The sequence below is a fragment of the Sturnira hondurensis genome, unplaced genomic scaffold, assembly GCF_014824575.4.
Source record: "Sturnira hondurensis isolate 20B ecotype Veracruz unplaced genomic scaffold, ASM1482457v3 Scaffold0013299, whole genome shotgun sequence".
NCBI lineage: Eukaryota > Metazoa > Chordata > Mammalia > Chiroptera > Phyllostomidae > Sturnira > Sturnira hondurensis.
In genome coordinates, this window is record NW_028085930.1 from 6,694,616 (window position 1) to 6,755,563 (window position 60,948).

Genomic DNA, 60,948 nt, shown 5'->3' on the forward strand with positions numbered 1-60,948 from the left:
GATAGACGTATAGGTTACACAGGTATATGCATTTGTCAAAATTGATTCAACTGTGTGCCTATGATCTGCGTTTCCCTTTATGTAAACTCTACCTCAATAAAATACATTTTTAGAAAACAGATGAATTGAGGACCCACAAATATTAATAAAAGGAGGGGAATTCAGACTTTTTACTACATATTCAGGCAAGTAAAAGCACTGGAAGAGATGGAAAGTGTTGCTTCTTTAAATTGAAGGCATTGTATTTGAATGTATAGCTGCAGACATACAGAAAGGATAATACCTCCAATAGAGTATGAGTTCGTATCTTTGTAAAGTTATTTTTCATTTTCCTACATTTTTGTCTGATTTTCATGAAGGAGGCAGTATGGTCACCCCCACCCCCACCATTGCACAGATGAGAAAACTGAGGTTCAGAGAAGTTAAGGGTTTTACCCAAGGTTACACAGTCCATTTGTGGCATAGGTAGGACCAGAACCCGTATTTTCTAAAAGAAGTTTAGTACTCATTTTACCTTCACTCTTTTGGAGACTGAAAAGTTACAATAGCCAGGGAAACACATGAGTTAGATCCCTGAACATGGCTATTATTTAATGAATTAAAAATCCAATGTTTCTGATAAATACAATTAAGAGCCTCTAAGCCCCTTGATTAGGACTCAATAATACTTTGCTCACCTAAAAAGCACGACTGAATAACACCAACAACTCCCTGGGTTAGTTTGAATTTCTCTGTGACTGAGATCAGCTTCACTAATAATGAAGGGTACACAAAATCAAGAGGCACAGGAGAACTGGGCAGAGGTGCAGAGCTTGGAGTGTGACTCCCCAGGTCCTTTCTTCCTGCATCCAACATGCACTGTCTGGCCCAGAGCAATGATGAGTTCTTCAGAGAGATTTGTGGGTTATCTTACAGCAGGGAGAATTTAGGCTATGGATCATCTTCATTTTATATCCAGATCATGATATGACTTAACTGAAATCTTTCAGGGAGACACGCTTCACAAATCCAAGACTGTACATTAGTTTTCCACAAGCAATGCTAATCGGGGGTCACTCCTGCTAAAAAACATTCCATAGACGGAGACCCTCCATTAGTAATCTCCATTAGCTTATTTACCAAGAGGCCAATTATTGGCACGTTTATAAGGAGATTATATTGAACCATTCTCTGAGTTTCCAAGTTTTAATAACTCTAACCTCTTCCATCTGTTTTCCCCAAACCCTTGTAGCTGCATCCTGTGATTGCTTCCTTTTAATGCCTCAGTGTTATTTTTTAAACTATGTAATTAACAATTCTTTGCACTAAATTCTCTCCGTTCAGATGACTTGTATGCTGCCTGTCTCCTACCATCCATTTTTGCTCTCCACTCTCCACTCGTGTCCCCCATTTGCCTCCATAAGGTGAGGTGGGTGGGACCATCCCTCCCCTTTATACACATCCTGCTTAGGTTAGCATTACTTTCACTTGGGGTGCGAGGGTCCTGGAAAGGAAACTGAAGTTTATTTAACTCATGCGATCTCGACCTTGATCCAGCCCCAGACTCTGAGTATTCATAATTTGGTATATGTTATTTTTCAACAAATTTATTCAACTATAACTGATGAAAAATAAACTCCATCCCTTCAAAGATACAATGTGATGCATTTTGGCATCTGTATACACCTGGGAAAACATTGACAAAACTAAGATACAGAATATTTCCTTCCACCACCAGACTTTCTTCAAGCCGTTTTTCAGTCCATCCCTCCCTCTACCCTGGACCCCAGACTACCAACTGCTGATCTGATTTCTGTCGCTATAAATTTGTCTGCATTTTCTAGGATTTTGTGCAAATGGAATCTTTTGTGTCTGGATTCTTTCACTCAGCATAATAATTTCTCAAAATTTTCATCCATTTATCAATCACTCACTTGTTTATTTTTAAGTAATCATCCATTGTACAGATATATCATAGTTTGTTCATCTATTCAAATATTGGTTCACATTTGAGTAATTTTCAATTTTGTGTTTCTATGATTAAAGCTGCTATAAGTACTTATGTATAGTTCTTTGTGTGATGAATGCCTAGACATAAAGATGTGCTATTTTGGAGGTGACACTGGTTAATAACATTATATAAATTTTAGATGTATAACATTATAATTCAACATCTATGTACTCTACTGCATGCCCACCACCTGAAGTCTAATTTCCTTTGGTTACCATATATTTGACCTCCTTTACTCATATTGCTCTCTTCCCACCTCTGTTCCCTTCTGGTAAGGTATGCAATTTTTAAATTGATGTGTAACAGACATAAAGTGCCTAAATCATAAATTTACAGGTTGATAATTTCTTATCTCATATGCACCTGTGTAGCCCAACCTAGATTAAGATTTGCAAAATTTCCAACACACGGAAGTTCCCTTTGTGCCCTTTCTCAGCAGACTCCTGCAGAGGTCATCACTATTCTGATTCCTGTCTCCACTGATTAGTTTTGCTGCTTTGGGACATTTTATAAATGGAAATAAAGAGTATGAATACACCCTTCTCTTGCTCAATATGTGTCTATGAGATTCATCAGAGTTCATTCTTTTTTTAAGTATGTTTTATTGATTATGACACTACAGTTGTCCCATTCCCCCCCTTCATTCCCCTCCACCCTGCACATCCCCTCCCCCACCATTCCCCCCCTATAGTTTATGTCCGTGTGTCACAAGTTCTTTAGATTCTGTATTTCCCATAGTATTCTTGCCCTCCCCCTGTCTATTTTCTACCTACCGTCTATGTAACTTAGTTTCTGTACCTTCTCCCCACTTTTCCTCCTCCTACTCCCTTGTTGCTAACCCTCCATTTGAGCTCCATGTCTATGGTTCCACTCCTGATCTAGCTGTCCTCTTAGTTTGCTTTTGTTTTAGCTGTGGTTGTTTTATTTGTGGTTGCTGTGAGTTTGCTGTCCTTTCACTGTTCATATTTTTATCTTCTTTTTCTTATATAAGTCCCTTTAACATTTCATATAATAAGGGCTTGGTGATGATGAACTCCTTGAACTTGACCTTATCTGAGAAGCACTTTATCTGCCCTTTCATTCTAAATGAAAACTTTGCTGGACACAGCAATCTTGGATGTAGGTGTTTGGATTTCATGACTTGGAATACTTCTTTCCAGCCCCTTCTTGCCTGTAAGGTCACTTTTGAGAAATCCACTGACAGTCTGATGGGAACCCCTTTGTAGGTGACTGTCGCCTTATCTCCTGCTACTTCTAGGATTCTCTCCTTCATGTTAATCTTGGCTAATGTAATTATGATGTGCCTTGGTGTGTTCCTTCTTGGGTCCAAGTTCTTTGGGACTTTCTGAGCTTCCTGGACTTTCTGGAAGTCTATTTCCCTCACATTCTTTTTGTTGCAGTTCTGTGTTGCATTGTGTGAATACACAACACTTTATTTATTTATTTATTTATTTATTCCCTTGTTGATGGATACAGGTTGTTTCCAGTTTTCTTTCTCTTATGAGTATAGCTACTATGGACATTTTTGTTCATGTCCTGGGTGAACACATAATCAAGTTTTTCTTGACCCAGGGATGGGATTATTGAATTAAGAGGTAGGTTTATGTTTTGCTTTCCAAAGTAACTATCAATTTGCACACCTACCACCAATAAACGACTATTCCAATTACTCCATATCCTCATCAGTACTTGGTATTAAAAGTCTTTTCAATTTTAGTATTCCTGTTGTATGTGTCATGGAGTCTTGTTGTGGTTTTAATTTATATTTCTCTGATGAAAAATTCAGGGGGTCCTTTAAATGTACTTTTTTTGGTGAAGTGTCTGCTCAAGAATTTTGTCCATGCTTAGTTAGGTTATTGGTCTTTTCATTGGTAATTTGTATATTTGGAATATAAATCCTTTGTTAGATACATATATGACAAATATCTTCTTCTAGTCTGTGGATTGCATTTTCACTTTCTTAAGTGTTTTTTGATTAACAGAATTTCTTATTTTAATGAAGTCTAATTTATCAACCTTCACTTTGATAAGTGCTATTTGTACCTTCTCTACAGAATCTTTGCCTATTGCAAGGTCATTTAATATTCATTTAAGATGATTTACTTATGTGAAATTTCAGGGGTTCAAAGGCCAGTGTTCACATCTTGTATGATGAATCTTGGGCCCTGTGCCCTAGTTGACAGCCTTAACATTGTACGTGAGGGGTGAAGGGGACTCTTATAAAATAAGAAGCAAGGAAAGCATTTGGGGGCAAGAAGATAGAGAGCTCAAGAGAGAAAGAAGGTGGGGAAAAGTCAAAAGACAAGATGGAAAGAAGCAAAGAGAGAAGAAAAGAAAAAGGGTGAGGAAGGGAAGGGATATCTTCCCAACCTGAGCAAAGCGTGCCTCTGTCTCAGAAATCTCGGTGCTCTGGCCAGGCAGGGACCAGCCAAGTAGGCAGGACTAAAGTCTGAGAAGCAGAAACAAGATCAGAAGTTCCTCTTCAGTCCTCTCAGTGCCCCCTTCCTTCTCATGCTCAAGCTGGTTAGCGCTTACCTTTGAGTACGATTTTTTAAAACATTGCGAAATTTGTTATACCAAATCTTTATTTCCCAAGGATATGCTAAGACATCATTATATTAATGTTTACCTAAAGACAATCTAGGCTGTGACCAATATCCAGAAACACTGATAAACTGTGGGCTTTGAAGTCACAAAAACCTAGGTACTATTTATTATTTACCCTCTTCCTTCCATGGGCAAATTAATCAATTTCTTTTGGTCTCAGTTTCTTCATCCATTGAATAAGTATTAATTTCTTCATTCATTAAATATTTATTGAGTACCTATTATGTACCAGGGGCTGTTTTAAGCACAGAGAATTAATATATAAAGTAAACAGAAGTTCTTTATCCTCATGAAGCTTTTCTTCTACTAGAGGAAGAAGACAATAAACAAGGTGATACAATAATGGTAATATATTATATAGTGACAAGTAGTAGTAAAAAGTGAGAGCATTCTGGATGTATTTTGAAGGTAGGGGCAAGAGAATTTAGTTCTGGACTCAACCGTGAGTGTAAAAGAGAAGTAAGGAGTATAAAAAGTCAAGAAGGACACCAAGGTTTGTAGCCTGAGCAACTGGAAGAATAGAGTCACCATTATTTGGAACGAGAAGATTTGTAGGAGGTACTGGATGAGCTCATTCTGGGGACCTTCCATTTTAGATGCTATTAGACATCCAGAAGATGTCAAGTAGGCAGCTGAATATTCAAGTTCAGAGAAGCGGTATAGATTAGAGATATACATTTGGAAGTCATCAATGAATAAATAATATTCAGAGCCATAAAACCAGATGAGATTATCCACGGGGTGTTTACATATAAAGAATACAGAGGCCCGGGCAGGTAGCTCAGTTGGTGAGAGCGCCCTGACACAGCAAGGCTGCAGGCTCTTCCCCGGACAGGGCCACATGCAGGAAGCAGCCAACACGGGCATCAATAAGTGGGACAACAGATTGATTTCTCTTTTCCTCTCTCCAAAACCAATCAATGAAAAACAATTAAAAATATAAAAACTGCCTTGCTCATAGGGTTGCTGGTGGTGGTAAGTGTGTGTGCTTGTGTGCATGTGATGAGGGTTAGCTGGTTTCTCTGGGTTATATTAAGGTTGCATTTGCTGAGAGCTTAGCATGTCCCAGATGCTGTGCTAAGACTTTCTATCCCTTAGCTTATTTAATTTCTAGTAAGTGAATTATTTTCACCATTTTAAGATGATACTAAGAAAGTTTATATTTACCCAACATCATATAATTACAAGTGACAAAACTAACATTTGAACCCAGAACCCATGTTCTTAAAACCTATTTACTTTATCTTATATAATCTGATATAAAAATCAAATGCCTGTTGGTCATTCGAATACATGATAGGCACTTAATGAAATGCCCCTCACACACGTACGCTACACATCAGACTGTGCCTTGGACAATAACCTGTTCAACCACAGCTTTGAGATCATCAGTTTCAAATGGGCATGCTAATAGTTATAATGACTCTTCTACCCAATTAATAGAGCCATTACGAGGGCCAAATGAGGTAATGTCTGAAGAAGTTGATCACAGCTCCATCCTTCTTAGAGAACATTTACTGCTGTCACTTCAAAATGAGCCTGGGTTTTGTGAATGTGATAGAATCAGATCAAATGAGTTTTGCTTGTGAAATGTACAACCCAGCTGCACAGAAGTGTTGTACTTTAGAGGAATGCTATTCTCTGTGTGAGATGTTGGACTCTGACTTAGGACTAATACTTCAACAAGTGGCTGCTCAGAAACTGGAACATAAACTAAAATATATGTATAAATAAAAATAGGAAATTTCTAAAGTGGCAAGAATTTTTTAAATCAAGGTTTTGAATTGTTTCTTTTTTCAGTTCCATCATTAGAATATCTCAGCCTACAATTACCTTCTAAGTTTATGAACTACTGTAAGAGCATTTTAGTTGGATAAGTATTTGCTTTCCTTATTTCTTGATTTTAATGTTAGAAAATGTTTCTGTATACACTATTCAGTCCCATAGCTGGAGAGAATTTGACCCAGTATCTAAAATGCCCACCCTGTGTTTAATTTTAAGGGATAGAAAACAGAGGCAAAACTGCAGTCAGAATACCAGCATTGAGTTCTGACACACTGGCTAAACCTTTACAAGTTTTTCAAATGCTCAGTGTAAATTTTTTTTCTTCCCTTCATAGCATCTGCCCACAGATAGGACAGGGTTTACAACTCAGCAGGAAACCTCTCTGGCCCTGAGTTACCACCAATCAGCAGAGTTTTGTTAGGAATTCTTCACTTAAAACAATACGAGGTGGAAACTGGCTAACCATCAATTGACCCCTAGTTATATGCTTATCTGTGTACCGTACACACTTAAGAGATTAAATAAATAAATAGAAGTTGCGACTCTTGCTCTCCAGCAGCCACAATCTATAATCAAAACCACATGTAGATGAAAATAAATGAAAACAATTACAAACAAAATCTGAACAAAAATAAACAAGAGAATGACCATGATTTTTATGGTGTGAAGGAAACTCAAAATGAAGAGAATGTATTACAGATTCATCAAAGAAGAGTTCAGGTTGACTGGAGGTAGCTGTACTAATATGCACCATTTTATTTACACCAGAGAATTTATTAGTTTTTGCAGACACAGATGTTGTATGATCTTTGATAGACATTTGACTGTTCTGTGACTCAGTTTCCTCATCTATCCAACAACATCCTGCTCCTCAATCTTATATAATTCACAGGTGATAGTTGGGAAACACTGAGAAATATCTCATTTTATTACTGCAGATGTATTTAAATTAAATACAGGTAAATTAAATAATATGTCATAGACTCATATTTATGATAATTAAAAGATGACACAATGAGCCAGTTTATCTCTGCAGCTTAAATGTAAGGTAGATAACAATAAAAATCAGATGACGAGGTAGATTCACACAGAATTGTGAATGAAGCATAAGGGTTTTTAAACATTCCGGTCAGCATCTTTGATGTGCCAAGAATGGGATGTTGACTAATAAATTGGTAAAGTGTTTTTAGCAAGCAAGTACGTTTTTTTTCCTAAGAATTAAGTTTATTTAAAGTTGGATCAAAATTAACTCTGTTGCTACAAGGAACATCTGAACAATCTATTTTTCCCTGTGTTAAATGAACAGCAGAAATTTTCTTGGTCAGTTCCTAAGTGAAACAAGTAGAAGGAATTCTTCCATCTAATTCGGTCCTTAGTAGGAGCCTGATATATATGTTTGTCAAGTAAATCCATCTGTAAATGAATAAATCAATCATTAAAAATCAACATTTATGTGTTGAAAATGAGCCTGCTCTTTTAGAAAGGAATGATCTGTAGTTATTATTGTATTTTCAAGCATTTTTCTGTTCTAAAAGTGAAGTTATTAAACAAGATTCTAGATATTCACTTTGAGGCAGTTACCGGAGGGCCAATTCATCAAACAGAATGTGGGGATATAAGCAAACTAAATACCTCGTAGTACTCTCAGTCCCACCCACAAGCTGAGAGCTACAGAAATTCCCACTGAGAAGAAGGAATTTGCCATAAAGTTTAATAAGTAGCTACAGCAGAGAGAGAATGAGACCAGGAAGTCGGTGCTGGAGGCAGCTAAAAACCAACAGGAAACTGATAGGGCCCTTGGGAGAGAGGGTCACCATTAAAGTTCCCTCAATGATTACGCTCACACCCATAGTCGAAGAGATAAGTAGAGCCACACTTAACAGCCTGCTGGCGAATATGGTTCACACAGACAGGACAGGATGAACAGAAATGGACAGAGCCAAGGATAGAACTTCCAGGAGTCAACTCCACCTGTAGCTCAAGGAAGGTAAAGGAGATAACTACACCACCCCGCTGAAGGTCAAGGCAGCTCTGTATGGAGAAGAGTGGACAGTCCTGTTACAACAGAACAGAGGGGCCAGTGGAACTTCAAACAGGAAATTCAGGGCAGGCCAGGGTCAGAGAATGCAGCTCCAAGATCAAAATCCAAGGTACATTCGTTCTAGCAGTTTGTTAGGGGATTTTTAAAAATGCTTCCCACAGACCAGACACAGTGGTAGCCCAGTGTGTGTGGTAGTGGGTGTTGGGTGGGGGGTTGGGGGAGAGGAAAGGAGGAGGGAAGTCCTGGATCTACTCCAATACCCAAAATCTTATTTGACAGCTCCTTTAAGGGCCCTCGAACAGACTTCAAAAACACCAGGTCTTTCACCTTGTATTGCTCCCTAATTCAACAAATGGCGTGCCCACCCTTCCACTCTTTTAGCTCAGAAAGCTAGGTCTTATTCCTGCTTCCCTTACGTCCACCTTCCATATCCAATTCTTAAATCTGGCCATTTCTCTCCATCTCTATAGCGATGCTACTTCAAGCCACTCCCATTGTATGGATATCCCCTGAACCACTTTTGTCCCCTCTGGTCCCTTCTCTACCCGAACCCAGACTGATCATCTTTCCAAAATGCAAATCAGATCATGTCATATCCCTGGCCAAAACCCTCCAGAGACATCTCACTGCTTTGGGCATAAAGGGGGAACTCCTTAACAAAGTGTACAAAGTCTGGAATGCTCTGGTTCCTGCCCACCTCTCCAGCCTCTTCTGGCTCCAAACTGCCCAGCAGCAATCTGTTCTGGCCTTTTTGTCCTTCACTCAAGCTCTTTGAACTAACTAGCAATAAATTCCATCTTGCCAAAGGGCCTTTTCATCTACAGGTTCTATCTCATCCTTTCAGACTTTAGTTCAAACAGCTTCTCCCCAGGAAAGCCTTTCCTGACCTCCCTGGCCAGGTTAAGTCTCCCTTTTCTGGATTCAGTCTCCCCCACGTAGCTCTTCTCACAGTTGCAATTTTACATTGACCACACAACTCATTTTTATCACTATTGGTATTCTCCCTGGACTCTCTAAGTTCCACAAGTGCAAGGTAAGGTCTGGGTGTTTTTTCCCTCACCACTGGACCTCGGGCTCTCGGAAAACAGAAAACAGTCCAAGTGTTGTTGAGAACGAAATAAAGGAATGGCATAGGGAGGGAAGCCAGAAAGATTCGGGGATAATCTGTGTGTCTCTCTTCCCGTCTCTGGTCTCCTTTACGTGTGACCAGGCATAATTGTAAAACACAACTTATTTTGCCATTAAGCGCCCCCCCCCATCCCCCGGCCCAGGAACTCCTTGGTGAATGCCCTAAGGTTTGCGCAATGCAGGGTGAGGCCTCTGGTTATAATTCCATCAAGGGACAAGTTTCAGGCACTGCCAACCCAGAATCTTTAGGTCTCATTGATGAAATGAAGATTTCCTTCCATTAATGCAAGAGCAATTTTAATGGCGGGTCACTTTCAAAATCAGTAGAGCATAAAAGTTGTGAAACCTAGGACAATGGGAAAATATCCTGATAATAGTGTTTATCATTCTAGGCTAGATATGAAACAGAAAAGATATTTAAAAGATCAAGATATTTTAATAATATGATCTAGAATAATCATTGTTAGAAAAATAATTTTTAATCAGCTGTAATGTCTATATGTATTTTCTGCTGTAGAAGAAATCTTCTTTCAAAGGATTACATATTAACAACTTATAAAAGATAGAACAAGTGAGGGATCATAGGTCCTGCTTGCTTTAATTCACTCTAATCACACATTTCAGACCAAGACCCTCTATTTTTTTAATCAAAGTTCTCATACTTAATATATCATTTTCAAATAATCTATGATAAACATTTATAATATGCTTTCAGGCTCCTTTGGTTCTGAGCCAATGTTCGTTTGCTGAATGAAGTCTGCACTTCAGTGTTTTTAGAAATTTCAAAAGGTTTTGCTTTAAAGCAGTAAAACCTATTGAAAAATAAACATGCTTCATAGGCAAAACATACTCTCATACACACACACATGCACACACGCAAATACACACACCCTCACTGTTTTAATAGATCATCAATAGGACTAACGTGACTCACTTAATGAGTGCTTACTGTGTGCCGGCCCCGTGGTGAGCATTTCACAGTGTCATCTCCTACCACACACTACAACTTTCTGAAGCAGATTATATTTCTGCTCCCATTTTATCATCATTTGTATAATTCTGATAAACTACTAGAGCTCAAAAGTGTTGAACAAATTGCTCAAGGTCATATCCATTAAGAGTAATAACCTTAGTTAAATAAAACATTAATCTGAAGTGGAACTCTTAATACATATGAACAAACAATATTGTTAATTGATTTTGGAAGAGTTGCTGAGGTTTTGGCTTTCCCATACACACACATTCAAGGTGACCTAAAGTACTGTAGGAAGGAAATATTTGCAGAACAAACAAGACGCTGATTAATACATCACCCATTCCATCCAAAATAGAGATTTCCATTTATCTCACTTATATAGTTATAATTCAAAATGACCCTGTAGGAAATATCACTGAATAGTTTGCTGTAAATAAATGTTGACTTGGTCTCTGATTAATGTTCTGGAAATACTGAGTTGGTTCTAGTGGAAACACCAGAGATCTCTGAATGCATTCTCTAAATGAATGGAGAATTAATTTAGAATTCTCTAGTGTTCTAGAATTCTCTAGTGGAGCCGTTGTTGCTGGTTGCTGACTTTCAAGAAGAGCAATCTGAAGTTCAACATAAACCAGACATAATCATCAGGCTATCGGGTGACGGTCACCACTCTGAATGATCATTGTCATTCTGTTTGTGTTTCTATCACTCACTGGAGGTTTAGTTAAATTTTTAAACAGTCTCCTGTTTGGAAGTTTTGTCTTTCCTGATTTAATGAGTAGCCTCATTGCGGTAAAAAATTTGCAAAGTAATTACCACGGAGATGTCACATTATTTCCTACTTGTCAGGGACCATCTTCATCCCTGTAGAACATGTGCGTCCTCATTCCACACCACGGCTCTATGCCAGCAACCCCCTGGACGCTGGTCTGTGCACAGCCAACATCATTCCTTTCTTTAAGCATCAGACAGCATGTTGCCCAAAGGTAATTCTGTGGTACCCACTCCACTAAGCTGAGACCCACGCCAAATCAACATCACAGCGAGACTGGCAGTGCACCAGCACCTTGGAATAGAGTCCGCATTGCCTCACTCTCATCGTTAGTCCAGCACTCATATTTCTGACTCTATAATTCTTTTTTGGGAGTGTGATACCTACTTCAAAATCCCCTGAGCACTGTTGGCATGTGTGTCTCTTGACCTAGAAAGGGGAAACTATAATAAGTTTCCTGCTGACTTAACTCCCAAAAAAGAACTGTTTGGTAAATTTAGTTATTTAACAACATCCATTTTTTTTTTTTGAAGAAAAATGTGACACAGTGAAAACGCCAAGTCCTGCCTCTGTTTAGTGCTTCTACAGCTGAAACTCCTTGTCAGCAGGAGGTGTCAGAGGGGCTCAGGGCAGGGTGAATCTTCAGTTCTTCAGAAGTTGAATTCTAGGTATCGAGCGCTCTGCCATTTGCCCTTTCAAGCTCCTGAAGAATCCATAGACACTCTCCCTCCTCAGCCGAGTTTATTCAACTCTGAAATGGGCACATATTGAAAAGCCCATACCAACTCACTTGTGTCAACTACACAAATAGTTAGTTATTGGTCCAAGGGGTCAAAAAACCAACAATAGACACTTAATTCAATAAAGTGTAAATGTAATGGCCAGTACAGCACTATAGTGTATTCCGTGAAAATCTAATTAGTGTATTTTAATGTTCTGTAGGAGAATGTGATGGGAAATAAATGGGTAACTTAGCTAAGCCAGGCTCTCTGAGTTAAATATGTTAACTGTATCTTTAAGATCCTGTATTCAATACCTTACTTCCTGATTAATTTTCAGAAAGAGCCTCAAAAAGCTTCAGATTCCTTTATCTTCCAACGTGTCTATCTGGACACTTACCTATGGATGAAACACGAGAGAAAGTAACTGAATAAGTAGCACTTAGTTGGGTCATTTTTTAACTGGGAAGTACTAGAACTATATTATGTCCAAATAACAGTCCATCTAACTTAAAATAAATGCAGATAATAACAAGCTTTCCACACAGCCTACAAGAAGGAGTTTATTTTACAAAGTTCAGCGGCTCGGTCCCATGTGTCAAACTGCAGTAGTTAACATGAGTGGAGGCAGCGCGTTTATCACTGTAACACGAGAATGGAGTTTTCCTTTTAATTCATCACTTCAACAACTTACTTAGTTTGCTATAACAAAGCACCGGCTTAAAATGCAGCAGTGAACTTCCCTTCCAATTTAAAAGATGTATGTATCTCCACCAGCTCTGAGCAATGCTTTTTATGGCTTTGCTTACCTTGTTCTGAAATAAAACGACAATTCATTTTTCACAAATAAGCTGAAGAGTCTTGCAACCAACAGCTTTCCTTTGAGGTAAATTTAAAAGAGGTTTTCATTTTTTTTAGGTGGCAAATGGAAAATATCTCCAAAAATGTTGCCTTCTGACATCTGGTAAAAAGCCTTGTAAAGTGGGATCTACTCTGTAAGCAAACAACAAGCTCTGAGCACCATAATTTGCCCCTCTTTTAAACACACAATTTTCCCATGCTAGTGATTGGTGGTTTCTTTCTTGCTTATTAGAAACACAATGAAGTTATTGCTTTTGAACACTGCTCTTGCACAAATGCATTCTATGCTAAAAAGTACCTATTCTAAAATGTCCTATTTTTTCATTTTGAAATAGTTATGCATTTTAAAATCTACTTACTAGTTTTCTTTACTCAGTGTAGAACTATGAAAAACACTCCAGAGTAGAAGAAAATGGATTTCATGTCTAGTCTGGGTCCAGGCATTAGTTTTTAGGAAATACTAGTTTTTTAAAAAATACTGAAACTCATTGAACCTCTTCTTTCATAACAATAAAACTACACAAGTTAGTCTTCCAATCCTTCAGGTCTACAATTTTAGGAGTCAATAATTTCATAATCTGAAGAAGGCAATTTTATATAAGCAGGATGGTTTGAGTCCATAAGGAACATGGACCTGGAACATGTCCATAAGGAACATGGACCTCAGAACATGTCCTCTTCATGAAGATTTCTCCTTCTTCCTGTTTTCTGAGGATATCATATACAGCTATTGAGTTTGCTTCCAATGACCTATCTTTTCTATTAAGGACCTGTTTATCCTAAATATCATATATTTGCTATTATCATAAAAGTAAATGATACATGCATTTTATTACATTCTTATCTCTTAAAATATATGAAAAGAAGGAAAATGGGTCTGTACCTAACACATAACATGTACACTAAAATAGCTTACACGCATAAGATTTTGCATTGAACTATCCTGTTCTATCATCCAGGAGTCACATAAATTTTTCGTGTTACCCATAGGTATGTAGTGTTACCTGTACATGGGAAAACAGGCAGAGGATAACACGGAACCTACTTATGAATACACAGTATCTGTGAGCAGGTCAAAGATGAAAATCCCTACTCTACCATCCCAGGGAAAGCCATCATGCTTAGCTCACCACTGCTCTTTTCCCCCTGCCTCTGACACTTCGTAATTGGTATAGTTAGAAATATCTTTATAACACCGACAAAAATTTTGGGAAGAAGAGCACTAAGGACATTCTGGAAAGAGACATGAGCAAATTTTGTGGGTAGATTAAATGTTCTCTGTCATGTGCCACAGCTGCCATTAGAAAACACCACAGATTTGGAGGCCTAAACAACAGAAATTTATTTCTCACCATTCTGGGGGCTGGAAATCCAAGGTCAAGGTGCTGGTAAGTTTGGTCCCATCGTGAGGGCTCCTCTTTTGGCTTGTAGGTGGCCTCCTTCTTGCTGTGCACTCACTTGGCCCTTTCTGTGTGTGTGCAGAGATCTCTAGTGTTTCCTCATCTTCTTATAAGACACCAGCCTATTGGATTAAGGTCCACCCTAATGACATGACTTAACCTTTATTACCTCCTCAGAGAATGTATCTCCAAATACAGTCACATGGCAGATTACAGCTTCAAATTATGAACTTTAGCGGGATGCAATTCAGTCTATAACAGTATGGTCACATGAGTAGGTACACTTGCCAACACTGTATAGTTCTGATTTGTCTTTTCAATGTTTATAAATTCTAAGTAAAAATTTTTGTAAAAAATTATAAATTGAGGGTTGGAGAGTGGGTAGAGGAATAGATAAAACAATAGTTAAATGAAATAATAATTAGAATGTTGAACAGTTTTAAATGTTGATGATACATGGAGATTCATTATTCTATCTACTTTGTATATTTAATCATTCTGTTTATTTTGCATATGTTTTACTTTTTATGATAAAAAGTGTAATAAAAAAAGATATATGTCAATGGAAGAATACTTTGTAGATGAAAATTCTAGGTCATAATCCCCTGGACTGAGCTCCAATTTAGCTATGAATGTATTGTGTTTCTTGGGCAGGTCATCTCCTAGGCTTGATTTAGAGACTGCATTCATTATATAAATTTACTGAGTGCTCATTGGGTGCAAAACACTAGGAACTCCATAAACATATGAAAACATGCTCAACATCACTATCAGAGAAATGCAGATTAAAACCACAATGAGATATAACCTTACATGTATCAGAGTAAAAGAATGGAAAATGCAGAAAACCAGTAAGAGACATATAAAATAGGGTTAAAAAGTCAAATAGACATTTATTCAAAGAACTGTAAAAGGAAGAGAGAGATTTGGGAAAAAATAATACACGAATCAGAAATTGGCTGAGAATTTGTAACAATGATCAACCCCAGACATCAAGCCTTACGCTCAAGAAACTCTAAAAATCCCAAGCAGAGTGCAAAAAACTTATAGTCAAACTGCTGAAGGTGAAAGATAAAGAGAAAATCAAAAAGCAGTCACATGGAATATCTGAGATTTTCCTGCCAATGCTCTCCTCTAGGGCTTTAATGGTGTCACGGCTTATATTTAAGTCTTTTATCCACCTTGAATTTATTTTGGTGTATGGTGTAAGTTGGTGCTCGAGTTTCATTTTTTTGCATGTGGCTGTCCAGTTCTCCCAACACCATTTGTTGAAGAGGCTATCTTTACTCCATTTTATGTTACTGCCCCCTTTGTTGAATGTTCATAGCAGCACAATTTATGATAGCCAAGAGTTGGAAGCAGCCTAGATGCCCATCGGTCAATGACTGGATCAAAAAACTATGGTACATTTACACAATGGAATTCAATGCCACAGAAAGGTAGAAGGAGCTCCTACCCTTTGCAACATCATGGATGGAACTGGAAAACATTATGCTGAGCGAAATAAGCCAGGCGGTGAAAGACAAATATCATATGATATCACCTTTAACAGGAATCTAAACAACAAAACAAACAAGCAAGGAAAATGTAACCAAAGACACTGAAATACAGAACGTGCTGACAGGGTCCAGAGGGGAGAGGGGAGAGAATCACAGGGGAAAAGGGGAAGGACTCACATGAACAAGTATAAAGGACACATGGACAATAACTAAGGTGGGAAGCGGAGATGGGAGGGAGGTGGGGAGCACTGGCGGGGAGCAGGGCTGGGAATACAAGAAAGAAAACTGTACTTGAACAAGAGTTAAATAAAAATAAAAATTAAAAAAAAAGCAGGCAGGGAGACATTGTACTCAAGTGCTCAGCAGTGATACTCGTGGTTGACAGTTAAACATAATCAATGAAAGCTGGAAATCAATGGAACGATACATTTAAAATGCTGAAAGAAAAAGCTTCCAGCCTAGAATTCTATACTCAGCAAAAATACCCTTCAAAAAGATGTGAAAAAATTATGTTTTAAGACAAACAAAATGGAGAGAGTTTGCCACCAGCAGATTTACCCTAAAAATATATATATGTATGTATGTGTATATATATACACACATATATACATATGTGTGCACACACACACACACACACACACTCGACTAAAGGGAGTTTTCAACTGACCCCATAGGAAAGCAAGATAATGCAGCAAGGAATGGAGAGAAAAGGCATAGATATGAATAAAAATCAACTACATAAAATAATTATTTTTATAGGGTTTTAAATACATGTAAAAATAAAGTGCACAACAAAAGCACAGAAGTTGAAGGAGAGTAAATGAAGTTTCAGTTTTTAAATTCTTGCTTCATATGAGAAGTGTTAAAAGTTCTAATTCATAATAAACTCTAATAAGTCAAGGAGAGATGATGATATGTTTAGAGCAACCACTAAAATTTAATACACAAATGTGTAACTAACAATTATAAAGAGATGGAATAATGTTTTTAAGTACTCGATTAATCTAAATCTGGTAAGATACATATTTTTTTCTTTTTTCTTTTTTCCTTTTAAATGGAAGTAGAACTTCAGCATCCATTGGAACTAGATCTTTGGTTTATTTTTGAGGTAAATAAAACAAGAAAGAAAAATTAAAAATTAAGTCATAAGTATTGACAATAAATAATGTCAATTTATATGTGGCTTCTAAGGATTATAAAGTACTTTTTAGGAATTATGGGAAGCCTGAAGTTTTATTTCATAAGATGAAGAAGGATCAAATTTACTCAAAGGATATCTGTTCATAATCCAAGGAAATAATATTTGACAGACATGGCTTTACCCTCTGACACCCCAATACAGTGTGTTCTGCAAAACTACACTCGAATTGAAGTTTTTTATTCTTTGAGTAACTGAATCTCTCAATGCAGTGTTCAAAGGAGATGTTTTTATGTGAATATATTATATTAAGCCAGAATCTCTTATAGGGAACTAATCATATGCTTGCGTACACACACACACAGAGGCATGAGTGGAAGTGACTGTCATCACAGATGCTCCACATACTGAAATTTCAAAGTAATTTAAATTTCTTGAAGGGCCATCAACATCTTTCTTATGAAAGTATATTAACTATTTACATATTAAACATTGAAATGGAAAAAATTTTTAAATGATTACACACTTTATAATACACTTAATATAGCTAAAAACAATATATATTGGGTTGACCAAAAAGTCTTTTGAGTTTTTCCATAAAATAAAAGGCAGGTTTTCATTTTCACCAATAACTTTATTGATTTGGCTATTTTGAGAATGTCAGCTATCTCCTGCATGGTATGACATTGGTTGTTCTCAATGTCTCGGTCTAATCGCTGTCAATTTCAACCACGCTACCTAGCCATGGAGCATCATCCGCAAGAAATGTCTAGCATGAAACTTCACAAACCACTTTTGACACACTCGATTAGTAATGGCGCCCTCTCCATATACTGCACAAATCCTTTTTGTGTGTTTCAGTTACATTTTTACCACTCTTGAAATAATAAACCATAATATGCCAAAAATGTTATGTATTTTTCTTCCATCTTCAGTATTAAAATGGCTACACAAAAATTCACCAATTTTGATAAGCTTTTTAAAATGCACATTGATATGACAGCTGTCACAATATAATCTAACAAAATTATTTTGAATGAAGTGAAGCACTGTTAGAGCCTTCTTATGGAAAAAACCCAAATGAACTTTTTGGCCAACCCAATACTTCATATTGGCTTCAAAATATATATGTGTATTTTGGTAAATGTATGTACGCATTTCTGTAAGAAGTATGCCTAGGACTAAAATAGCTGGGATATGCAACTTTAAGCAATACTTACAGCATTTTCCAAAGTGCTTGCATCAATTTACACTCTCTCAGACAGTGCAAGAGAGTTCCAGTTGCTCCAAATCCTTGTCCTTGTGACACTTAAAATTAGCTCTGTTTTTCATGGTTTTTAGTTGTTTGTTTGGCTATGTAATGAAATCACATTTTTTATAGCTTTACAAGATATACTGATAAATAACATTGTGTAAGTTTAGCACAAAATGATGAGTTGATATACATATATTGGGACATGATTACCATATAAGACTAATTAACACATCCATCATGTCATACAGATACAATTTGGGGGTGTGTCGTGAGAACAAAGATCTACTCTCTTAGCACATTTCGAATATACAATACTATTAAGTATAGCCACTGTGCTGTACATCAGACCCCCCAGAACTCATTCATCTTATAACTGAAAATTGGTATGCTTTAATGAACATTCCCCCCAACTCCCAACTCCTGGTAACCACCATCCTACTTACTGTTTCTGTGAATCTGACTTTCTTAGAATGCACATATAAGAGACATCATACAGTATTTGCTTTTCTTCGTCTGGTTTATTTCACTTAGCATGAACTCTTAAGATCCATCTATGCTGTCACAAATGGCAATGGATTTCCTTCTTTTTCCCCTAAGGTTGAATAATATTCCACTGTGTTTGTATACCACAGTTTCTTCCTTCATTCTTCTGTCAACTGACATTTACATTGTTTCCACGTCTTGGCTATTGTGAGAAATGCTGTGATAAATATGTGCAGATATCTCTTCGAGATGGTGATTTCATTCCCTTCAAATATACACCCAGAAGTGAAATTGCTATATCATATGGTAGTTCTATTGCTAATTTTTTGAGGAACCTCCATACTGTTTTCCATAATGGCTGTACCAATTTCCATTTCATTAATAGTGGAGAGAAAGGATTCCCTTGTCTCCACACCCTCGCCAACACTTGTTATCCTTTCTCTTTTTAACAAGAGCCATTCTAACAGGTGTGAAGGTGTATCTCACTGTGGTTTTGATATGCATTTCCCTGGTAATTAGCGATGCTGAACACCTTTCATGTACTTGTTGGCCATTTGTATGCCTTCTTCGGAAAAATGTCTGTTTAGGTCCTTTGCCCATTGTTCAATTGTTTTTGTTTCTTGTGGGTTTTTTTTCTTTTTTGCTATTGACTTGTACAAGTTCCTTATATATTTGGACTATTACCTCCTTACCAGATACACAGCTTGCAAATCTTTTCTGCCATTCCATGGGTTACCTTTCCATTTTGCTGATTATTTCTTTTTTAAAAAAATATTTTTTAATTTAATTCTTGTTCAAGTGCAGCCTTCTGTCTTATATTCCCAACCCTGCCCGCCCCCCCTGCCCCATGCTCCCCGCCTCCCTCCCATTTCCACCCCCCACCCTTAGTTATTGTCCATGTGTCCTTTATATTTCTGATTATTTCTTTTGTTAGGTGGTTGTTTTTACTGTACAGAAGATTTTTAATTTGATGAAATTGCACTGGTTTATTTTTACTTCTGTTGCTTATGCTTTAAAAGAAAAATCACTGCCAAGACCATTACCAAGGAGCTTTTCCTATAGGTTTCCTTTGTTTTATTTTTTCCTAGGTAAAAGTTTGTCAGTTTTTGTTTATTGTTTCATAAAACCGAACCTTCGCTTTGTTGACCTTTTCTATTGTTTTTCTATTCTCTCTTTCATGTATTTCTGCTCTACCCTTTATTATTTCCTCCTGTAGGTATCCTCTTTGCGGCGTCAGGCAGGCCACAAACATGAGCAGAGGGAATGTCTAAGATTTCACAATCCAAGGGTGGGTGTGGTCCTAAATAATTCGAGTGAATATGCTAAAAGCACAGTTCCATAGAACACACATTATAATGGTGCTTGGATTGTTTTTGCTCGGCATTTACCATAAATAGCTTTCTGTGTGCTGAGCTGAAACAATAATCACCTTCTCTAGCATTGTTTCTTGAGAAAATATACTTCAGATACTAAATATTAGGTTATTAAGTTAGCCATTGGAACATGACTCATTTACAAATTGAGGTTATAATGTGTATAAAAGCTATCAGTGTTATGATCAAAATTATTTAAATTTTATAACCATGAATAAATCTTATCTAAAAGAGAAACTCCTATGTTTTAAACTCTGAAAGTTAAAACCTGCTATTTTGCATATATACTTCTAAAGAGATATAGTATTTTCCCCCACTAACTACAGATCTCAGCTAATTTTCTTCTCACTCTCTGACTTAAGTCAGAAAAGCACATCCTTTTGCAAATTTACACAGCGGTGAAGAAGACTTCATTTCTTCCTTGTGGGAGCTGATTATATCTGGCCCCTTGCTGATTTCCTGTCATGTGGGTTAGGAGGGTCAGGAGTGCGGGAAAAAGGTGATGGTCATTACTGACAACCTGAAGTGGACACTGGCTACCAGACTTGGAGTGAACGGGTGCTTCCATGAAAGGTTTTAAGCTGAGGTTATATTCAACTCCACAAATGAACTGAGTACAGGTACAGCAGGGAAGAGAACAGCTCTGAACTTGAGAAACAAAAGGACATTCTTCAGCAAGCAAGACATGAATGGCTTCTTGCATCCAAGGCTGCTTCTGCTCCAGAAAATTATAGTTGCTTTTTTTGTTAAACAAATGTCCAAAATACACAGTGTGTTTTAGGATCACAAGTAAATATATATGTTATCCCATTATTACTGAAACCCATTGCAGCTCTTTCTAAAACATGGCTTTCTATAGATCCCTATGTTTACTTAGCCCAAAGTGAAACAGCCCACAGCAACCCTATCTTTGGAGAACACACTTCATGAGGCATGGACCCGTCATATTTAAAATATTCTTATCTAATTTCCTTCCCCACTGTATCCCTGTGTCACCTTTGTTTCACCATGTACTCACCTAGGCATTCAATTCCTCTCCTTCCCTGATTTCTGCAAAAGAAAGAAAGAAAGAAAAAAAGAAAGCCCAATTACAGCAAGTTTTATAAAGTTATAAATTTGTTAAAGATGTGGAACATTTTGAGGAGCTACAACACTCAACCATCTCTCTAAATGCCTCCTTCTCTTTGTACCATTTTCTCCAATTTCCTCCCCTTCTCTGTTCAGACTAATTCATTATGCCCCTCTATCTGTCAAGACAGGCTAGGGTGTGTGCTGTGGTACAAAATAGCCCCCAGACCAGTGGCTTAGTACAAATATTTACATAGGAATGAGACCTTCCTTGATGGGCTTGCAGGATACCTAGAGATAATCTGAGCCGAAGATTAAATTATATGTTTTATACCACGGATAGTTACTGAGTGAGATAGTGAAAAATATTATAATAGGCCAAGGAACACCCTGCAGTTCCTTAAAAGGGGCAATTAACTTTGTTTTGGCATAATGGTTACTAAATTAGTATTTGCTTTAGAACCATGTGGGGACTTTTAAAAAAAGCAGATACCTGGGCCCCCTGCACAGATATTTTCATTCAGTAGATCTGATGTGGGGTCCAGGACTCTAAATATTCAACAGGCTCTCCAGGTACTTCCAAAAATTATACATGTTCAAAAACCACCCCTCCCGTTCAGGGGTCAGGAAACTATACACAGCCCTCGAGCCAAATCTGCCTCCTCACCTGTTTCATTTTTTTAAAGTTTTTAAGAAATATATTTATTTGAGATAATTTTTATGAAATATAAAAACTGGTTGTATTTTCCCACCCTGTTTTTGTAAATAAAGTTTCATCAGAATGCAGACATACCCATTCATTTATGTATTGTTATGGCTGTTTTTGTGCTATAATAGCACAGAGTTGAATAACCGAGAAGGAGACCATGTGGGCCACAAAGAGTAAAATATTTACTATCTGGTCCTTTATCAAAGAAAGTTCACAGACTCCTGCTCTTGTCTGTTTCATGACTAATTTCCAGGCTCAAGTTATTACTGGAGATGAATGTGGATAATCACTACTGAAAACACCACCTGAACTGAAATCTTACAGATAGCCTTTATTTTTCAATCCAATTTTATTTATTTTTAAATGTTATTCTGTTACAGTTGTCCTCATTTCTCCCCATTACTCTCCCCTGCCCTCCCCTCCCCCATCTTCTACATTCAATCCCCCACTTCAACCCCTGTAGACTGTCTTCATCTTCATATGAGAAATATGATTCTTTTATATAGAGGTGGACAAAAGAAGATTCACAGTTGTAATACATATAAATAAAGTAATTAATAAATAATAGAGGAATAAATTGTGTTCTATGTACTCACAGCTATAAACCTACTTTTGACTACCATGTATATACTGATTACAGCCAGATTAATTTTTTCCTGAGTTATACTGCTCCCTAGTGGTATAAATGTTAAATCACAGGTGTTTGATCACAGATACTGCCCATCATTATGTAATTCCTGAAATCAGAGTCATACTTACAGACTTTGTGGCAAGGGACTTTGGGAATCAGAGTTCACTTGGTAGAACTGAGGAGCACTCAACAGCCAAGGAGAAGGTTAGCAACTTTCATGAGAATTAGAACCCCTTCCTTTTATCCAATTCCTTTGTTTTCAAAGACTATTTCCCCATATAGCATCACTGGATAGGTCATTCATCCCAAGGTGATACATTTTCTCAGGGATATTTTGCCCACTTGTGATGCCATGTCTGTCTCTGAAATTGAAGCACAAACTACCAAAGTGGCCAAAATTGAAGGTGCATTCTCTATGATGAACTATGATAAAAGGATAGAAAGTGTTAACAAGAACCCAGATGCACGAAAACGTGTGTTAAGGTTAACAAAGGGGATCACACACATGTTGGCATTAATGAGACAGCAATGGATGAACCCATTGGTTTCCCCCCTTGACTATCAATTAAAATCTTCTCAGGAGCTTTTAAAAAGTGATGATGTCCCGATCTGCACCACTGGAGATGCTGATCTAACTGGTCTGAGGAGAGGCTTAGATGGCAGTGTTTTTTTAAGTTCTCCGAGTGATTGTGATGGGCAACCAAGGTTAAGTAAGACTCATCGCTCGACAGCAGTGCTTCTCAAATGTTAAGGAATATTCAAATCACCTGGGGATCTTGTTCTCCGCACTTGGTGGTTCACTAGGCCTGTGATGGCACCTGAGAATCTGAATCCTCACAAGCTTCAAGGTGATGCTGATGCTGCTGTTTGTGGGTCACATTGTGAGTAGCAACGAATTAGATCATCTCTAGCCAGTTTTTATACAATTTCAATGTTTCTGAGCTTTTAAATTACATAAGTATCACTTAGGAGTTAACTAAACATGCAAATTTGCAAGCTCCAGTCTCAGAAATTAAAATTCAGCAGATCTCAATTTTAACAACTGTCCCGAGTGATTCTGAGATTCATCCTCTGAGAACCACCCACACACTAACCTACACAAGTAATATTTATTTTACAAATGACAGTTTTTAAAAGGTGGCAACAGTATTTATAAGTTTTATAAGCTACCTTGACCTAATGTGAGAAAAATGTTCTCTTGTTTCAGCTGTGAGAAGAAATTACCCCCAAAGTCAGTAGCTTAAACCAACACAATTTTATTATATTGTGTGTCAGTAGGGGCTGGCTGGGTGATTCTTCTGCCTTCAAGTCACTTGGTTGTAAAGAGCTAACAAATAGATTTGACTGGAGTCCAGAATGACTTCACTTTGTGTGACTGATTCCCTCCTGGAGAAAAGCTTGAGTGTAAGAGAAAGGATGACCAGCTACTTTGATGGTGGGAGTTAGAACTGGCCTGCATCCCCAGAGTTCTTTGGGGCAAAGATTGTGTTTTCTATTGCAGTAGATGTCATGATATCTAAGACTTTCTCTGGGCTCTGGAAGGGATGCCAGCGGACAGCCTTCAACTGTCAGTCCCCACGGGGATTGTTTTGGCTGAAGAGAGCTGATAACTGGGTGGTGTAGAGGTATTAAGTTCCAGCTCCTTCCTCTGCCCCAAGTTAAGACAACTCTACAGGGTTTTCTCATCTTCTGAATTCCCGGATTGGCTAAGGTCTCCATTGAGACTGCAGCTACGCTCAACTTCTGCTTCCCAGTCTTGCTTCTTTCCTTTTCTTTCCCTGAGAATTAAACCAAAGGGCACTCCCCAGCACACATAGTGCATGGTTCTGTCCATCTCAGAGTCCTCCCAGAAAGCCTGACCTGTAACACCTGTGGATCAGACCTGGGCCCCCGAGGAAATGAACCAAATTGGATGATCTTGGGTCTGCGGAAGGGACACCATGGAGAGATGAACAAACATCAGCAGAGAGGATGCTTAAAGCTCACTCCTTTCTGCTGGACAGACAGAGAAGGAAGGAGTGAGCGACAGCTGGAACAGAGCTACACGATTATTTTTATCTCAGCATTATGTAACTACACATTATATGTGTAGTTATTATTCCACATCATTTTGAGAATAAAAATGCAAGGAATGCCTTGAATTGCCTTTTAACTTTATCTTCAATAGAGCTAATCTTCAATAGAGAATTGAAGATCAAGGATTTCCAGTTATGAGGGGGAGAAACGTCTTTCCAGAACTTACAAAACCACCTAAAAGGGCCAGCTTTAATAATTTACCTATGGTCCAAAAAGCACCAACACCCAGTCCACAGCAGTATCAAAGAGAAGCCTTTCCTCTCTTCTCTTCGGTCCTCTCTCCCAGGGCTACCAACCTGTAGAAGTTACAAGACAGGGTCAGGTGGAGGGGCAAGGTACGGTGGAAGAAGATGCCACCCTCTCTTCTGTGACTTTAACGTCTAAAACAATTCCCCCTCTCTTTTTCTTTTTAGTTACCTAAACCCTCCCCTCCCCCGCCATATAGCAATACTCTCTTTTCCTTTATTTGGTGAGTTGCCCCACTGTGTTAGTTTCTCTGATGTACAGTTTCCATCCAGTATCAGTTGTCGCAAAACGTCAAAAATCTTAACCTCATGTAAGGACTGTTCCTGGTGGTCTCAGGCTGCAAAGCCTACAAGCTTTTTCTTGTCTGGTACTCTGCCTCGCTGGGCATTCCAACTGTTCACATACCCACAGACACGAAGTGAGAGGCACAGAGGCGGCGCTCAATAAATTCCTCAGATTTCCCCTTTGCCTTCGGAGAGGAGCGCTTTTGTCAGGCGCGGCCGCGGGACACCACCAGCAGCAGCGAGGGGTAGCAGCTGGAAGCCCAAAGCCAGTGTTCAACGTGGGGTACGCCCCAGCCAGGGATCCTGGAGCCGGCGGGGGCAGCTAGGACAAGCCGTGAGTGGGCGCTCCCCCGCAGACCCTAACCTGGAACCGCGCGGGTCCCAGCGACGCCGCTCGCCCCGCCCATCTCCCCGCCCCTGGCCCCACCCAGTACCCCTCCGCTGGCCCAGCTCCTGGGCGCCCGCCGGGTCCCGCCCCGCTGGCTCTGTCCCGCCCCCTAATACTCCTGGTCCGGGCAGCTGTGGGCGCCATGGGGACCGCTTCTTCGCTTGTGAGCCCCGCGGGCGGGGAGGTAATCGAGGACACGTACGGGGCAGGCGGTGGAGAGGCCTGCGAGATCCCGGTGGAGGTGAAGCCCAAGGCCCGCCTGCTGCGCAGCTCTTTCCGCCGGGGTGCGGGAGCCGCGGCAGCGGGGGCCGGGCCCGGGTCGCTGAACCGCGGGGCGGGCGGCGGCGGGCTGCTGGGGGCCAGCTTCAAGTCCACTGGCTCTTCGGTGCCGGAGCTGGAGTACGCGGTAGCTGAGTACGAACGGCTGAAGAAGGAGTACGAGATCTTCCGGGTCAGCAAGAATCAGGAGTTGCTGTCCATGGGCCGCCGGGAGGCCAAGTTGGACACGGAGAACAAGCGGCTGCGGGCCGAGCTGCAGGTAACGCTGGGCCTGGGCGCGCAACCAGGGAGGCCTCAACGCCCGCCGGGGGAAGTGAGGTCCGGGCCGCCTACGCTTGGCCGCGTAGATGTTCTCGGACCGTGCCCATCCTGTCTCCTTTCCAAACCAAGTAGTTTTGAAAGTTGCGCAGAAACTGCCGTGCGTATTAAAGGGGCATATTCTCTTGGAGTCTAAACTGACTCCTTAACTAATGCCACACCTTTTCTATTTCTGGTTCATTCATTCAGTGGCCATCAAGCAGTTAGCCTGAATGTGCCCCGAAGCAGCAAACGCCAGTCTCCATGGGGCTCTAGAAAAGTAGGTTCACACAGGGCACACACACAAAATACTTCGATACAATCTGTTGAAATAACTCATCAAAATCTTCCCAGGAGTCTTTAACTCCCCCCCCCCCCGCTAAAATTTTACAGACCTCTAAGGTGGAATGCGTGTTTTGGTTTCTTTGTGTGGTTCCATTGCTCTTGGGTTTTAATGACCTTAAAGTGAATTTTTCTGGAAGCCCCTGATTGTCACTATCTTAACTACTGTGGTTGAGGTGTACTCCAATTCCCTTAATTCATTTAATTTACTTTAAAAAAATTTCATGACCTCCCTGTGGCAGATCTATTTTAATTCATTAAAATGGTATATAATAAAGCTAAAGATTGCTTTTCTGTGATCAGAGTTGTGAGACTTTGTGCCAATGGTTTGGGGTCCTTTTGAGAGTTGTTGTTTGTTTACTTTATTTCTTTATTGTGGAAGACACTTCTAGACAGACAGTCCAAGCCTTCTTGGGCGCATCACAGTAGGAATTGAATAAATACCTCAGACTGAAGTTTCTAGAAGGAGGAAGCAGTCTCTTCTAGACCAGGCATGCCAGTCAACCCCCCCACCCCCCACATTAGCTGTTGTATCATCAACACTTGTTACCTGGAAAGAAATACTTATCAGCAGTCCGTCCATCTGTTGTCTTACCAGTTTTCCTACCGAGCAACCTTAATGCACTTGCATGTACAGAATGGTTGTATACATTTCAGGTATCTGATTTCATGGGTGCAAGCCACTCTCCAATAAACACTGCACATTGGAAGTAACTGTGAGATGGAGGTAGAAGAGAACCAGTGTCAAGTGCAGTAAGGGTGGACAAATGCCACAGTCTCAGGTTCCTCCTGTTACCAGTCCTGATTCTTTATGTAATCTTTTTCATTACTTTCTCACATAGCTAGGCATAAACAGTTTTTCTGTATTTACTTAATTCATTTAGTGAGATGTTAAGTGGAAGAAGTCTGTGGATAATAAGATGAATAAGACCTGGAGACAAAGAGCACATGTTCTCACAGAATTATCCTTCACGTTAAGCTTAGAAACTATACTTCTTGTTCCCTGAGAGATGGGGAAAATGAGGTGTGAGATTAAGAACTTGTACACTAGAGAAAAAGTACTTTCCATGGAAAGCTTAATGGTAAAGTGTCTTCATTTACTATAGTTCAGGTATGTTTGCATTTTTATTATGTGTTTGAATAAAATTAGTTCTTGATAACTGGTAAAACAATAATAAGTAAATTGTTAAAATTCTAAGATATGTAATATGTATGTAAGGTAATATAAAACTGGGGAAGAATACCATTTTTGTTAGAAATAACAAGGTAAATTATTTCAGGCACTTCAAAAAACTTATCAGAAGATACTTCGGGAAAAGGAAAGCGCTTTGGAAGCCAAATACCAAGCAATGGAGAGGGCAGCTACATTTGAACTTGACAGAGATAAAGTTAAAAGGCAATTCAAGGTATTCCTCACGTTTTTATGCTCAAAGTGATGTGGAATAATAACTACCCATATTCAAGGTTCATATAATGCTGAGATAAAATGATAGTGAGCAATGTGGGAGTCATGAAAATTCTAAGAACTAGAGTAAAACACTTTACACTTTCAAGTTGAACCTGGTAAACTTGAGATAGTTTCAAAGGAAAAGTATAAAAGTGAACATTTTAACAAGGATATTTTAAAAGAAATGGAGTGTTTTGAATGGAAGGGCATTGCTGGCCTTTAGTGGCGGGGCGGGTGGGGGGGACACATTTACTAAACATTTTGCAGTTCACAAGGCAGCCCCACACCACAGACACGCATCCTGCTGTCGTTCCAACCGGTCCAGTGGTAAACAGTGAGGCGGGGTACTCGGATTACTCATCCTACAAAGGAGGGGAGCAAGAACCAAATGAATGAAAGATTTTTCCCTTTAAAAGTTGAAGACACTTTTTATTATAGCAGATTTTCAAAATCTAAATTCTTCTTTCCAAGATTTTTAGGGAGACCAAGGAAAATGAAATTCAGGACTTACTGAGGGCCAAACGAGAGCTGGAGAGCAAACTTCAGAGGCTACAAGCTCAAGGGATCCAAGTATTTGATCCTGGGGAGTCTGATTCGGATGACAACTGTACAGATGTCACTGGTAAATGTATTTCCTATTTATAATATTTTGAGCTTTCAATAGGGGTATGATGCTATCATAGAGCCAACTTTGAATTCTTTTACTTACCAGTAATTGCTGTTACAGAGTTGCATTTTTCTCTGGTTCTCAGCTCTTACAAAAGCTCTTTTCCGTGAAGTACAGGATGTTGTCAGGACTGAGGTTTCTTCTGCCTTGCGCTCTGCCAGCCTTGACCCACAGCTTTTCTCTCTCTAATCTAAGATAGCTCCTCCAGGTTCCACCGTCACATCTATGTTTTAGCCAGGGGAAGAGGAGAGGGTAACATTCTCTTCCTTAAAAGCAGAGGCTAAAAGCTATACAGGTTACTTCTACTCAAATTTTATTGGCCAGAACTACACCTAGGATACTTGAAAAGTATAATCATTAATAGGAGAGCCTTGTATCCACCTAAAGTGCAGGGTTCTTATAAAACAAAGAAGGGGAAAGTGGATATTGTTGGACAGTTAACAGTCTCTGTCACGTTGTTTTTCTACATAACGATGTAGTCTTTGCAACTATCAGTTACAATGTCTGCATAGTATTTCATTGTGTAGTTTCCAGTGCAGTTTTATCAACTGTTCAAAAAGTTTTTATTTTATAATTAAACATATAAAATATGTTTTTTCTAGAAATAAAGAAATGCCCAGCCCTGGCTGGTATGACTTAGTGGATTGAGCACCAGCTTGCCAAACGAAAGGTTGCCAGTTCGATTCCCAGTCAGGGCACATGTCTGGGTTGCAGGCCAGTCCCTCAGTTGGGGTCTTGCAAGAAGCAACTGATTGATGTTTCTCTCATACATCAATGTTTCTTTCCCTCTCTTTCTCCCTTCCTTTCCCTCTCTCTAAAAATAAATAAAATATTTAAAAGAAAAAGAAAGGAAGAAAAGCCTGGAATCATACGATGAAAGGGTCTACTGTGTTCCAAGAAACCATTAATAAAGTGTGACTGATATTGAAAAAAAGAAAAAAAGATTCTATTTAAAATGTGGGAAAATGCAAACATACTCCCATTTATTTAAAAAAATAATTATATTCTTACAAACTTATACATTTTGGAGTGAAGTGTGGCAACTGACATCTCCTTTTAATTTGTATTTTAGGACAATTGGAATCTGACCAGCGTTCTAGGGTTTTCATTACCAGGTTTTCGGGGGGGGGCACGGAATGAAGTGATTCGTGTTAGCTTAGAGTGATTAAGAAGATGCTTTTATGCCCCACAGTAATTCTGGCAGTTATTTCAGATTTGACACATGTTAAAAATGTACAGTGTTTTAAAAATATTGTATTTTTATTGTCTTGGCAAGTTAATAAAAACCAATTCATATTTCCTCCTAGGTCTTTCTTCATCTTTTTTTTTTGAGATTTTATTTATTTATCTTTAGAGGGGAAAGAGAGAGGGAGAGAAACATCAATGTATGGTTGTCTTTTGTGCGTCCCCTGCTGGGAGTTGGCCTGCAGGGAACTGGACTACAACCCAGGCATGTGCCCTGACTGGGAATCGAACCGCGATCCTCTGGTTCGCAGGCCCGCACTCAATCCACTGAGCTACACCAGCCAGGGCCTCTTCATCTTTTAATTGAAACATGAAGAGAGAATATTTGAGGGAATGTCACTCATTTGAAATTCAAAGACCTACAGATAATCTCAATTTTGCCAGAAATTTAGCGCAACCTGTAGTTTCCTTATGTTTAGTCAAGGACGCTTTATAGATATTCTGGCAAATATAATTTACATAAGTACCTATCAATTCAAACAATTTTGTTGCTTTGGGGGGTTAAAGAGGATATACTGTTTACATGTTAGCTTACAGCCTAATGAATTACCAACATTAATTACTACTGTGCTAGAAATAGTATTCCTTTGGAATTCTTTCCTTCACATTTTACACTGGTACTTAAACCATATAGTTAGAAATGTTTTTTAGAGCTTTTGTGTGGGGGTGTTTTTATGTCTGTTGTTATAATTCCTTTGTTTTTTTAAATTAAGATTATGGAGGTGACATTGGTTCATAAAATTATATAGGTTTTAAGTGTACAGTTAGTTCTATGAAACATCATATGTATGTCATACTGTTCTTAATTTTTTTCATCTTTTACTTTTTAATTCCCTCTTTGAAACTAAGATGATAACCAGAATTACATTAACCTGTACCTTAGAACTTGGCAGAAATGGGTGGCAAAGGACTTTCAGAATGATTCACGTTAATATATGTTGTACTTACAATATTGTAGTATTTTTTAAAATTAGAAATCCTGTTCAGTATACCTGGTAAGTTTTTGAACATTCAAATAAAATCTCTTGCTTTCACAGCTGCTGGAACCCAGTGCGAATATTGGCCTGGAGGAGCCTTGGGAAGTGAACCTTCCATAGGGAGTATGATCCAGCTTCAGCAGTCCTTCAGGGGTCCTGAGTTCGCCCACAGTTCTATAGATGTGGAAGGGCCCTTTGCAAATGTCAACAGAGGTAACACACATCATTTGCCAATTACTGATGGTAGTGACTGTTTATCTACTGTACTCTGGTGCTGGGACAACTACCATCAGCAGAACATGAGATCTGTATTCTGGATGCCTTCCATTGTCAAACCATCGTGCACGGGTGCTGTCACTGACCAGGGCTGATGAAATTACCTGTTCCCCTCAGGATCAGGTGGTGCTCCATGGCCAGGCTGTCCATTCATGTTCTGATAACTGAACAGATGGTCTGAATTCTCAGGTGTTTAGATGAGTAGTGAGAGTCTAATTGAGAAATAGTAGTTTTTAGTCTTTCCCCATGCATCTTTGATGATGTAGAAGGTTAGAGCAGGTTGCAGAGTAGAATATAAAACCTCAGTTATGTGATATAGTTCTCTTAGTCAAAAGTCATGTCATTTTTTATAATTGGTATCTAAAACATCTCCAACATCTGCTTAGAATTTCAGCACCAGTGCAGATCTGGGGTGTTGTAAGTAGCTCTGCTCTTTTTTCTTAGAACTGTAAAATTATTTATCTATTAGCAAAATAAAAATCATTTTTAAATTATGCCTTTTGAGTTAGCCAGATATTTCTTAAGATGTTCTTTAACACTAAATAGCATATGATTGCCATCATTTTACACCGTTCTAGACCTTTCTTTTTGACTTAATATAACGCAAGAATAGTAAATAGGTAAAACCATAGGCCAACCTGGTAATGTGGGCTCTCCTCTAGCGGCAGACTTTTGAACAGCCCCTGTGGCCTAATTGCATGACATGTGACTGAAACCACCAGCAAAGACCACTGGCGACATTGATTGTTTTAAGTCCCAGGATAGAATTTCACATTAGAGAACTGATTGTCTTCTAATATGTTATTCTAAAAGTTACACCAGTATTAACAAGTGAGATCAGATTCCATTCTAAGGTGCCTGTTGTGTTTTTCTGACTTTCTAAAAATCATCTTGTCAAATGCTTTCTGGTGATTTTTTTCATGAACGTATGGGAAATTTTATTTTCAGATGACTGGGATGTCGCTGTAGCTAGTCTGTTACAGGTCACTCCGTTGTTTTCACATTCTCTGTGGAGTAACACCGTCAGATGTTACCTCATTTCTACAGATGAAACCCAGCCCGAAATGGGTCTTTTCCTTAAGGTAAAGATGTTTATAAATTCTGTATTCACGGATTTAAAATAGAAAGTAATGTTGTTTCCCATTTCTGATTCTGCTACATTTAAACCTCGTGGTTTGCTACCTACTCGATATGTCTTAAAGAGCAGGAAGCATTTTGGGCTTTTCTTAAGAGAAAATCTTGCTTAGTATTATCAGTATTTTTAAATGAAGGTCTTGGAACTTTTGTGTTTTTGAATGCTTCGTTACGCATTCTCCACGATGTGTACGTCCCTTGCTGATAATGCCTCTTTAGTTAATATCTGTCTGCTCTATCCTTGAATCCGTGTCAGGTTATAACAAAATTGAATCCTTGTTATGACTTTTACTTTTTCAAAGTAGCCATCAGGGTTAATGGAAGGCAGGGGTTGGCAAACTCCAGCCTGTGGGCCAAATCTGGCCTGCTGTCTACTTTTGTATGACCTGGAAGAAAGGTTGTTTTTTACATTTTTAAATGGTTGGAAAAAGTCAAATGAAGAATAATATTTTGTGACGTGAAATTCAGATTGTAGTGTCTCTAAATAAAGTTTTCTCAGAACACAGCCACGCTCATTTGTTTACATTTCGTCTGTGGCCACTTCTCAGTGCCATGGCAGAATAACTTGTGACAGAGACCGCGTGGGCTACAAAGACCTCTGCCCGAGCAGCCAAGTTGTTAGGCTGTTATTAATTTGTGAAAACATTTGCTGACTACTGTCGGTTTGCTCTAACTGAATTTTAAGTAAATCTGCACATCTCGTGCTGTACCTGCTCTATTAGCATCCTCCAGACTGTTTAGTAAGTTCATTTAGTGCTTTTTTTTTAATGTTACTCAGTTTTGGTAAAAGGATAAGTATTTTGCAAACCAAAGCTTTTACTCGCTGAGTATAGGTTATTCCCAAAGACATGTTGAAAGAATTACTAATATGTTGCAAAATGAAAGTCATCATTACTTAGTAACTTAATTTGTTATGACCAACATATTTTTATTTTATATATGTTTGTTTAGTATTCTAATATTTCATGGTGGGTACTTTTTTCCTATATAGATCTGTGGGTTTATATTTTTCATTCTTTACAACAAGAAACATAAATCATTTGGAATAATATTAATAAAAATAAATACCAAAGCAAAATAACCTAATATTTTTCTCCCATTGTTTTAGGCTTTATAATTTTCTGAGCTAGGAAATAGCCAAGTTATTAAACCATTATTACTTTCATTTTATAAAGAAACTTGCCTTTGCCTTTTCTCTTAAAGATTTTTTAAAAATATGATTGTATATTTTTTAATCAGAAAATATCCAATCTGCTCTAAAACATGCTTTTTTAATTTAAGTAGTATGAAACTGACTAGACCTTTAGTTAAATATGCTGTGCTTTTATATGTTTTAACTTGTTTTTAGGACTATTCACCTAAACTTAAAAGAATGTGTGAGACAATGGGATATTTTTTCCATGCTGAACATTTTCCAATAGATACTGAAAATCAATACCTCACTGTAAGAAAGTGGGAAATTGAGAAGAGTTCATTAGTTATCCTATTCATTCATTTAACTTTACCAAGGTAAGCTGAAAATTGTGTAATTTTTTACAGGAGTTAAGCTTCTGACTTTTCATTTATTTGCAAAGCCTCATGAGTTTGATCCATCATTGTGAGCCATGTTTAACAGTATGTGTGAGAGCTTTTTATATTAGATTTAAAAAATTAAAGTTGCATATACTTTAAAATTTAATTTAATGCCCTCTCACTGTCTAGTAATCGACATATTTTATTTTAAGGCTAAGCTGGAACAGAGCTATAAAAACATCCATTTGCAGAAAGCTGCCCTTGCTGTGCACCTGGGCCTGTTCCGGCCACTTGTTACTGCAGTAACCCCCATATGGGCACTTAGGTTGATTGTCTGCTGCTACAGTGCAGTACAGTAAAAGAAATACTGATTTCCAATCTAGCTGTTTGTTGGAAGACTGTGAAGAAGCTTTCCTGAAAAATCCTGAAGGCAAACCACGATTGATTTATCATCGTTTGGAGGATGGGAAAGTCAGTTCTGACTCTGTCCAGCAATTGATTGATCAAGTGTCTAACCAGAACAAGACCAACAAAGTCAAGGTAAAATTCGTAGGTTGTTTTTTAAGAACATGCTTGGCAGAGGCAAGTGCTAGAGCAAAGGCCATGACATGAGAGTGATCGGGCATGTGTGGAGAGGGGAAGGCAGAGTGCACGAGGTAGAGTGAGGGGAGAAGAGTAGAAAAGGTGAGAGGAGGCTGATCGTGAAGAACCCTGGAGACGATTTTAAGGACCTTGTTTTATTTTCTTGGAGTGAGATGGGAAGCTGTTGGAGGACTTTAGCAGCAACAGCAGAAGAAATTTAATTCTGAGGAGGATCGCTCAGGCTTCTGTGTTGAGAACTGACTGTGGTTCAGGGCCTGTGGGAGAGGTCAGAGTTGGAGACTCGTGGAGTCATCCAGGTGGGAGGTGCTGGTGGCCTGGACTGGGGTGATGTAGAGGAGGTGATGGGAAATGCTAGGGCTCTGGATGAAGTTTGACGGTAGTCAACAGATTTCTTAACAGATTCATTGTGAACTATGAGAGAAAGAGGAATAAATAGCAGTATGTGGCTAAAAAGTATGACCTGTGAGTAGACAACTCAGATTCTTTTCTGGGCTTTTTTCCCCATTTCTTTTCTTTTCTCTTTTTTTTTCTTTTCTATCTACCTGACCAAGAATTAGCATAAGGAGGAGCCTTTTTATAATAACCTTTCCTAAGAGCATGAGGAAAAGCAAAACACTGATGAGTGGAGAAAGAGATTTAATCAGCCCTACATTCATGGTGAGATATACTTTAGAATGGAGATTGCAGGCTTTGCATGACTGCACACTGAGTTAGTTTGGGAAATGTTTATGTAATGTGAAGAGTACAACAGAAAACAGCTCTAGGATTTTTGTAACTTTTTAGTTCTCTTTATTTTAGCCAGAAAATAAGACCAAATGTGAATACAAGCATTTTTATTTTATTTTATCCTCTTAAGGTTTTATTTATTTATTTCCAGAGAGAAGGGACGTGAGGGAAAGAAACACCCACTGATTGCCTGTTGCACACCCCCAACTGGGACCTGGCCTGCAACCCAGGCGTGTATCCTGACCCTTGGTCTGCAGGCTGGTGCTCAGTCCACTGAGCCACACCAGCCGGGGCACAGAATTTTTCTTACATCATTTAGTGTTAAAAAGGTAGCTCGAGACCAGCATAACATTAAACCAGAGAGTCTAAGTCCAAAAAAGTGATTTTTTATTATAGTTAATCTCCAGAACCATTTCTGTCTTTGTTTTTATTTTTTTATTATCAGTTTACTCCACCAAGTCTCATGAGAAAAGATACTAATTCCTCTTTCTTATCTCTAGTCTTTTAATTCTATAAATCTTTTACGAATTCGTGTACTAGAAGGATGAATTTATTTTATGAAACTAAGATAAAATAAGGTTCTCTCTACCATATTATAAATGTGAACATATGCTGAGCCTTCATGGCAGTTCACCTGATACACTTTCTAAAACCATTGTCTTATTCTAACCTTAACAGATATCAATCATTTTAGTAGTAGGCATGATCTTTACAGATGGGGCATTCTTTCAGCAAATTCAAAAGACTGTTGTACATAGCCAAATAGTATTTTGCTTTTTTGTTTTGTGGAATTAACTTTACTGGCATAGAAATTGATTTTGGTGTGTTTTGAAGGTTATGTATATTGAATGGTACAGAAATATGTAGACAAAATTTGGACACATAAGCTAAAAACATACACTGTTTGATTATAGCATTGTTCACACTAAATCTCTTGTGTGACCTTGGACAGATTACTTTACTTGCCTCGATTTCCTCTTTCATAAAATGGAAGTGATGATGGGGTTTCCCTCAGAGGGCGGTTGTGGGGGTAAATGGGCTAATCCACGGAAAGTACTTAGAACAGTTTGTGGCACATAAGGACTAGGAAAGTGGTCACCACCCCCACTTCCCCCTGTTATTACTGTTTTTTCTTCTTGTTAAACTTTTTTCCCCTCCAGATCATTGATCACTCAGGAGATCCTGCAGAGGGTGTATATAAAACTTATATTTATGTGGAAAAGATTATTAAACAGGTAAATATGTGTCCCCTGCAAGATTTCATCTAAAATATTTAAGACTGCTTTCCCTAAAATTGGGTTTTCCAGAGAAAACCACGTGTTTGTTTTCTGAAAACAGTGCTCAGGGGGAGCACCATTGTCTGTGTTGGGCGTTCGTCCTGCGATGTCCTTGTGGAATGACAGTGCCACGCACCTGTCTCATCTGTCTCACGGCTGTTTGGTGCTTCAGTACCGTGAAGTATAAGATGTAATACAAAAGTGCTAGTTAAAAAGTAAGAGAAAATGCCCACTCCTTGAATTTTTGTGTCTTTGAAAAGCCCTCAAACTTTTCTACTGTGTCATTCCTAACGACACAGAGGGGTGAAAACACCTGTCAGGGTTGTGGAGGCGTCTGGAGCTGGAAGTTTCTATGATGTCTCAAGTATTCCCTTGAAGATGTATGGGTGTTATATATTCTGCTTGATAGTATGTCTGTGTTTAATTTTTTAAGATTTTATTTATTTATTTTTAGAGAGAGGGGAAGAGAAGGAGAGAGGGAAAGAAACACCAATGTGTGGCTGTCTGTCACTTGCCCCTCCCTGGAACCCAGTCCACAACCCAGGCACGTGCCCTGACTGGGAATCGAATCAGTGACCCTTTGGTTTGCAGGCCGGCACTCAATTCACTGAGCCACACTTATCAGGGCTATTTTTAACATAGAATATTTAAAATCATGAGTCAGCAAAAATGGTAATAATGATGAAAAGAAAAATAGGCCTTCCCCTTTAAGTCAAATGGGCACTAGATGTACCGTGTTCAGCCACGGTTGCCTGTACCTGCCAAAACCTCCCCCAGGGGGCTGGGGGCCCAACCCGAGACGTGCAGAGATACGTCATCGGAGTAAAAGAGTGAGCCCCGAAACATGATGATGATAAGACTTCCGGCAGCGCATTTTGTGTGATGTTCTTTAGTATGACTTTTGACATTATCAGTTTCGATTTTCTGAACAACCATTTGAACTTTAGGACCAATTAAATAAAATGACGTGAGCATAAGTAACAGCAAGTGAGATGGACATACTTACTTCCATCTTCACCACTAGAAGGATCACAGATTTTCAGTGATATAAAGGCTGCAGATCACAACAGAAATATTTGATATCAAGAACCTCATATAAGTAATTACATCCTTATAAAAATGTAAAGGAGCATGTTTCTTAGTATTTGTACAATCTTAAAAATTACTCATCAGCCAGATAGAACCAAAGATGTTGTATAACATTTTTCAGAAAACAGATCCTGTGGGAGTCAAGTAACCCTTCTAACTCTATTTTTAATAAAAGAGAGAGGTCTTGTCTTTATTGTTTCAATATTTCTTTTTCTATTTTAAAACTTGTGTTTTTTTTTATAGTTACAATTTGTTCTTGTAGGTACTCCCAAAGCCATGGTTTTGGACTTGCTCTCCCTAGTAGTGAAGTCCACCTTAGGCCTTTGTGCTAATGCCGCTTGCTACAAGGTTTTTTTGTGTTTCATAAGTTTTCATGTGCTTGCTCTTGGTGCTCAGGACATCTTAGGCTTTGAGAACACAGACCTGGAGACCAAGGATTTGGGGAGTGAAGATTCTATTCCAGAAGAAGACGACTTTGGGGATGTTCTGTGGGACATACATGATGAGCAAGAGCAAATGGAAACTTTTCAACAGGCTTCAAACTCAGCCCATGAATTGGGATTTGAGAAAGTAAGCATTTAGAGTATTGTTCCAACAAAGATCAGTCTCCATTTAAAGGTGGCGTGATGACTGTGTTTTCACTTAAATATAATCAAGGTTTATGTTTGTGTTAGTGTCTGCCCTCATGGCTTGATTATCTGTTGTGAGACATGCACTTACATACATGCCATGTGAAAGGTACGTGAGATGAAATACACTTATGAACATCAAACAGTTTTAGTTGCAGATTAGGATTTATCAACCACATGTTCATTATGCTACCGTCTGTCATTCATCAGATCAAGATTAAGATAGCTAGGAAATTTAATAAAAATAGTAAGCCTGTCTGTTCTTCCAGTTCTTGGGGGAAATCAAAGTATAAAGCATTGAGAAACAGTAGTTGATGTTGTAGGCAGATCACTCCTTCAGCATCCTTAAATAAACTAACAATTCGAAGTGTACATAGTATCTGTGCCCAAGTTCAAAATATTTCTAGTGCTTTTTAAATTAATGTTAAGAACTAATATTTTAAAAAATGTTTATAGTAGCTGTCACAAACAGCTATATTTTTATAGAAATTTTATAATTTAAACTGTGTGTTTATGTCCTGATTCTTCCATTTCCTAACCATATTTGGTCAAGTTACTTAACTCCAAACTTTGACTTTCTTGTCTATAAAATAAGAATAATTAGTAGTACCAACCACAGGGTTGTTGAGTGGAATAAACCAGATTATACGTGTAGAGCACTTGGCATAGTACCTGACATGAGATGAATGTTAAATTGTTGTTATTTTTTTATGAGTGGGGAACCAATTAACAAAAAAACTGTGTATTCTTACATGTTTAAACTTTAGTAACTTTCAAACTACCCTCCATTTGGGGCAATACACCTATCAAGATGTTTTTTCCACTGCTCAGAACATTTTTTTGAATTCGTCTTTTTTGATGCCTTTTAATGCTTCTGCCATTTTTTGTTTCATTTCCTCCACATCAGCAAAGTGTTTCACTTTGAGGACTTTTTTCATGCAGGGAAACAAAAAATAAGTCACTCAAGGTGTGAGACCTGGTGAATAGGGAGGGTGGGACATGGGGATCATGCTGTTTTTGGTCAAAAACCGCTGAACACTCAGCGCAGTGTGGGCAGATATGCTCATAAATCACGCACTGTGAAATGGGCAAATGCACTGAAAGAGTCTTCAAAAAAATTCACTGAAGCTGAACATAGCCTTTCACACCGCCACCAGCTGGTACAGTAGCACAGATGGGTTCTCAGGACACTCAACTAGCCGGAGAAACCGGTACTACCAGGGGCTTGCCTTCCAGAAGTTAATTCTGGGGTTTTTTTTGAGGGGTCCCCCTTGTAAGAGAGGTATTATCATCATTATTTTATAAATGAAGAACCTAAGATACCGATTATGGTTCGCCTAAGAGCACACAGTGAGTAGATTGCAGATCCAGGATTTGAACCAAAATCTGTCTCTAAATCTTAGGGTTTTTTTCTTCTATAGCAAGAGGTCTTAATCTGGGAACTGTGGGTCTGTAAATGGGCTTTATGTGGGACAATGAATTAAATTGTTAGGGCATGCAAGGTCATTAGTCAATAAAGCTTTTGCTTCTTTAGAAACTCATTGCTCTCAGAATTATTTGAGATCCTGGAGAATATAGTATGCATTTAAATTTGACAAACAGAGAACTTGAGAAATTACACCAGATAATCGTTTATTGTAATTGCTGGAAATTTCTGCTGCCCTAAAGCTAGCCGCAAACTACTTATTACAAATTCTTTTAAATCCTTATCAGCTGTCATTTAGACGTCTGATACAATTAATAAATGTTTCAGCCCTCAAGTTAACTTTGGAATCTCCTTAATAAGTACTAAGATATTTTGATTTTCTGAATGTTTCCTTTTCAGCTCTGAACCAGTTTTTAATATCTGGGGAAAGCCTAGGAAAAATGGTTCTTGGACTTTGCCCAGAGCTCAGAAAGATCTCAGGTGGCCTGTCCTGATTCTCTGTAGCAAACCTGCTCTTGTTTGGACCTACCCTCAGGAATCCCTGGAAACTGAGGTGGTCTCCAAGACAGGTGTTTTGACCAGGAGCTCAAGGGTGCCTGCGGGTTGCCCCCTGAAGACACTCTTTGTTATTTTCTGTAGTTTAGGGGCTAACGGGGAATGCAGTGGCCTCCCTGCAGCATGGTGCGAAACACCTGAGTCCTGTAAAACCCCATGGGGGTCTTAAGTGTCCCTCCTTCACTATTTATAGCAAAACTGTGTGTAGAAGAAATGGGGGCCCATTTATAGTTGGTTAACATACCAACCATAAAAATAAGCAATGACGAGGATGCTGTTGACTACAGCAGGTTTTATTTTCTCATGCAGCTTCTCTCCAAAGAGTTGAGAGGATAATCAGAAGTTGACTCTGTTGACTATTTTAAGGAGATGCGCTTCCTCACAATTTAAATTCGTTTTTATTTCTAGTATTACCAACGCCTCAATGACCTCGTGGCAGCACCAGCACCGATCCCGCCCCTTCTTATATCTGGAGGACCAGGTTCTGGAAAATCCCTTCTTTTATCAAAGTGGTATGATGCAGTACAATTAAATTGTTACCACGGTATCATTTGAATTACAGGATTCAATAAAATGTAGTGTTGTATGTGTGCCTGGCTGCATAGTCTGTGTTAAACATTAAAAGAGCAAAAAGAGGTAAAATAATAGTTTTGTGCCCTGAAGTGAACACAGCTTAGATATTAGAGAGAAGATGCAAAATGAGAAATGAGTAGAAATTTGTGATTGTGTAGCTAAACGATATAGGTCAGAACTAAGGGAGCGCTTTGTAAGGGAGTGAGCAGTGTGACATGGAATTAGGTGAAGTCTAGAAGGGATGTGCCTTTATTTTCAATTACTGGCTTCATCTTAAAAGTTTCATTGGTATTTTAAATATGTGAAGCAAGGCAAGGACTATTTAGAGTGAAAGAAATCATAAAGAATATAAATATGAAGGGTAACCTTTACTATGAATGTCAACTAGTTCTTCAAATTATGGACTAAGGTTCATATAAGCTAATAAATTCTCTCCATTTCATTTCAGTCCATCATATTATTTAAAGATAAGTAGTAAGAATATTTTTTCATTAATAACTGTTGACATTGAAGAGTTAGCATATGTTGTTTCTTATTGCCTTTTTATTTAAAGCCATGTTTGGAAAATACTATTTTTGTATTTAACAAGGAAACTTATTTTTTTAATCTAATACCATATTTATAATTAGAGGTTGATGGTAATTTTACTAATACTTTAAATTCAAATGTACACTATTTTGGCTTACATTTGTGAATATCAATTTGTAATTAAAATGAGTCTATAATTTTAACAGTTAATTTAAAAGGATCTAAAAGTAGAGAAAAATGGAAACTTCCCATATTTTCTAAAAATTGGCCCTGTGATTGCTGATACGTAGCATGTGAAAATAAGTGCACTGTGAACCCTCTTCTGTGACGGTAAATGAGCTTCATTCTTTCAGGATTCAGTTACAACAGAAGAATTCCCCTAACACCCTCATTCTGTCTCATTTTGTGGGGAGACCCACGTCAACCAGCTCAGAGTCCTCCTTGATTGTTAAACGACTTACTCTAAAGGTACAGTGGTCCGTCTTTTGGAATGACCAGAGTTTTTATTTAGATTCAGGGGTTATTGGAGCTAAGTACCTGGCGATAAACCAATTTTCAATACTACCCATTTGTTTTGGTTTTGCATAAGGTTAAAAATACTACTCATTGCAATCTGTGCCTGAATTTGGGGTTAAACTGCAGAGATAGAAATACTTGTCACCAGCTGTGATAAAGCGTAACTGCTTCAGTCCGTGTGTGTTCTCATCTGCCAGCTGATGCAGCACTCTTGGTCAGTCTCTGCTCTCACGCTGGATCCTGCCAAGCTTCTAGAAGAATTTCCACGCTGGCTTGAAAAACTGTCTGCCCGTCATCAAGGCAGTATCATCATCATCATTGATTCCATAGATCAAGTTCAGGTACGGTTTTTACTTTGCAACCTATTGACATACTCAGAACAATACAAAAATATCAGTAATGATTGTAGCAGGCATTTAATTTACATGTTTGCAAGAAGAAAGTCTTGATATTGTTTCTTTTACTTCTGCTTAATTTCTGAAGAGGAAGCATGTGGATAAAAAAATACTGTTTGCTAGTAGATGCTAATACCTTGTTGGGAAAGACCAACTGAATTTTCAGAAGTAGCAAAAATTGTTAATTTTGACATATTTCTAGGGCCTGGGTATTTTCTTAAGTGTCCAGAATTCAGATCTGCAGCAATTGCCTTTTGCCACTTTTTCTTCTAATATTCTGAGATAAATCATCCCCCAAAAATAAGATGTTAAGTCTAACAGTAGTGAGAAACTTACAGAGAATTTTTGTTTAACTTGGGGAGCTATTATTGGGTTGTTTTGAAATATTTTAATTAATAGATTGAATTTTGTTTTTATATTTTTAAGCAAGTTGAAAAACACATGAAATGGCTGATAGACCCACTGCCAGTGAATGTAAGAGTAATTGTTTCTGTGAATGTAGAAACATGCCCTCCAACATGGAGGTACGACGCTAACTTTAGTTCTTCCAGATTATGTGAAATGCTTTAAGTACAAACAAGGCAAGGTTTTTGATATGTGTTTGTGTTTTTCATGTTTTTATAAAAGTGGCAGTGAGGATGGGGAGAAGTGGACCTTGTCAGGAAAAAGATGCAAACTGGAGGGTTTGGGGGGGGTTAAGTCTGGGATGTAAGAGGGGGGAGAGCTGAGATGACTCCCCAGTTTCTGACGAGGAATCAAGTGACTTGTGGTCCTCTGAACTGAAGGGGAAGTCCAAAGGACAGGAAGGTTTGTTTTCCAACATGGTTAGTTTGAGTTGCCAATCCCAACTTGATGTCTTGTAGGCAGTTACATTTATGGATGAGGAGAACAGGAGAGGGCTGGGCTGAGGTCCTGAAATGCGAGCTCATTCCGACAGTCCTCCCAGAAGGGATGCAGTGGTGGACTTCCATGGGGCAGTATTTCCCCACCTATTTCTGCTCCCACAAAGAGCTTTTTCAGTAAATGTTCTCACCTTCCTGCCTAGAGGTTTAATACCACACATATTCTATTTGTTAGTTCATGCATATAAACAGATATGTGTGTATATTTATGCTTCATACATAAAAAGAATAAGATTTTTCACCCCATCCCCCAATAGTCTTCACCATTCCACTGAGAATGCATGTTGTAGGGTGATTAAATTTCATTTGGATACAAGTAACTTGTGGGCAAAGACTGTGTCTCGTACTGCTCCTCCTGGGTATAGCACACAGAACTAGAGATGCTCTACCACTTCACTACCTAATGCCCATGCTGTTTATTTTATGATGGTCTTTGTTGTGGTTAATTGTTGAAAATAGTGATACACATTGGAATAAACAAAATAATATTACTTAATAGGATTAACAGATTAGTTTTGCTTATTTTATAAAGGCAGTATATAAAATTAATTCTTGTAGTGGATTTTGACTTGCGGGTAGAGTACAGCTTTTGTGCTATTATTAGGAGAGAATTTCATTTTTCGTTTCTTTAAATAAAAGGTTGTGGCCTACTCTTCATCTTGATCCTTTAAATCCGAAAGATGCAAGATCTGTTATAATGGCAGAATGCCACTCTGTAGACGTTAAATTGAGCCAGGAGCAGGTAAGTATTTTGAATTATGCTGCTGTCTTTTACTCTTTGTCAGCTTTCCTGTAAAACACCTTATACGAGACTTAAAAGTCAATATTCTCTCTTGTTATAAGGAGAATTGAGGTTAGTAATTACTTTGTTAAGTGCATTTGCTGTTAAATTTATAACAGATACAAAAGAAGCAGTAAGAAAGATTTTGGTCATAGGTTTACCTGACTACATTATATTAAGCAGGTATTTTAAAAGCCACACAAGCATTTGTGTGTCGCCCTCCCCGTGGCCCAGCACCCATCGGCAGCGACACTGCTGATGAGACGGCAGGACCTGTGTCCTTCCTGCAGGGACATTTGTTGGCGGCTCGCTAGTCAAGACCTCTTAACCCCAGGGTGGTTTTGTATTTTGTTTTGTTTTTTGGCGAACTGGTGCAGGAGAAGAAGCTAGAACGACATTGTCGTTCTGCCACAACCTGCAATGCTCTTTATGTCACCCTTTTCGGCAAAATGATCGCATGGTAAGTGGTGATTGTTTTACATGACCTTCTGCATATTTCCTGTTTGCTGCAGATGTCTTCCTCGCCATGTGGCACGGAGAACTGATCACCATGACAATCTCATAGGCCACTCAGATTCTCTTTATTCTAACGGTGATACTAACATCCTGTGCGAATGTGACTTGTGGCTGAAGGTCAATAGCCTGTGAATTACCACAACTTGTTGAATATGTTTGTGTAATTTTCATCATACTAACCTTTTCCCTACTGGGGGTTGCAGAAGAAGGCTTCATTTGGGGCCCACCCTTGAGGGCTCATTGTCACCTGCTTGAGACCCCCTAGTTTGGGGGAAGTGAGGAGTCAGCTGAGGCGTAAAAAAGTTATTTCTGGTGCCCTTGAGTATTAGTAGGTAGGTATGTAGGTGGGAATTTTTAGTTGTCTCTGGTGTCAAATCCTGATAAACCTTTCATCTTAAAATAGATTATTTTAGATAATTCATTAGTAATTTGTGTTTAGCTAAGCATTAGAAAGTTTCACTATTTTTATTTCTTCTTTAGTACTCCCTCCGCCTACTTGTTTGGAACCATATGAAACCAGAGTTAAAAATGATGAATTTTTGGTATTCATTACAATAGATACTAATTGTAGCACAACTCATATTCTAGACATTGAGTCTAGTACTCTTGTCTCTTAGTTCCACATTCTCATCTTAAGCACCAAGTCTGAAGTGAAAAAAATCTTCGAAACCTTGACTTGCCCATGGTATTTGCACTGTCCTTTCCCAGTGTTCCGTAGTCGTGCAGTGAGTGAGTCTGCCCTCTGTGAACATCAGGAAGTACAGTGCAAGGCACTTTCCTTACATTTCACAATGTTTATTGAAATCTATTTGAGGACTATGGACCCTTTTTTTGGTTTTGATTTTTTCTCTTTTTTAGATGTCTTTTTCATTAAAAAGTGAACTGGTAAATATTGTGTAATAATTTAAAACAAACATCCCTGTTTACTAATTTTCTTTAGCCTGATATTTTCCTAATTCTGGCTCTAAAAAATTTAATTTGCATGGCTTACTAACTAATATTTATTTAGGTGGCATACTTCTAGATGATAAGAACCATGTCTTACTCATTTTTATATTCTGTAATACACAGTAATTGTTTGAATTGAATAGGAACCAGCCTTTGTTTATTGAATTGAATTAAATGGTACACTAAAATAAACTTGACCCTAGCAGCCCCATAAAACTATTGTTTTCCTTCATCATGTTTCAGAATTCCTGTTATCAGTTGCTGTGTAAAAAACAGAGATCACATTTTTCTTAATCTACCCCAAATTTTTCGCAGATGTTGGCAGTCTGTGAGAAATTAAATCTATTCTCGATTCCAACAGTGCTGGGAAAGCAGGCAATTTAGATAAAATCCTTCATCAGTGTTTCCAGTGTCAAGATACTGTGTCATTGTACAGACTTGTTCTGCGGTCTATCCAGGAATCCATGGCAAACGATGCGGATAGAGAACTAATGAAACAGGTAAAGTGCAGTAAAATTATGAATGGAAGATTAGTTTGCTTTGTTTGTATTTGTGTGAATTGAAATACATAGCAAATAGCAAATTTTGGTGAATGTGGGCTTGAATACATTTCAAGCAGACCCAGGAATGTGTGCTTGCGTCCAGAACTGGTATCTCAGGAAATTTGCGTTTTCCTACTTATTGAGATTTTTAATCTTTTCATGGTTATTGGCTGTTCTTGTTTCTTCTTATGTGAATTTGTTGTTCAAGTCCTCTAAACACTTGTTAATTGAACTATTTGTCTTTTCCTTATACATCTGTAGAATGCATTCTTAAAGGTTCTACATACTGAGCACAAACCCTTTGTTACCCAGTGTGCGAGTACATGCTCTTTTCCTGTTTGTTTCTTATCTTTTAACTTTATGGTGTTATTCATTATGCAAAGTTTTATTTTGATGGAGGGCTCTTTATATATTTTGAAGATCAAATCCTTGTGTGAGGTATCATTGGCAAATATGGTTCTCTTTTGATTTTAATGCTGTTTTTTTAGCCATGGAGAAGCTTTTTATTTTGATGAGATCCCATTTGTTTATTCTTTCCTTTATGTCCCTTTGCTCTAGGGGACGTATCAGTGAAAATATTACTGTGTGGAATATTTAAGATTTTCCTGCCTATGTTCTCCTCTAGGACTTTTATGATACCACGACTTATATTTAAGTTTTTTATCCACCCTGAATTTATTTTTGTGTGTGGTGTAAGTTGGTAGTTGAGTTTCATTTTTTTCCCATGTAGCTATCCAGATCTCCCAACACCATTTGTTGAAGAGGCTGTTTTTACTCCATTTTATGCTTTTTCCCCCTTTGTTGAATATTAATTGACCATAGAGACTTAGGTTTATTTGGGCTCTCTATTCTGTTCCACTGATCTCTGTGTCTGTTCTTATGCCAGTACCAGGCAGTTTTGATTACAGTGGCCTTGTAATACAGTTTGGTATCGGGTATTGTGATCCTTCCTACTTTGCTCTTCTTTCTCAAAATTGCTGCAGCTATTCACGGTCCATATGGAACTGTTTACAGTTCCATATCTTATTCTTGATTAGTGTCTTTTGGGAAGTGTGTTTCATTCTAAAAAATCTGTTTATCAGTTTCTTAGGTCATTTGAATCATAAATTTGAATACAAAATTAATAAACTTAAAAGAATTATGGAAATTTTAATGATCATTAGCTGTGTATAGAAGTACTTTATGATCATTGTAAATTTTTCTACCTAGATTCTCTGCCTCATAAATGTTAGTCATAATGGCGTGAGTGAATCAGAACTGATGGAGCTCTACCCAGAGATGTCCTGGCCTGTCTTGACCTCCCTTATTCACAGTTTATATAAAATGTGTTTGCTGACTTACGGTTGTGGCTTGCTCAAATTTAAACATCTGCAGGTAAGTGTCATTTTAATAAGTATTGTTTAGTTTTTACTTACAAATGTCAACATATTGCATACTGCATCATACCATATTATACAATATTATTTTAAGCTTCAGTTATAAGACAAAATTGAAATCTGAAATTCAGTATTACAGATTCTTTTGTAATGATTTTAGGTTAGATGTAAAATTTGGTTAATAAAATTTGGCTTATGTTTAATATTATATGTAGTACCTTTATGAGATGGTTATTACTTTAAAAGGTCATTTCTTTCTGGAAGAGAAAGTATCTTTTTTCCCCATTTTATAATTCATTGAATTGCAGGTGTAGTTATATATGTGGTGTAGTTATATACGTATTAAAGAGCTTGGACTCTGTAAGTCAGTTCTTACAACCAAGAGGTTCTAAGCTCTTTAGAGCTTAATAGCTACGTAACCCTGGGCCAGTTCTTCAGGCCCGGGGCAACTTTTCCAGCCTACCACAGGGGTTGTGAAGAGAATTAACTGACATGGCCCTTGGTCCTTGTGAGGTACAAGACGTGATGTGTAGCACATAGTAGTAGTAAATGTTTAGGAAATATTGACTAATGCAATTTTTATCTGCAATGCCATGATTGGTTTATATATGTTTGTAAATGGAAACAAAGTCTTTCATGTGAGTATGCTGTATAAAATGTTTATAATTTTATAGGCTTGTATTTCTTCTTTATTGTTATTCTTTTTAGTACTTTTTAAATCCACATCTTTAGTATTTTTATTGAACTATAGTTTATACACACCATTATGTTGTTTTCAGGTGTACAGCAATGATTCTGCATTTACATTTCTGAGATTTTTTAATATATTAACTAAAAGCTTAAAGTAAATTATGTTTGAGTTCTTAAAATACTAGTACAGGAAATTTTATTCTTGTATCAGTTTATCACATAAATACATCCTGAATTTTAAAATATTCTAATGCCATTTCTAATCTACGACAAGAAGAATTAAATAATTGAAAATTCCATTTTACAAATTCATAATACCAAAGTAGAATGCAGTGCTTTCTCTTTTTCCTCCCTAGGCTTGGGACACAGTCCGACTGGAGTACATGGGAGATGCCGCCGTTACTGCCTCGTGCAGGCAGAAGCTGATCGGTTACTTCAGCTCGCAGCTGAGGTATCGTAAGTGCCGTAGTGTCCCTCGTGTTTTCTGCTCCCCCCTCACCTCTGTGTCCTTAGTTCTCTTCCTTAACTTACAACTGCACGTATAAATATTTAATTACTACGAAAAGATTAAGTTCTTGCCCTATTTTGTTAATGTCAAAAGGATAAAAGATAATTCTGTAAGTCTTAATTAACACTACTGTGCTAAAGATTTAAACTTAAACCAATGCAGGATCATTTTATTACTTTCATCTTATTCCAGTTAAATAGTTAAAAAAATAGCCTGTGTATATCTGTGTTGTGTATATGTGGGTTCGTTGAGGGTTGGTGTTTTGGGTTTTTTTATAATTCAATTTTAGGAAAATACCTTTACAGTTTGGTTGGTGTCCCTGAGTATAACTTTATTTATTTCCCTAGTTATATCGGTAAAGTTTCTGACGTTAGTAATTAAAGAGTCAGAGGTATACACTAAATATATTTCTCGTCCTTCAGCACTGGTCTGAAGCCTTTCGAAGCGTTCTCATTGTAGGAAGGTGCTGTGAGTGTTGTCCCTTCTCTCCTGCAGTCAGGACCCAGTGACTTGGAGAAGCGCAGATGAGCTGCCGTGGCTTTTTCAGCAGCAGGGAAGCAAACAGCAGTTGCACGATTGCCTTCTCAATCTCTTTGTGTCTCAGAACCTCTATAAGAGGTAAGAAACGTTTTTAGAACACCTTTCCCCAGAAAAACATGTTTAAACAGTTGTACCGCCTAACAAAGAAAAATAGCATTTTTAACTTAAAAATGGGTCCAATTTCTGTCCTGCCTGAAATATAAAACAGTGTGGGAGAAATTTAAGACAGTTTGCAAATTATAATGAGTTCTGTTTTTTTCCAGGAGGAAAAAAGTAAAAAGATAGAGAATGGCTGCTTCATAAAATCAGAGCTAGGATGATCTTTTTATTTTTTTAAGTTATATTTTATTGATTATGCTATTACAGTTCTCCCAGTTTTTCTCCTTGTGCCCCTCTGCACCCAGTAGCCTCCACTCCCTCAGGCAATCCCACACCATTGTTCCTGTCTGTAGGGTCGTGCCTGTAAGTTCTTTGGCCGCTCCATTTCTTATACTACGTTTTACATCCCATGGCTATTGTGTAATCACCTGTTTGTCCTTCTTAATCCCCTCACCTCTTCACCCATTTCCCCATGCTCCCCTCCCATCCGGCAACCATCAAAACACTCTCTGCATCCATGATTCTGTCTTCGTTCTTGCTTGCTTAGTCTATTTTTTAGATTCAGTTGTTGATTGATATGTATTTATTGCCATTTTATTGTTCATAGTTTTCATCTTATTTTTCTTAAATTTAAGTCCCTTTAACATTTCATATAATAATGATTTGATGATGATGAACACATTAGTTTTTTCTTGTCTGTGAAGCTCTTTATCTGTCCTTTGATTCTGAATGATATACTTGCTGGGTAGCGCAATCTTGGCTATAGGTCTCTACTTTTCATGACTTTGAATATTTCTTGCCATTCTCTTCTAGCCTGAAAAGTTTCTTTTGAGAAATCAGCTGACAGTCTCATGGGAACTTTCCTATGGGTAACTTTTTTTCTCCTACTACTTTGAAGATTCTCTCTTTATCTTTGGCATTTTAATTATGATGTGTCTTGGAGTGGGCCTCTTTGCATCTGTCTTGTTTGGGACACTGTGCTTGCATGTCTATTTCCTTCACCAAATTAGGGACGTTTTCTTTCATTATTTCAAATAGATTTCCAGTTTCTTGTGCTTTTTCTTCTCCTTCTGGCACCCTTATGATGCGAATATTGGAATGCTTGAAGTTTTCTCAGAGACTGCTTACACCATCCTTATTTTGGGGGTTCTTTTTCTTCTTGTTCTGATTGGTTGTTTTGTGCTTCCTTATCTTCTATATCATTGATTTGATTCTTAACTTCATCCACTCTACTGCTGTTTCCCTGTAAATTGTCCTTTATTTCAATTAGTATGTCCTTCGTTTCTGACTGGATCTTGTTTATGCTTTTGAAGTCCTCACTAAGTTCCTTGAGCATCATTATAACCGGTGTTTTGAACTCTGCATCTGATAGGTTGCTCATCTCCATTTCATTTAGTTCTTTTTCTGAAGTTTTGACCTGTTCTTTCATTTGAGCCATGTTTCTTTGTCATTTGGCAGCTTCCCTGTGTTTGTTTCACTGTATTAGGTAGAGCTGCTATGACTCCCTGTGCTGGTAGCATGGCCTAATGTAGCAGGTGTCCTATAGGGTCCAGTGGCACACCCTTCCCTATCACCCAAACTGAGTACTCAAGGTGTGCCCTTCGTGTGGGCTGCATACACCCTCTTCTTGTAGTAGAGCATTGATTGCTTTTGGCAGGTTAATGGGAGGGATTTACCCAAGCCAGTCAGCTACCCAAGCCAGTTGGCTATGACCAATGACCTCCAACCTTTGCCCTCCATGGAGGATCAGCTGTGTAGGGGCAGGGTGGTGGTGCTTCAATGACGTCTGTAGCTGTCCACTGAGTGTGCAGGCCCTGGGGTTTCCCAGTGGCAAATGCCAAGGTCACCCACCCCTCTGTGTTCTGCCCAGGGCCACTCTGCAAGAGCTGCTAAACAATCTGAGATCACTGCTACTTGTCCTGAGCTTGGACATTCCAAGGCAAAGCCAAGCTGTGAATCTAGGCTGTCTGCTTCTAGTGCCAGGCCTGGAGCCACTTAGTAAGAGGTATAGGGACTGGTGGCTCAGTGAGGCCATTTATTGCTAGTTTCAGGATTAAGGAAGTTGCAAAGCTTAAACCAAAACCAGCCACATTTCTATGGGTGGGCCCATAAGCTGGTTGGGACAGAGTCTCAAGGGATTTGCAGGGTGGGCCAAACAGTGTTAACCAGGTTGATGGAGTCTCAGGTATGGCACCTGCCTGCCAACTCTGTGGCTCTGTGGGGGGGTGGGGGTGGGGTCAGAAAAGACACAGCGGCCCCCACTCTCCTTTCTATTTGGGACAAAGCTGTACCCCAGCTCTCACCTTGATGCCAGATACTTCAATTCTTCCTTATAGGCCACTGGTGCAGCTACCCCAGTGCTGGAGCTCAGAGGGAGTGAGTCTGAGTAAGTCCGTATTTGGGTGCTTGAAGAAGAATCATGTGGAACTCCAGAAGTTTCTTCCACTCACTCAATCCCCTCTGGTTTTTGCAGCCAGAAATTATGGGGACTTATCTTCCTGGCTCTGGAACCCGGGGCTGGAACTCCTCGCTCTGAGATATTCCTCCTGAATTTGTATCCACCACATGTGGGTGTGGGACCAATGCGTCCCACATCTGCAACCTTCCTGCCAGTCCATCCTGGATGGATAATTCGGTAGTTGTCAGACTTCCATTCTACTAGATTTCTGATGGTTCTGAGTGATGGTTGGTCTGTATTTTAGTTGTAATTTTGATGTGATTGTGTGAGGAGGCAGGCTGTGTTTACCTATGCCGCCATCTTGTCCGAAGGTCTAGAATGATCTTGAGACAGCTTTGTATCTTAATCTTGCCTTTAAGTAGGTTTGATTCTAAATAACCTGAAGGGGTGGTTTGCGACATCTGACCCTCAAGGCTGTCGGATACCTCATAGTGTGTTGGGCTCTGCAGAGAATCTGACTGGTGTTGAGTTTAAAGAAACAATTACCCTTTTTAAATAAGTTTCTTTTCTGATATGTTTGAACTTACCAGTGTTAGAACCACATATTCTTATGAGCCGAGCTTCTGGCCTGTTAAACCTCACGAGGAAGTTTTTCTTTCTCACTTAGAAATTTTGACATTTCTCATAACAGCTGCATAATTTGCTTTTCCTCCTAAGTGAACTCTCAAATTTCATTGTCGTACCTCATAGCTCATTTCTTATCTTCATTCCAATTTGCTGTGATTCTTTTGAAATCAGAATTCATGCTTTAGTTTACCAACTCCCATCCTACTTAGTATCAAGTACAGATGATTGAGCTTACTTTTATTATTCAATTCCTTGATGAAAATACAAAGTAGATATCCTATGACAAGTTGCTAGTGTTTCAGTAGTTTCTTCTGTTCTAATTTCCGTTACTCAAAATACTTTTTTGGGGTGAACTCAGCAGTTGACTACATATCATGAAGTACCTAAAAAGAATTCTGATACGTTTCCATTGATGAGTCACATCCTTAACAATGTTGATGGTCACAACCCCTACCGTGGAGTATTTTCTGTGTGCCATGATGTCTTCATGGGAACACCTGAGGCAGGTGCTGTCAGTGTCTCCCTTTCTGAAGAAGTTGAGGCCTCAGAGGTCACCCATCCTGTTCACGATCACACACAGCTAGGAGGCAGTGACTCACACGACAGTCTGCGTCCACAGTCTTACCTCGCTGTACCATACTTGCCTACCAATAGACTGTCAGTAACTCGATGTGAGTTCCAGCATTTTCACTTGATAATGGCTTTTAAAGTTTGTTTTTCCTTAATTACTGTTATTTGTTGAAACAGAGGACACTTTGCTGAGTTGCTGAGCTACTGGCAGTTCGTCGGCAAAGACAAAAGTGCGATGGCAGCAGAGTACTTCGATTCACTGAAGCAGTATGAGAAAAACTGTGAAGGCGAGGAGAACATGATTTGCTTAGCAGGTCTCTACGAAACCCTGGGGCGATTTCTCAAGGACCTGGGCCTACTCAGCCAGGTAACTTTGGCTGGAGTCCGGGGCAGTGTGGGCTTTTCCTCTTTACTCTGCTCTCCTTCCTCAGGCTTCATCTGTGGTGCTAATCAGATGGTAGGTATTCCAACCTTTCATTCACTTTAGTTGGCCTTTAATCTTTCCCCCCCCAGGCTGTGGTGCCTTTGCAGAGGTCTCTAGAGATTCGAGAAACAGCTTTAGATCCAGATCACCCGAGAGTAGCTCAGTCCCTCCACCAGTTGGCAAGCGTGTACGTGCAGTGGAAGAAGTTTGGCAATGCAGAACAACTGTATAAGCAGGCTTTGGAAATCTCCGAAAATGCCTATGGTGCGGACCATCCACATATTGCTCGGGAACTTGAGGCACTTGCAACTCTGTACCAGAAACAAAATAAGTAAGATTTAGATCACTAATACTCTGGTTTTGTGACAGGGAGTTACACAGCTCTAAATGCAGTCATGTGGTAGGCTGCTTTTGTGGCTGTGTACCTTTCCTTATCCCGTATCTTTAGGATGTGTCAAGTTCAAATACTCTTTTTGGCCTGTGTCTTCATGGGGTGAACAGAAAATGAGAATTGTGAGATTCCTCTCTATCTGAAGATGTGTGACGGGTAGAGCATGGTATTTGGAGTCACGGAGTTGTTGGGTTTGAATCTGGGCTCCTGCACTGACTACTAGCTTTGTAACGTTGAGCGCCTTAGTAACACAAGGGGCTGGAACCACTACCTTTGCCCAAGTCCAAACTCCCTCCCAGAAGGCCAAGACAGCCTTACTTTGTAAGCAAGGTTTTATTGGAACACAGCTGCATTTTTTCATTTACGTACTGTGTGTGGTTGCTTGCTTGATTCGGCCATGGAGTTCTTTCAGTAGCTTTGATAGAGACCACACGGCCCGCAAAGCCAAAAACACCAGCTAGCCCTTTGCTGGCCCCTGGTCTAACAAAAAGATGCCCATTGAAGGGCACCTTTTCCTCTATCAGAAATCATTTCTTTTACTCCGTCAAAACTAATACATAGTGGAATGTTTTTCTTTTAATTTTTAGAAGTATTATTCACACAAATTTTGTATGAATTTCACATTTATATTTGGCCATAAATTAGCCTTTACAGAAGAAGGTGATACATATAGCAAATTAAAATTTTAGATTTTCATTTAGTTAGATTGTCCTTCAGAGATTCAAAGTGAGTTAAATCAGTTAAGTATCTGTTTAATATCTGCTACTTCGAGGACTAGATTTGTTTTGTTCAATGTTGTTTTTTGAAGCGTTCTGTTAAAGATTTTTAATTCCACCCTGGCCAGGTGGCTCAGTTGGTTGGAGCATCATCCCGTACGCCATGAAGGCTGCAGGTTTAGGTTCCAGGTCAGGGCATGTGCCTAGGTTGTAGGTTCCATCAGTTGGTTGGGGTGTGTGCGGCAGGCAACAGATTGATGTTTCCCTCACACATTGATGTTTCTCTCTGTCTCTTCCCTATTCTCTCTCTAAAACAGTAAACATATCGTTGGGTGAGAAATTTTTTTAAAAATATTTTTAATTCCATATGATTTTTACTTCTAGCAAAAACTGTTTTAATCGCCAAAAAAGCTTTGCGCTAGGTAAGGAGTGCTCTCATTTCACTGAAGTGTGATGCTCTGGCCATGTTTCTGTTGTTTGACTCACTTTCCTTTTTATTTCTTAAGATACGAACAAGCTGAACATTTTAGGAAAAAATCCTTTAAAATTCGTCAGAAAGCTACAAGGAGAAAAGGCAACTTGGTAAGGAGAGATTCCTCTTGTCCTGTGTTGGACCAGAGGGCAACAGAGCCTCTCCGACTCACAGAATATAGACACATGGGCCTCACGTGGTTTAATAACTTCAGGTTTTAAAGCAACTTCTAGAAAAATGCTGATTAATATTTTCTTATTCACGTATAATGTGTTTAAATATTAGCATTACTGAGAGGTAGAACTTAGTGGACTCCTAAAAAGTAGAACTGTATATAGTAATTATTTCACAGTGCCATCGCACTGGGCCCTTAAACTTGCACTGTGTTGTATGTCACTGTTTATTAAGTGAAAACTGGAACAGTCATGTGAGGGTTGGACTTTGGAAGATAGACTTGAAAGCTGCCTCAGTTCTTTAAAAGGTTGGAAAAATAGTACAAGAGATTTAGTTATATTTTATGTTGGATTCAAAAGCAAAGAAATTATTACCCTTGAGAACAAAAAAATTATTTTCACATATCTAAGCTGCTGATAAAATTGGAATAGAACATGTTTGTTTTAACTTGAAATGTTATGTGCAGTTTTCTCACTGAGATATATTTGACAGATAAATATAAATTTAAGGAGTACAACATACTGATTTGATACATTTATATATTGAAATGATTGCCATTGAAGTGATAATTAGCACCTCTATTCACATCACATAATTATCCTTTCTTTTTAGTGGGAATAATTATGAGTTAGTCTCTTAGCGAGTTTTATGATTATAATACAATATGATTATCTGTATTCTTTATACTGTGCACTCGATCTCCAGGACTCATTTGTCTACTGGTTGTAAGCCATTTGTACAATCTAAGTGTTTACTCGTAGGGTTAGCAAATATCTGCAAGTTCACTCTGTTTCCTGATCTTTTTTGAAGCTCTTTGGGACTCAGTTCACTAAAATATCCCATAATTATTTTCACAATAGTTGTTCATGAATTTTGGAATGTGATGCCATGTAGAGATACGTATATTTTCAATAACCGTTAGATTAACTTAGTGTGATACCTAAAGTAATTGTAACCTTCCCTAAAGGAAACAGAAGGAGAAAGGAATTTTTCAAAGAGCCCCAATGTATTGTTTCGGAACCACAGTTCACACTTAGGTAGCGATGACTGCAAATTTTGTGTTTGCTGCAGTACGGATTTGCCCTTCTGCGTAGGCGGGCCCTGCAGTTAGAAGAGCTTACGTTAGGCAAGGACACTCCTGACAACGCTCGGACCCTCAATGAACTGGGTGTTCTCTACTATCTTCAGAATAACTTGGAGTGAGTACCATGGTGTTAATAATGCAAACACGTGTCTTATCTTTTTTCTGTGAGATGCAAAGCTGTTTTACATTTCTATCAAGGCAAGCTGGAAGAAATAGATAGCAATCTTGCCACATTTCCTGCATGACATGTTATGAAGATTCCCACACCTAATGAAGTCCATGACATTTTCTCCTCTGCTTTCTCTCACATTGCTTTCATAGTAACTAAAAAGTTATCTGTGGCCTCCCTAGTGTTTTGTATGTTTGTGAAAAGCAAGTTTGTGTAGATATAGTACATGAGCCTCACAGAAGAAGAAACTTGGGACTACAGGGGAATAAAGAAAAGAAGTAGATGGATTCCAGTTTTATTCTTCATTTTAATTGGTCATAAAAGACAAAATGACAATATTTATCCTTTCTGAAAAAGAAGCATATTGGGGCTTTAGATATCAGAAAAATATAGCAAAATTGATACTTTGGATATCAAAAAATATAACAGATTTTTAGTCTACTTGACAAAAAGGCTTTTTAATGAAAAAATTTTTAAGTACTAACCCCAAAGGGAGAAAGAGCAAATGTCATCATCTCAGGGAAGCATTTGCAATTTTTGGAAAAGAGCAGGAAGGGAAGAGGGCTGGGGAAAAGGGAGAAAGGATTTCGAGCTGATCCCTCATTTTCATTCCCTTGGATTTAAGAACAAAAATGCTTCAGTTCTCCACCCAACTCAGACTAGGGATTCTGCTTTCTGGAAAATAAGCTGTTTAAACCATTTGGGGGCTTTGTTCATAGAACAGCTGACCAGTTTCTGAAGCGCTCCTTAGAAATGAGGGAGCGCGTCCTAGGACCAGATCACCCTGACTGTGCCCAGTCTCTGAACAACCTGGCGGCGCTGTGCAATGAGCTGAAACAGTACGACAAAGCGGAAGAGCTCTATGAAAGAGCTCTAGACATTCGGAGACGGGCACTAGCTCCTGATCACCCTTCTTTAGCTTACACAGTGAAGCACCTCGCGATCCTATATAAGAAGATGGTAAGTAATCCTCGGCATGTGTACATGTGTTTTACAACATACCAGTGCAACTATAATTGCTATGAGCAAAATCATTTGTCTTCTGATGGGTAGATTATTTGCTATGAGCTTTTAAATCATAACGATTTCATTTTTTAACAATAGCTGAATAGAACATTTAAGTCTGAAATATTACTTCAGACTTAATTAAGGTACTGGCTTGTTGTTTTTTATTTAAGATTTTATTTATTTATTTTTAGAGGGGAAAGGAAGGAGAGAGAAATGTCAATGTATGGTTGCCTCTGGTGTGTCCCCTGCCAGGAACTGGCCTGCAACCCAGGCATGTGCCCTGACTGGGAATCGAACCGCGATCATGTGGTTCGCAGGCCCGCGCTCAATCCACTGAGCTACACCAGCCAGGGCTGGCTTGTTTTTGTTAAAATGCCTTCATCAGTATTCTTTTTTTTTTTTTTAATCTTCACCTGAGGAGACACGCTGTTTGATTTTTGAGAGGGGGAACGGGAGGGAGGGAGGGAGAGAAACATTGATCAGTTGCTTCTTGCATGAGCCCTGAACCCACAACCCAGGTACGTGCCCCAAATGGGAGTCAAACCCAGGAGTTTTTGGTTTGGGGGATGGTGGCTCCATCCAACTGAGCCACCCTGGCCAGGGCTCGTCGGCATTCTAACTAAACTCAGTTCTCCTATTACGTTTCAGAAGTTCCAAAATTCAACCAGTGTTATGCTTGCTGTGTTAAGCTACTATGAACATGCATTACACAGTTGTCATAGCTGAAGGAAGAGTTTTTGTAGCTGATTAAATGAGCACTTTAATGTCAATCTCTTTGTCTACAATTTTATGTAATGAACTAAACACCATTCTTTGCTGCCAGAGGCTTCTAGTCAGAGTGATGTTTGGAACTTTTATAACTTTTCTCAAAAAAACCCCACAAAAAACAAAAGAAAAGCCAGAGAAGCTTGCTTTTGTCCAGGGCAGTTTGCATTTGCTGTTAGACTGTCTCCAGACCTCGTGAGACCCTTCCTGGTCCTCCAGGCACTGAGGTTGTTTCAGGAAAAAGGCCGCATTGTTGTTATTTCTCCTTAACAATTAAAAAATAAGTCAGTGGAAAAGTCTGGAAAAGATTTGATGGGAAATTAGTTTTTATTTTGATGCCATCTCTAAATTATATATAATAGCAAACATATAGGGTGAGGCAAAAGCAGGTTTACAGTTGTTCATATGGAAAGTAGTACAATGATTAATAATTCAGAAGAAACCACGTTCGGTGTCCTCACAGCTGCAAGCCTACTTTTGCCCCACGCTGCAGTGTCATGTCCTCACTTTACCAGAAAGGACGAGTAATAATGGGTAATCCTAGAGTGTTTTCTAATTATCAAAGAAAATGTTTTTGTAATTAATATAGTTTTACTTATATATTCTATTAGATTCCAGTTGTCTCTGAACTTAACCATTGAGCTGGGTGGTAACGCATCTGAATTTTCTTCTCAAAAATTACTTTTTAATACAAAATTTTATATATGGAAAAGCTCCGATAGTATTTATTGCTTTAATATTTTTGTTAGATTTCACTTTTATGTTTCAGGGGAAACTTGACAAAGCTGTGCCTTTGTATGAGTTGGCTGTTGAAATCCGGCAGAAATCCTTTGGCCCAAAGCACCCCAGTGTAGCTACTGCCTTGGTGAACTTAGCTGTCCTCTATAGCCAGATGGTAAGTTCCCACACTTTCACTCTGTAAATGAATGATTTTAAGGTAGGAAATAATAGGTAAATATGAATTATATGTGGCAGAGTAAAAATAATGAAAGGAAATGTAAGGTTATCTCCTAAAGCGACCTTTAATACTTGAGATATTATTGAGGTCACATTCCTCCTCTTAGTATAAAGCACTGACTGTTTAGTTCATTGCATAGGCTTAGTATTTTTAAAGTCTGGAGACTCCCTGCATCTCTGTATCTAATATTATCATCCTCAAGCTGGGATACTTGCCTGTGATAGGTGAGAAACAGGTTTTGCACCCACTGCTCAATTAAACAAGTTCTTGTTTATGAAATTGGATTAAGGTGAATGATTACCAAGCCACATCTAAAACTGGTTTCTGGTTTTCCATTGTACTGCTCCTCCCATTATGATTAGTCATAAATTTATCTGTTTATCCACATAGTTTAGAAGGATATTAACATTTAAAAAGTGCTTACCCAACTTCGTCAGCTTGATCCAGAGTGCATTAAATATGATTTCATAAACCCAGTGTGTTACAGTGAGTGTTGTTACTTTTTTTTAATAAGAAAAAACACATCGAAGCATTGCCACTATATGAAAAAGCACTAAAGATTTATGAAGACAGCCTGGGTCGGATGCATCCTCGAGTTGGAGAAACGTTAAAAAATTTAGCTGTGCTGAGGTGAGAATGTTTTTACTTTCCCCACACAGCCAAACTCCCTTTTAGAACAACTTTTAATTTGGCTCATCATGAGATGACAAAAATTACTTGCTGCTGAATGTTTTTTCTTGGAGGTGGAAGGGTTGTTTCTGGTTGAGCAACTTCAAGAGATACAGTAGTAGTAAACAGACACAAAATGAAGGTTGCACAATGTATTTTGCAGCGGAACTTGTCATGGCAAGTAGCGAAGAATGGTTCACAGTCGCAGCCAGCTGGCCCTGGAACAATATGAGCAATGTGCTGTCCTCAGAGCTAATTTACCATTAAGTACATGTTGACTTCTGCTTTGTGTTTAACTCAGAGTACAGAGAATTCCCGACTTCCCTTAGAAATTTCACTGCATCCTCCACAACATGGCTTTAATGGTGCCCGTACGAGACACTGAAATGTTCCTTAGCAGCACGAATAGAAAGGAAAAGATTTTGCTCGGGTATTGTTTTTTTGACCCGAGTAAATAAATGTACTGGGGTAAAAATAAGCAATTATTCACTTGTTTTGTTTTTTAATCCTGTAAGGTCATTTAGAATTGTTAGGTTATATTCTGATTTTAAGAGGTTTTTCTCCCCCTCTCATAGCTATGAAGAAGGGGATTTTGAAAAAGCTGCTGAACTATACAAAAGGGCGATGGAAATAAAAGAAGCAGAAACGTCCCTTTTGGGTGGAAAAGCTCCTTCCCGACACTCGTCAAGTGGAGATACATTTAGTGTAAAAACAACCCATTCTCCTAATGTTTTCCTTCATCAAGGACAAAGGTAGTAGCAGCGAGTACAACTCATTGCAAATGCACCTCAGGATAAAATAATGGAAAAGCATTTGGAGCGTTAGAAATTAAAACTTATTAAAATGTTTTTAAGAAAATTTATTTTTACTTCATATGATTTAAGTGGTATTTGTATAAAATTCTACTGGACTTCATTGACGTTTGAGACATGATTATGTCAGTTTCAGTTGAAAGAACCAACTTCCCTGTTGCGTGGGATCCAAGGCTGTAGACTCGCGTCCTCGGGTGACATGAAGAACAGAGCTGGCAGAGTAGTTCAGACAGGGAGTTCGAGAATTCCATGTTCTTGTCCTCTCTCAGACATTGCTTTACCTCACCATTGCTTACCTTGCTTTTCAGCAGTAGTCTGGCCCAGTTCCCTACCTCAAAGAAAAGTTTCCAGAAATGAAGGGATAATGTTTATGAAAAGTATGAATTGTCTTCTGTAAAATGAACTAATAACAGAAATCTCTGACTGCTACATTTTTCTTACTCTGTCTTTCCCTTGAGCAGATTGGGCCAAGCCCCCTGCTTTCTGTGCTCTCTACATTGTGTAATATCTTATACTGTGTAGTACGTGTCTGTGTAATCTGAAGTTGTTGACGCAGTAACAAACCACACTTGTTGGCGTCCTTTGACCTGAGACATGGACATGGACATGGTGTTCTACTCTGGCCTTCCTTAAAAGGTCTGCGATTCTGTACTGAAAATAAAATATTTTTATAGATTTTATAAATATTGTCACATTTTTAATATTACTTTGTACCATTTATGTATTTATGTATAATAAAATCTTCAACTTTAATACTTGTGAGATTCTGATATGTAGTAATTGTAAAGGTGAAAATATCTAATAACCATGCCTCACTGTTTTAAAATAAAAGTGCAATTTGATGTTCCGGTTTTTCCCCACTCATTTATACAAGCAGGTTATATTTA

The 60,948-nt window shown here is 38.5% G+C and overlaps 1 protein-coding gene across 2 annotated transcripts; it reads left to right on the top strand.

The window, feature by feature from the left end:
• Positions 1-25,508: 25,508 nt before the first annotated feature.
• NPHP3 (nephrocystin 3) lies at positions 25,509-60,650 on the top strand. Of its 2 annotated transcripts, none has more exons than XR_005068683.1 (27): positions 25,509-25,967; positions 27,628-27,753; positions 28,266-28,416; positions 30,744-30,896; positions 31,908-32,041; positions 33,442-33,602; positions 33,989-34,145; positions 36,095-36,169; positions 37,697-37,870; positions 40,319-40,422; positions 41,365-41,479; positions 41,725-41,868; positions 42,349-42,446; positions 43,464-43,566; positions 43,983-44,065; positions 45,431-45,569; positions 46,821-46,985; positions 48,034-48,128; positions 48,681-48,803; positions 52,597-52,786; positions 52,933-53,174; positions 54,457-54,532; positions 55,668-55,795; positions 56,569-56,809; positions 58,372-58,517; positions 59,095-59,210; positions 59,825-60,048. XR_005068683.1 is itself a non-coding variant. In XM_037061273.1 (27 exons), exons 1-27 carry the CDS (start codon positions 25,572-25,574, stop codon positions 60,003-60,005), a joined length of 3,996 nt encoding a protein of 1,331 aa, XP_036917168.1. In that variant the 5' UTR covers positions 25,512-25,571; the 3' UTR covers positions 60,006-60,650. The 2 variants fall into 2 exon arrangements, 1 of the variants encoding a protein (XP_036917168.1); XM_037061273.1 differs by having other exon boundaries at positions 25,512-25,967; positions 58,392-58,517; positions 59,825-60,650.
• The last annotated feature ends 298 nt before the right edge of the window (positions 60,651-60,948 follow it).

What these genes read in the sequence shown, in the direction of transcription:
- NPHP3 (XM_037061273.1), top strand. Translation starts at nt 25,572, where the DNA reads ATGGGGACCGCTTCTTCGCTTGTGAGCCCCGCGGGCGGGGAGGTAATC. An exon ending in AAGTTAAAAGGCAATTCAAG is followed by an intron (nt 27,754 to 28,265) that starts GTATTCCTCACG and finishes CTTCTTTCCAAG; the next exon opens with ATTTTTAGGGAGACCAAGGA. An exon ending in ATTCATTTAACTTTACCAAG is followed by an intron (nt 33,603 to 33,988) that starts GTAAGCTGAAAA and finishes TTTCCAATCTAG; the next exon opens with CTGTTTGTTGGAAGACTGTG.